This window comes from Pseudophryne corroboree, unplaced genomic scaffold, assembly GCF_028390025.1.
Source record: "Pseudophryne corroboree isolate aPseCor3 unplaced genomic scaffold, aPseCor3.hap2 scaffold_2158, whole genome shotgun sequence".
NCBI classification, from domain to species: Eukaryota; Metazoa; Chordata; class Amphibia; order Anura; family Myobatrachidae; genus Pseudophryne; species Pseudophryne corroboree.
This window is the reverse complement of record NW_026968803.1, coordinates 1-68,589: the sequence shown is the minus strand read 5'-3', so window position 1 is coordinate 68,589 and position 68,589 is coordinate 1. Positions and strand designations below refer to the sequence as shown.

Genomic DNA, 68,589 nt, shown 5'->3' with positions numbered 1-68,589 from the left:
TTTTGGTATTTTCACCTGGCATGTCAACGGCCATATTCCTCCCACGGACAACAGGTGTCTCCCCGGGTGCCTGACTTAAACAAACCACCTCACCATCAGAATCCTCCTGGTCAATTTCCTCCCCAGCGCCAGCAACACCCATATCCTCCTCATCCTGGTGTACTTCAACACTGACATCTTCAATCTGACTATCAGGAACTGGACTGCGGGTGCTCCTTCCAGCACTTGCAGGGGGCGTGCAAATGGTGGAAGGCGCATGCTCTTCACGTCCAGTGTTGGGAAGGTCAGGCATCGCAACCGACACAATTGGACTCTCCTTGTGGATTTGGGATTTCGAAGAATGCACAGTTCTTTGCTGTGCTGCTTTTGCCAGCTTGAGTCTTTTCATTTTTCTAGCGAGAGGCTGAGTGCTTCCATCCTCATGTGAAGCTGAACCACTAGCCATGAACATAGGCCAGGGCCTCAGCCGTTCCTTGCCACTCTGTGTCGTAAATGGCATATTGGCAAGTTTACGCTTCTCCTCCGACAATTTTATTTTAGGTTTTGGAGTCCTTTTTTTTCTGATATTTGGTGTTTTGGATTTGACATGCTCTGTACTATGACATTGGGCATCGGCCTTGGCAGACGACGTTGCTGGCATTTCATCGTCTCGGCCATGACTAGTGGCAGCAGCTTCAGCACGAGGTGGAAGTGGATCTTGATCTTTCCCTAATTTTGGAACCTCAACATTTTTGTTCTCCATATTTTAATAGGCACAACTAAAAGGCACCTCAGGTAAACAATGGAGATGGATACTAGTATACAATTATGGACTGCCTGCCGAGTGCAGACACAGAGGTAGCCACAGCCGTGAACTACCGTACTGTACTGTGTCTGCTGCTAATATAGACTGGTTGATAAAGAGATAGTATACTCGTAACTAGTATGTATGTATAAAGAAAGAAAAAAAAACCACGGTTAGGTGGTATATACAATTATGGACGGGCTGCCGAGTGCCGACACAGAGGTAGCCACAGCCGTGAACTACCGCACTGTACTGTGTCTGCTGCTAATATATAGACTGGTTGATAAAGAGATAGTATACTCGTAACTAGTATGTATGTATAAAGAAAGAAAAAAAAACCACGGTTAGGTGGTATATACAATTATGGACGGGCTGCCGAGTGCCGACACAGAGGTAGCCACAGCCGTGAACTACCGCACTGTACTGTGTCTGCTGCTAATATAGACTGGTTGATAAAGAGATAGTATACTCGTAACTAGTATGACTATAAAGAAAGAAAAAAAAACCACGGTTAGGTGGTATATACAATTATGGACGGGCTGCCGAGTGCCGACACAGAGGTAGCCACAGCCGTGAACTACCGCACTGTACTGTGTCTGCTGCTAATATATAGACTGGTTGATAAAGAGATAGTATACTCGTAACTAGTATGTATGTATAAAGAAAGAAAAAAAAACCACGGTTAGGTGGTATATACAATTATGGACGAGCTGCCGAGTGCCGACACAGAGGTAGCCACAGCCGTGAACTACCGCACTGTACTGTGTCTGCTGCTAATATAGACTGGTTGATAAAGAGATAGTATACTCGTAACTAGTATGTATGTATAAAGAAAGAAAAAAAAACCACGGTTAGGTGGTATATACAATTATGGACGGGCTGCCGAGTGCCGACACAGAGGTAGCCACAGCCGTGAACTACCGCACTGTACTGTGTCTGCTGCTAATATATAGACTGGTTGATAAAGAGATAGTATACTCGTAACTAGTATGTATGTATAAAGAAAGAAAAAAAAACCACGGTTAGGTGGTATATACAATTATGGACGGGCTGCCGAGTGCCGACACAGAGGTAGCCACAGCCGTGAACTACCGCACTGTACTGTGTCTGCTGCTAATATAGACTGGTTGATAAAGAGATAGTATACTCGTAACTAGTATGTATGTATAAAGAAAGAAAAAAAAACCACGGTTAGGTGGTATATACAATTATGGACGGGCTGCCGAGTGCCGACACAGAGGTAGCCACAGCCGTGAACTACCGCACTGTACTGTGTCTGCTGCTAATATATAGACTGGTTGATAAAGAGATAGTATACTCGTAACTAGTATGTATGTATAAAGAAAGAAAAAAAAACCACGGTTAGGTGGTATATACAATTATGGACGGGCTGCCGAGTGCCGACACAGAGGTAGCCACAGCCGTGAACTACCGCACTGTACTGTGTCTGCTGCTAATATAGACTGGTTGATAAAGAGATAGTATACTCGTAACTAGTATGTATGTATAAAGAAAGAAAAAAAAACCACGGTTAGGTGGTATATACAATTATGGACGGGCTGCCGAGTGCCGACACAGTGGTAGCCACAGCCGTGAACTACCGCACTGTACTGTGTCTGCTGCTAATATAGACTGGTTGATAAAGAGATAGTATACTCGTAACTAGTATGACTATAAAGAAAGAAAAAAAAACCACGGTTAGGTGGTATATACAATTATGGACGGGCTGCCGAGTGCCGACACAGAGGTAGCCACAGCCGTGAACTACCGCACTGTACTGTGTCTGCTGCTAATATAGACTGGTTGATAAAGAGATAGTATACTACTAATATTATATATACTGGTGGTCAGGTCACTGGTCACTAGTCACACTGGCAGTGGCACTCCTGCAGCAAAAGTGTGCACTGTTTAATTTTAATATAATATTATGTACTCCTGGCTCCTGCTATAACCTATAACTGGCACTGCAGTGCTCCCCAGTCTCCCCCACAATTATAAGCTGTGTGAGCTGAGCACAGTCAGATATATATATACATTGATGCAGCACACTGGGCTGAGCAGTGCACACAGATATGGTATGTGACTGAGTCACTGTGTGTATCGTTTTTTTCAGGCAGAGAACGGATATATTAAATAAAACAAACAACTGCACTGTCTGGTGGTCACTGTGGTCGTCAGTCACTAAACTCTGCACTCTCTTCTACAGTATCACAGCCTCAGGTCAATCTCTCTCTCTCTCTCTCTCAACCCTAATCTAAATGGAGAGGACGCCAGCCACGTCCTCTCCCTATCAATCTCAATGCACGTGTGAAAATGGCGGCGACGCGCGGCTCCTTATATAGAATCCGAGTCTCGCGATAGAATCCGAGCCTCGCGAGAATCCGACAGCGTCATGATGACGTTCGGGCGCGCTCGGGTTAACCGAGCAAGGCGGGAAGATCCGAGTCGCTCGGATCCGTGTAAAAAAAGCTGAAGTTCGGGCGGGTTCGGATTCCGAGGAACCGAACCCGCTCATCTCTAATTCAAGGTATGTGCAAAACATTGGACGTGCTGGAATTTGCCCATATTTAATGCACACACAATATTGCTGGCGTTGTCCGATGCCACAAATCCACAGGAGAGTCCAATTGGGGTAAGCCATTCCGCGATGATCTTCCTCAGTTGCCGTAAGAGGTTTTCAGCTGTGTGCGTATTCTGGAAACCGGTGATACAAAGCGTAGCCTGCCTAGGAAAGAGTTGGCGTTTGCGAGATGCTGCTACTGGTGCCGCCGCTGCTGTTCTTGCGGCGGGAGTCCATACATCTACCCAGTGGGCTGTCACAGTCATATAGTCCTGACCCTGCCCTGCTCCACTTGTCCACATGTCCGTGGTTAAATGGACATTGGGTACAACTGCATTTTTTAGGACACTGGTGAGTCTTTTTCTGACGTCCGTGTACATTCTCGGTATCGCCTGCCTAGAGAAGTGGAACCTAGATGGTATTTGGTAACGGGGGCACACTACCTCAAGAAATTGTCTAGTTCCCTGTGAACTAACGGCGGATACCGGACGCACGTCTAACACCAACATAGTTGTCAAGGCCTCAGTTATCCGCTTTGCAACAGGATGACTGCTGTGATATTTCATCTTCCTCGCAAAGGACTGTTGGACAGTCAATTGCTTGGTGGAAGTAGTAAAAGTGGGCTTACGACTTCCCCTCTGGGATGACCATCGACTCCCAGCAGCAACAACAGCAGCGCCAGCAGCAGTAGGCGTTACACGCAAGGATGCATCGGAGGAATCCCAGGCAGGAGAGGACTCGTCAGAATTGCCAGTGACATGGCCTGCAGGACTATTGGCATTCCTGGGGAAGGAGGAAATTGACACTGAGGGAGTTGGTGGGGTGGTTTGCGTGAGCTTGGTTACAAGAGGAAGGGATTTACTGGTCAGTGGACTGCTTCCGCTGTCGCCCAAAGTTTTTGAACTTGTCACTGACTTATTATGAATGCGCTGCAGGTGACGTATAAGGGAGGATGTTCCGAGGTGGTTAACGTCCTTACCCCTACTTATTACAGCTTGACAAAGGCAACACACGGCTTGACACCTGTTGTCCGCATTTCTGTTGAAATACTTCCACACCGAAGAGCTGATTTTTGGGGTATTTTCACCAGGCATGTCAATGGCCATATTCCTCCCACGGACAACAGGTGTCTCCCCGGGTGCCTGACTTAAACAAACCACCTCACCATCAGAATCCTCCTGGTCAATTTCCTCCCCAGCGCCAGCAACACCCATATCCTCCTCATCCTGGTGTACTTCAACACTGACATCTTCAATCTGACTATCAGGAACTGGACTGCGGGTGCTCCTTCCAGCACTTGCAGGGGGCGTGCAAATGGTGGAAGGCGCATGCTCTTCACGTCCAGTGTTGGGAAGGTCAGGCATCGCAACCGACACAATTGGACTCTCCTTGTGGATTTGGGATTTCAAAGAACGCACAGTTCTTTGCTGTGCTTTTGCCAGCTTGAGTCTTTTCATTTTTCTAGCGAGAGGCTGAGTGCTTCCATCCTCATGTGAAGCTGAACCACTAGCCATGAACATAGGCCAGGGCCTCAGCCGTTCCTTGCCACTCCGTGTGGTAAATGGCATATTGGCAAGTTTACGCTTCTCCTCCGACAATTTTATTTTAGATTTTTGAGTCCTTTTTTTACTGATATTTGGTGTTTTGGATTTTACATGCTCTGTACTATGACATTGGGCATCGGCCTTGGCAGACAACGTTGCTGGCATTTCATCGTCTCGGCCATGACTAGTGGCAGCAGCTTCAGCACGAGGTGGAAGTCGATCTTGATCTTTCCCTATTTTTGGAACCTCAACATTTTTGTTCTCCATATTTTAATAGGCACAACTAAAAGGCACCTCAGGTAAACAATGGAGATGGATGGATACTAGTATACTTATGGATGACGAGCGACTGCCGACACAGAGGTAGCTACAGCCGTGGACTACCGTACTGTGTCTGCTGCTAATATAGACTGGATGATAATGAGATAAAATTAAAATATATATATATATATCACACTAGTACTGCAGCCGGACAGGTATATATTATGTAATGACGGACCTTCTGGACACTGTCTGTCAGCACTGCAGACTCCTAAAGTAAGCTACTAGTATCAAGAAGATAGAAAAAAAAAAACCACGGGTAGGTGGTATACAATTATGGATGGACGAGCGACTGCCGACACAGAGGTAACTACAGCCGTGGACTACCGTACTGTGTCTGCTGCTAATATAGACTGGATGATAATGAGATAAAATTAAAATATATATATATATATATATCACACTAGTACTGCAGCCGGACAGGTATATATTATGTAATGACGGACCTGCTGGACACTGTCTGTCAGCACTGCAGACTCCTAAAGTAAGCTACTAGTATCAAGAAGATAGAAAAAAAAAAAACACGGGTAGGTGGTATACAATTATGGATGGACGAGCGACTGCCGACACAGAGGTAGCTACAGCCGTGGACTACCGTACTGTGTCTGCTGCTAATATAGACTGGATGATAATGAGATAAAATTAAAATATATATATATATCACACTAGTACTGCAGCCGGACAGGTATATATTATGTAATGACGGACCTGCTGGACACTGTCTGTCAGCACTGCAGACTCCTAAAGTAAGCTACTAGTATCAAGAAGATAGAAAAAAAAAAAAACACGGGTAGGTGGTATACAATTATGGATGGACGAGCGACTGCCGACACAGAGGTAGCTACTACAGCCGTGGACTACCGTACTGTGTCTGCTGCTAATATAGACTGGATGATAATGAGATAAAATTAAAATATATATATATATATATATATCACACTAGTACTGGCGCCGGACAGGTATATATTATGTAATGACGGACCTGCTGGACACTGTCTGTCAGCACTGCAGACTCCTAAAGTAAGCTACTAGTATCAAGAAGATAGAAGAAAAGAAAAAACACGGGTAGGTGGTATACAATTATGGATGGACGAGCGACTGCCGACACAGAGGTAGCTACAGCCGTGGACTACCGTACTGTGTCTGCTGCTAATATAGACTGGATGATAATGAGATAAAATTAAAATATATATATATTATATATCACACTAGTACTGCAGCCGGACAGGTATATATTATGTAATGACGGACCTGCTGGACACTGTCTGTCAGACTCAGCACTGCAGACTCCTAAAGTAAGCTACTAGTATCAAGAAGATAGAAAAAAAAAACCACGGGTAGGTGGTATACAATTATGGATGGACGAGCGACTGCCGACACAGAGGTAGCTACAGCCGTGGACTACCGTACTGTGTCTGCTGCTAATATAGACTGGATGATAGTGAGATAAAATTAAAATATATATATATATCACACTAGTACTGCAGCCGGACAGGTATATATTATGTAATGACGGACCTGCTGGACACTGTCTGCAGAATGCGTTTATAAAAACACCACACGACGAGTGTTTAACTTTTTCAGGCAGACAATCACAATATACTGGTGGTCAGCAGACAATCACAATACTGGTGGTCAGTGGTCACTGGTCAGTCACACTGGCAGTGGCACTCTGGCAGCAAAAGTGTGCACTGTACTTAAAATATGTACTCCTGCTATAACTGCTCCCCAGTCTCCCCCACAATTAAGCTGTGTGAGCAGTGAGCACTCAGCACAGTCAGATAATGATATACAGTATTACATATAATGCAGCACACTGGGCTGAGCACAGATATGGTATGTGACTGTGTCACACTGTGTATCGTTTTTTTTCAGGCAGAGAACGGATTAATTAAACTGGTGGTCACTGGTCACACTATCAGCAGCAAGTAGTACTCCTCCTAATAATATGCTCCCCAAAATTTGTGTCTCTCTCTAGTACTCTAGTCTAAACGGAGAGGACGCCAGCCACGTCCTCTCCCTATCAATCTCAATGCACGTGTGAAAATGGCGGCGACGCGCGGCTCCTTATATAGAATCCGAGTCTCGCGATAGAATACGAGCCTCGCGAGAATCCGACAGCGGGATGATGACGTTCGGGCGCGCTCGGGTTAACCGAGCAAGGCGGGAAGATCCGAGTCGCTCGGCCCCGTGTAAAAAAACCTGAAGTTCGGGCGGGTTCGGATTCCGAGGAACCGAACCCGCTCATCTCTACCCTCTATACAGTACACTGACCTCTATATACCTGCTAGTACATCCCTGATGCCTATATTTCCTAAGCTAAATCCCTGACGCCTCTATTCCCTACGCTACATCCCTGACGCCTCTATTCCCTATGCTACATCCCTGACGCCTCTATACCCTACGCTACATCCCTGATGCCTCTATTCCCTACGCTACATTCCTGATGCCTCTATAACCTACGCTACATCCCTGACGCCTCTATACCCTACGCTATATCCCTGACGCCTCTATACAGTACAATGCATTACTGATCCCTCTAGACCATACATCCTCATTACATCAGAGAGATAGTGAAACACTGGAAAAAATAAGGATAAAGTGGACTACAGAAACTGATGCTCTAAACAAAGGAGAGAGAGAGAGAAAAGCACAAGGGAAAGTGGGCAATCGGAACACCATAGAGAGAGGAGAGATAGAAATGCCTGAAAAAGTAAAGGGGGTTGGGTATGGCATCCGGCGCTCGGGATTCCAGCAGTCATATGATACCTAATCCTAACCCTCTGGGGGGGTGGCGGATAGGGCTAACCCTCAGGGGGTGGCAGCTAGGACTAACCCCCCCCCCCCCTAGTGCCTTCCCTAACACCCCCTCCCCCGGTCCTAACCCTCCCTCCAATACTCGCCTTCGGGATGTTGGCTGTCAGCAAGATGCATCCTCATTTCAATGTCTACTGAAATAATTCAGGTTGACACCAGGAAACATTAACGCCACTGCATCCTTGCTGCTTTCTCATGTGGAAGTCTGTTTAATGTGAAAACAAGGTGATATCTAATTATCTAATTAGCACACAGGTAAGGAATTAAGAAAATCTTTATTTAAGGGTGAAGATGTTTCTCACAAAATCGTTGCCCCAATGCATCATTGAAATTCAAGCTGGAAAGATGATTTTAATATATCACTTGTACATTTTGTATTGCTCTTCTGGTGACAATGTAGTTTGTTTTTGTCAATTACCATTTTAATAATAGGGTAAATAAAATTAAGTGGATTTTTGAAAGAAAACAATACTGTCAATATACTATTAAAACAAATTAAAATGGTAAAAGTTATTGTACTTTAAGTAAAAATAAAAGAGCCAAAATATCAATCCCAGTTTTGGATTACTTTAATTAACAAAAAAAAAAGCATACAGCAGAGGATAGTTTCAATCTGCCTACCTCTGGGTTATGGGTCCAGCATGCTTCCATTGCAGTACTCTGCTGCACATGTAAGTGCAAGAGATCCTGAAGCACTCACTCATCATGGGAAAGTACCAATGTGTTTCTTCGTTGGTTGATGGAAGAAACATCTTACAAAAACTCTCCAGATTATTGACTTTTTAAAGTTTTGCTAGGAAACGTTTTAGATGAATGCTTATTAGCCTTTGTCAGTATGGACTTTTGCAAAGTGTCTCTGTGGCGCAATCAGTTAGTATGTACGGCTATTAACCAAAAGGTTGGTGGTTCAATCCCACCCAGGGACCTAATTGACCTTGTTATCAGATTTTGGTGATCTTTAAGTAGACTAGTCAAAATTTCAAACCCCCTGTTATGGTGTAGGGTACTTGGCCTTCTCTGATGTAATCAGAGTTAGATTTGATTCAGTGATTTTATAAAAACAGCTAGGAAGCACAATTTAGCAGTGGGTTGCAGAGAAAAAAAATATGCTGGCAGAAAAATCCAATTGAGTGATTAAACAGTTTTTTATTTTCTGGCTTTATTTTTATGCTAACAAATTTGTTCTCTGAAAAGTGTCCACAAAGCCAAGTCTCTGATTAACACCTTTGTAAGGATGGTTTTTCACCTATTACTAAATTAAACTTGCTTCATTGGAAAGGCAGCAAGATGCATCCTCATTTCAATGTCTACTGAAATAATACAGGTTGACACCAGGAAACATTAACGCCACTGCATCCTTGCTGCTTTCTCATGTGGAAGTCTGTTTAATGTGAAAACAAGGTGATATCTAATTAGCACACAGGTAAGGAATTAAGAAAATCTTTATTTAAGGGTGAAGATGTTTCTCACAAAATCGTTGCCCCAATGCATCATTGAAATTATAGCTGGAAAGATGATTTTAATATATCACTTGTACATTTTGTATTGCTCTTCTGGTGACAATGTAGTTTGTTTTTGTCAATTACCATTTTAATAATAGGGTAAAGAAAATGAAGTGGATTTTTGAAAGAAAACAATACTGTCAATATACTATTAAAACAAATTAAAATGGTAAAAGTTATTGTACTTTAAGTAAAAATAAAAGAGACAAAATATCAATCCCAGTTTTGGATTACTTTAATTAACAAACAAAAAAATGCATATAGCAGAGGATAGTTTCAATCTGCCTACCTCTGGGTTATGGGCCCAGCATGCTTCCATTGCAGTACTCTGCTGCACATGTAAGTGCAAGAGATCCTGAAGCACTCACTCATCATGGGAAAGTACCAATGTGTTTCTTCGTTGGTTGATGGAAGAAACATCTTACAAAAACTCTCCTGATTATTGACTTTTTAAAGTTTTTCTAGGAAACGTTTTAGATGAATGCTTATTAGCCTTTGTCAGTATGAACTTTTGCAAAGTGTCTCTGTGGCGCAATCAGTTAGTATGTACGGCTATTAACCAAAAGGTTGGTGGTTCAATCCCACCCAGGGTCCTAATTGACCTTGTTATCAGATTTTGGTGATCTTTAAGTAGACAAGTCAAATTTCATACCCCCTGTTATGGTGTAGGGTACCTGGCCTTCTCTGATGTAATCAGAGTTAGATTTGATTCAGTGATTTTATAAAAACATCTAGGAAGCACAATTTAGCAGTGGGTTGCAGAGAAAAAGAAATATGCTGGCAAAAAAATCAAATTGCGTGATTAAACAGCTCTTCATTTTCTGGCTTTATTTTTATGCTAACAAATTTGTTCTCTGAAAAGTGTCCTCAAAGCCAAGTCTCTGATTAACACCTTTGTAAGGATGGTTTTTCACCTATTACTAAATTAAACTTGCTTCATTGGAAAGGCAGCAAGATGCATCCTCATTTCAATGTCTACTGAAATAATACAGGTTGACACCAGGAAACATTAACGCCACTGCATCCTTGCTGCTTTCTCATGTGGAAGTCTGTTTAATGTGAAAACAAGGTGATATCTAATTAGCACACAGGTAAGAAATTACGAAAATCTTTATTTAAGGGTGAAGATGTTTCTCACAAAATTGTTGCCCCAATGCATCATTGAAATTCAAGCTGGAAAGATGATTTTAATATATCACTTGTACATTTTGTATTGCTCTTCTGGTGACAATGTAGTTTTTTTTGTCAATTACCATTTTAATAATAGGGTAAAGAAAATTAAGTGGATTTTTGAAAGAAAACTATACTGTCAATATACTATTAAAACAAATTAAAATGGTAAAAGTTATTGTACTTTAAGTAAAAATAAAAGAGCAAAAATATCAATCCCAGTTTTGATTACTTAAATTAACCAAAAAAAATGCATATAGCAAAGGATAGTTTCAATCTGCCTACCTCTGGGTTATGGGTCCAGCATGCTTCCATTGCAGTACTCTGCTGCACATGTAAGTGCAAGAGATCCTGAAGCACTCCCTCATCATGGGAAAGTACCAATGTGTTTATTCATTGGTTGATGGAAGAAACATCTTACAAAAACTCTCCAGATTATTGATTTTTTAATATTTTTCTAGGAAACGTTCTAGATGTATGCTTATTAGCCTTTGTCAGTATGTACTGTTTGCAAAGTGTCTCGGTGGCGCAATCGGTTAGTGTGTTCGGCTATTAACCAAAAGGTTGGTGGTTCAATCCCACCCAGGGACGTAATTGACCTTGTGATCAGATTTTGGTGATATTTAAGTAGACAAGTCAAAATTTCAAACCCCCTCTTATTGTGTAGGGTACCTGGCCTTCTCTGATGTAATCAGAGTTAGATTTGATTCAGTGATTTTATAAAAAACAGCTAGGAAGCACAATTTAGCAGTGGGTTGCAGAGAAAAAAAATATGCTGGCAGAAAAATCCAATTGAGTGATTAAACAGCTCTTCATTTTCTGGAATTTATTTTTATGCTAACAAATTTGTTCTCTGAAAAGTGTCCACAAAGCCAAGTCTCTGATTAACACCTTTGTAAGGATGGTTTTTCACCTATTACTAAATTAAACTTGCTTCATTGGAAAGGCAGCAAGATGCATCCTCATTTCAATGTCTACTGAAATAATACAGGTTGACACCAGGAAACATTAACGCCACTGCATCTTTGCTGCTTTCTCACATGGAAGTCTGTTTAATGTGAAAACAAGGTGATATCTAATTAGCACACAGGTAAGGAATTACGAAAATCTTTATTTAAGGGTGAAGATGTTTCTCACAAAATTGTTGCCCCAATGCATCATTGAAATTCAAGCTGGAAAGATGATTTTAATATATCACTTGTACATTTTGTATTGCTCTTCTGGTGACAATGTAGTTTTTTTGTCAATTACCATTTTAATAACAGGGTAAAGAAAATTAAGTGGATTTTTGAAAGAAAACTATACTGTCAATATACTATTAAAACAAATTAAAATGGTAAAAGTTATTGTACTTTAAGTAAAAATAAAAGAGCAAAAATATCAATCCCAGTTTTGATTACTTAAATTAACAAAAAAAATGCATATAGCAAAGGATAGTTTCAATCTGCCTACCTCTGGGTTATGGGTCCAGCATGCTTCCATTGCAGTACTCTGCTGCCCATGTAAGTGCAAGAGATCCTGAAGCACTCACTCATCATGGGAAAGTACCAATGTGTTTATTCGTTGGTTGATGGAAGAAACATCTTACAAAAACTCTCCAGATTATTGATTTTTTAATGTTTTTCTAGGAAACGTTCTAGATGTATGCTTATTAGCCTTTGTCAGTATGTACTTTTTGCAAAGTGTCTCTGTGGCGCAATCGGTTAGTGTGTTTGGCTGTTAACCAAAAGGTTGGTGGTTCAATCCCACCCAGGGATGTAATTAACCTTGTGATCAGATTTTGGTGATATTTAAGTAGACAAGTCAAAATTTCAAACCTCCTCTTATGGTGTAGGGTACATGGCCTTCTCTGATGTAATCAGAGTTAGATTTGATTCAGTGATTTTATAAAAAACAGCTAGGAAGCACAATTTAGCAGTGGGTTGCAGAGAAAAAAAATTTGCTGGCAGAAAAATCCAATCGAGTGATTAAACAGCTCTTCATTTTCTGGCTTTATTTTTATGCTAACAAATTTGTTCTCTGAAAAGTGTCCACAAAGCCAAGTCTCTGATTAACACCTTTGTAAGGATGGTTTTTCACCTATTACTAAATTAAACTTGCTTCATTGGAAAGGCAGCAAGATGCATCCTCATTTCAATGTCTACTGAAATAATACAAGTTGACACCAGGAAACATTAACGCCACTGCATCCTTGCTGCTTTCTCATGTGGAAGTCTGTTTAATGTGAAAACAAGGTGATATCTAATTAGCACACAGGTAAGGAATTAAGAAAATCTTTATTTAAGGGTGAAGATGTTTCTCACAAAATTGTTGACCCAATGCATCATTGAAATTCAAGCTGGAAAGATGATTTTAATATATCACTTGTACATTTTGTATTGCTCTTCTGGTGACAATGTAGTTTGTTTTTGTCAATTACCATTTTAATAATAGGGTAAAGAAAATGAAGTGGATTTTTGAAAGAAAACAATACTGTCAATATACTATTAAAACAAATTAAAATGGTAAAAGTTATTGTACTTTAAGTAAAAATAAAAGAGACAAAATATCAATCCGAGTTTTGGATTACTTTAATTAACAAAAAAAAATGCATATAGCAGAGGATAGTTTCAATCTGCCTACCTCTGGGTTATGGGCCCAGCATGCTTCCATTGCAGTACTCTGCTGCACATGTAAGTGCAAGAGATCCTGAAGCACTCACTCATCATGGGAAAGTACCAATGTGTTTCTTCGTTGGTTGATGGAAGAAACATCTTACAAAAACTCTCCAGATAATTGACATTTTAAAGTTTTTCTAGGAAACGTTTTAGATGAATGCTTATTAGCCTTTGTCAGTATGAACTTTTGCAAAGTGTCTCTGTGGCGCAATCAGTTAGTATGTACGGCTATTAACCAAAAGGTTGGTGGTTCAATCCCACCAATTGACCTTGTTATCAGATTTTGGTGATATTTAAGTAGACAAGTCAAATTTCATACCCCCTGTTATGGTGTAGGGTACCTGGCCTTCTCTGATGTAATCAGAGTTAGATTTGATTCAGTGATTTTATAAAAACATCTAGGAAGCACAATTTAGCAGTGGGTTGCAGAGAAAAAGAAATATGCTGGCAAAAAAATCAAATTGCGTGATTAAACAGCTCTTCATTTTCTGGCTTTATTTTTATGCTAACAAATTTGTTCTCTGAAAAGTGTCCACAAAGCCAAGTCTCTGATTAACACCTTTGTAGGGATGGTTTTTCACCTATTACTAAATTAAACTTGCTTCATTGGAAAGGCAGCAAGATGCATCCTCATTTCAATGTCTACTGAAATAATACAAGTTGACACCAGGAAACATTAACGCCACTGCATCCTTGCTGCTTTCTCATGTGGAAGTCTGTTTAATGTGAAAACAAGGTGATATCTAATTAGCACACAGGTAAGAAATTCCGAAAATCTTTATTTAAGGGTGAAGATGTTTCTCACAAAATTGTTGCCCCAATGCATCTTTGAAATTCAAGCTGGAAAGATGATTTTAATATATCACTTGTACATTTTGTATTGCTCTTCTGGTGACAATGTAGTTTTTTTTGTCAATTACCATTTTAATAATAGGGTAAAGAAAATTAAGCGGATTTTTGAAAGAAAACTATACTGTCAATATACTATTAAAACAAATTAAAATGGTAAAAGTTATTGTACTTTAAGTAAAAATAAAAGAGCAAAAATATCAATCCCAGTTTTGATTACTTAAATTAACAAAAAAAAATGCATATAACAAAGGATAGTTTCAATCTGCCTACCTCTGGGTTATGGGTCCAGCATGCTTCCATTGCAGTACTCTGCTGCACATGTAAGTGCAAGAGATCCTGAAGCACTCACTCATCATGGGAAAGTACCAATGTGTTTATTCATTGGTTGATGGAAGAAACATCTTACAAAAACTCTCCAGATTATTGATTTTTTAATGTTTTTCTAGGAAACGTTCTAGATGTATGCTTATTAGCCTTTGTCAGTATGTACTGTTTGCAAAGTGTCTCTGTGGCGCAATCGGTTAGCGTGTTCGGCTATTAACCAAAAGGTTGGTGGTTCAATCCCACCCAGGGACGTAATTAACCTTGTGATCAGATTTTGGTGATATTTAAGTAGACAAGTCAAAATTTCAAACCTCCTCTTATGGTGTAGGGTACATGGCCTTCTCTGATGTAATCAGAGTTAGATTTGATTCAGTGATTTTATAAAAAACAGCTAGGAAGCACAATTTAGCAGTGGGTTGCAGAGAAAAAAAATATGCTGGCAGAAAAATCCAATCGAGTGATTAAACAGCTCTTCATTTTCTGGCTTTATTTTTATGCTAACAAATTTGTTCTCTGAAAAGTGTCCACAAAGCCAAGTCTCTGATTAACACCTTTGTAAGGATGGTTTTTCACCTATTACTAAATTAAACTTGCTTCATTGGAAAGGCAGCAAGATGCATCCTCATTTCAATGTCTACTGAAATAATACAAGTTGACACCAGGAAACATTAACGCCACTGCATCCTTGCTGCTTTCTCATGTGGAAGTCTGTTTAATGTGAAAACAAGGTGATATCTAATTAGCACACAGGTAAGGAATTAAGAAAATCTTTATTTAAGGGTGAAGATGTTTCTCACAAAATTGTTGACCCAATGCATCATTGAAATTCAAGCTGGAAAGATGATTTTAATATATCACTTGTACATTTTGTATTGCTCTTCTGGTGACAATGTAGTTTGTTTTTGTCAATTACCATTTTAATAATAGGGTAAAGAAAATGAAGTGGATTTTTGAAAGAAAACAATACTGTCAATATACTATTAAAACAAATTAAAATGGTAAAAGTTATTGTACTTTAAGTAAAAATAAAAGAGCCAAAATATCAATCCCAGTTTTGGATTACTTTAATTAACAAAAAAAAAAGCATACAGCAGAGGATAGTTTCAATCTGCCTACCTCTGGGTTATGGGTCCAGCATGCTTCCATTGCAGTACTCTGCTGCACATGTAAGTGCAAGAGATCCTGAAGCACTCACTCATCATGGGAAAGTACCAATGTGTTTCTTCGTTGGTTGATGGAAGAAACATCTTACAAAAACTCTCCAGATTATTGACTTTTTAAAGTTTTGCTAGGAAACGTTTTAGATGAATGCTTATTAGCCTTTGTCAGTATGGAAATTTGCAAAGTGTCTCTGTGGCGCAATCAGTTAGTATGTACGGCTTTTAACCAAAAGGTTGGTGGTTTAATCCCACCTAGGGACCTAATTGACCTTGTTATCAGATTTTGGTGATCTTTAAGTAGACAAGTCAAAATTTCAAACCCCCTGTTATGGTGTAGGGTACTTGGCCTTCTCTGATGTAATCAGAGTTAGATTTGATTCAGTGATTTTATAAAAACAGCTAGGAAGCACAATTTAGCAGTGGGTTGCAGAGAAAAAAAATATGCTGGCAGAAAAATCCAATTGAGTGATTAAACAGCTCTTTATTTTCTGGCTTTATTTTTATGCTAACAAATTTGTTCTCTGAAAAGTGTCCACAAAGCCAAGTCTCTGATTAACACCTTTGTAAGGATGGTTTTTCACCTATTACTAAATTAAACTTGCTTCATTGGAAAGGCAGCAAGATGCATCCTCATTTCAATGTCTACTGAAATAATACAGGTTGACACCAGGAAACATTAACGCCACTGCATCCTTGCTGCTTTCTCATGTAAAAGTCTGTTTAATATGAAAACAAGGTGATATCTAATTAGCACACAGGTAAGGAATTAAGAAAATCTTTATTTAAGGGTGAAGATGTTTCTCACAAAATCGTTGCCCCAATGCATCATTGAAATTCAAGCTGGAAAGATGATTTTAATATATCACTTGTACATTTTGTATTGCTCTTCTGGTGACAATGTAGTTTGTTTTTGTCAATTACCATTTTAATAATAGGGTAAAGAAAATGAAGTGGATTTTTGAAAGAAAACAATACTGTCAATATACTATTAAAACAAATTAAAATGGTAAAAGTTATTGTACTTTAAGTAAAAATAAAAGAGCCAAAATATCAATCCCAGTTTTGGATTACTTTAATTAACAAAAAAAAATGCATATAGCAGAGGATAGTTTCAATCTGCCTACCTCTGGGTTATGGGCCCAGCATGCTTCCATTGCAGTACTCTGCTGCACATGTAAGTGCAAGAGATCCTGAAGCACTCACTCATCATGGGAAAGTACCAATGTGTTTCTTCGTTGGTTGATGGAAGAAACATCTTACAAAAACTCTCCAGATTATTGACTTTTTAAAGTTTTTCTAGGAAACGTTTTAGATGAATGCTTATTAGCCTTTGTCAGTATGAACTTTTGCAAAGTGTCTCTGTGGCGCAATCAGTTAGTATGTACGGCTATTAACCAAAAGGTTGGTGGTTCAATCCCACCCAGGGACCTAATTGACCTTGTTATCAGATTTTGGTGATCTTTAAGTAGACAAGTCAAATTTCATACCCCCTGTTATGGTGTAGGGTACCTGGCCTTCTCTGATGTAATCAGAGTTAGATTTGATTCAGTGATTTTATAAAAACATCTAGGAAGCACAATTTAGCAGTGGGTTGCAGAGAAAAAGAAATATGCTGGCAAAAAAATCAAATTGCGTGATTAAACAGCTCTTCATTTTCTGGCTTTATTTTTATGCTAACAAATTTGTTCTCTGAAAAGTGTCCACAAAGCCAAGTCTCTGATTAACACCTTTGTAGGGATGGTTTTTCACCTATTACTAAATTAAACTTGCTTCATTGGAAAGGCAGCAAGATGCATCCTCATTTCAATGTCTACTGAAATAATACAGGTTGACACCAGGAAACATTAACGCCACTGCATCCTTGCTGCTTTCTCATGTGGAAGTCTGTTTAATGTGAAAACAAGGTGATATCTAATTAGCACACAGGTAAGAAATTACGAAAATCTTTATTTAAGGGTGAATATGTTTCTCACAAAATTGTTGCCCCAATGCATCATTGAAATTCAAGCTGGAAAGATGATTTTAATATATCACTTGTACATTTTGTATTGCTCTTCTGGTGACAATGTAGTTTTTTTTGTCAATTACCATTTTAATAATAGGGTAAAGAAAATTAAGTGGATTTTTGAAAGAAAACTATACTGTCAATATACTATTAAAACAAATTAAAATGGTAAAAGTTATTGTACTTTAAGTAAAAATAAAAGAGCAAAAATATCAATCCCAGTTTTGATTACTTAAATTAACAAAAAAAAATGCATATAGCAAAGGATAGTTTCAATCTGCCTACCTCTGGGTTATGGGTCCAGCATGCTTCCATTGCAGTACTCTGCTGCACATGTAAGTGCAAGAGATCCTGAAGCACTCCCTCATCATGGGAAAGTACCAATGTGTTTATTCATTGGTTGATGGAAGAAACATCTTACAAAAACTCTCCAGATTATTGATTTTTTAATATTTTTCTAGGAAACGTTCTAGATGTATGCTTATTAGCCTTTGTTAGTATGTACTGTTTGCAAAGTGTCTTGGTGGCGCAATCGGTTAGTGTGTTCGGCTATTAACCAAAAGGTCGGTGGTTCAATCCCACCCAGGGACGTAATTGACCTTGTGATCAGATTTTGGTGATATTTAAGTAGACAAGTCAAAATTTCAAACCCCCTCTTATTGTGTAGGGTACCTGGCCTTCTCTGATGTAATCAGAGTTAGATTTGATTCAGTGATTTTATAAAAAACAGCTAGGAAGCACAATTTAGCAGTGGGTTGCAGAGAAAAAAAATATGCTGGCAGAAAAATCCAATTGAGTGATTAAACAGCTCTTCATTTTCTGGAATTTATTTTTATGCTAACAAATTTGTTCTCTGAAAAGTGTCCACAAAGCCAAGTCTCTGATTAACACCTTTGTAAGGATGGTTTTTCACCTATTACTAAATTAAACTTGCTTCATTGGAAAGGCAGCAAGATGCATCCTCATTTCAATGTCTACTGAAATAATACAGGTTGACACCAGGAAACATTAACGCCACTGCATCTTTGCTGCTTTCTCACATGGAGGTCTGTTTAATGTGAAAACAAGGTGATATCTAATTAGCACACAGGTAAGGAATTACGAAAATCTTTATTTAAGGGTGAAGATGTTTCTCACAAAATTGTTGCCCCAATGCATCATTGAAATTCAAGCTGGAAAGATGATTTTAATATATCACTTGTACATTTTGTATTGCTCTTCTGGTGACAATGTAGTTTTTTTGTCAATTACCATTTTAATAACAGGGTAAAGAAAATTAAGTGGATTTTTGAAAGAAAACTATACTGTCAATATACTATTAAAACAAATTAAAATGGTAAAAGTTATTGTACTTTAAGTAAAAATAAAAGAGCAAAAATATCAATCCCAGTTTTGATTACTTAAATTAACCAAAAAAATGCATATAGCAAAGGATAGTTTCAATCTGCCTACCTCTGGGTTATGGGTCCAGCATGCTTCCATTGCAGTACTCTGCTGCCCATGTAAGTGCAAGAGATCCTGAAGCACTCACTCATCATGGGAAAGTACCAATGTGTTTATTCGTTGGTTGATGGAAGAAACATCTTACAAAAACTCTCCAGATTATTGATTTTTTAATGTTTTTCTAGGAAACGTTCTAGATGTATGCTTATTAGCCTTTGTCAGTATGTACTTTTTGCAAAGTGTCTCTGTGGCGCAATCGGTTAGTGTGTTTGGCTGTTAACCAAAAGGTTGGTGGTTCAATCCCACCCAGGGACGTAATTAACCTTGTGATCAGATTTTGGTGATATTTAAGTAGACAAGTCAAAATTTCAAACCTCCTCTTATGGTGTAGGGTATATGGCCTTCTCTGATGTAATCAGAGTTAGATTTGATTCAGTGATTTTATAAAAAACAGCTAGGAAGCACAATTTAGCAGTGGGTTGCAGAGAAAAAAAATATGCTGGCAGAAAAATCCAATCGAGTGATTAAACAGCTCTTCATTTTCTGGCTTTATTTTTATGCTAACAAATTTGTTCTCTGAAAAGTGTCCACAAAGCCAAGTCTCTGATTAACACCTTTGTAAGGATGGTTTTTCACCTATTACTAAATTAAACTTGCTTCATTGGAAAGGCAGCAAGATGCATCCTCATTTCAATGTCTACTGAAATAATACAAGTTGACACCAGGAAACATTAACGCCACTGCATCCTTGCTGCTTTCTCATGTGGAAGTCTGTTTAATGTGAAAACAAGGTGATATCTAATTAGCACACAGGTAAGGAATTAAGAAAATCTTTATTTAAGGGTGAAGATGTTTCTCACAAAATTGTTGACCCAATGCATCATTGAAATTCAAGCTGGAAAGATGATTTTAATATATCACTTGTACATTTTGTATTGCTCTTCTGGTGACAATGTAGTTTGTTTTTGTCAATTACCATTTTAATAATAGGGTAAAGAAAATGAAGTGGATTTTTGAAAGAAAACAATACTGTCAATATACTATTAAAACAAATTAAAATGGTAAAAGTTATTGTACTTTAAGTAAAAATAAAAGAGACAAAATATCAATCCCAGTTTTGGATTACTTTAATTAACAAAAAAAAATGCATATAGCAGAGGATAGTTTCAATCTGCCTACCTCTGGGTTATGGGCCCAGCATGCTTCCATTGCAGTACTCTGCTGCACATGTAAGTGCAAGAGATCCTGAAGCACTCACTCATCATGGGAAAGTACCAATGTGTTTCTTCGTTGGTTGATGGAAGAAACATCTTACAAAAACTCTCCAGATTATTGACATTTTAAAGTTTTTCTAGGAAACGTTTTAGATGAATGCTTATTAGCCTTTGTCAGTATGGAAATTTGCAAAGTGTCTCTGTGGCGCAATCAGTTAGTATGTACGGCTTTTAACCAAAAGGTTGGTGGTTTAATCCCACCCAGGGACGTAATTGACCTTGTTATCAGATTTTGGTGATCTTTAAGTAGACAAGTCAAAATTTCAAACCCCCTGTTATGGTGTAGGGTACTTGGCCTTCTCTGATGTAATCAGAGTTAGATTTGATTCAGTGATTTTATAAAAACAGCTAGGAAGCACAATTTAGCAGTGGGTTGCAGAGAAAAAAAATATGCTGGCAGAAAAATCCAATTGAGTGATTAAACAGCTCTTTATTTTCTGGCTTTATTTTTATGCTAACAAATTTGTTCTCTGAAAAGTGTCCACAAAGCCAAGTCTCTGATTAACACCTTTGTAAGGATGGTTTTTCACCTATTACTAAATTAAACTTGCTTCATTGGAAAGGCAGCAAGATGCATCCTCATTTCAATGTCTACTGAAATAATACAGGTTGACACCAGGAAACATTAACGCCACTGCATCCTTGCTGCTTTCTCATGTAAAAGTCTGTTTAATATGAAAACAAGGTGATATCTAATTAGCACACAGGTAAGGAATTAAGAAAATCTTTATTTAAGGGTGAAGATGTTTCTCACAAAATCGTTGCCCCAATGCATCATTGAAATTCAAGCTGGAAAGATGATTTTAATATATCACTTGTACATTTTGTATTGCTCTTCTGGTGACAATGTAGTTTTTTTTGTCAATTACCATTTTAATAATCGGGTAAAGAAAATTAAGTGGATTTTTGAAAGAAAACTATACTGTCAATATACTATTAAAACAAATTAAAATGGTAAAAGTTATTGTACTTTAAGTAAAAATAAAAGAGCAAAAATATCAATCCCAGTTTTGATTACTTAAATTAACAAAAAAAATGCATATAGCAAAGGATAGTTTCAATCTGCCTACCTCTGGGTTATGGGTCCAGCATGCTTCCATTGCAGTACTCTGCTGCACATGTAAGTGCAAGAGATCCTGAAGCACTCACTCATCATGGGAAAGTACCAATGTGTTTATTCATTGGTTGATGGAAGAAACATCTTACAAAAACTCTCCAGATTATTGATTTTTTAATATTTTTCTAGGAAACGTTCTAGATGTATGCTTATTAGCCTTTGTCAGTATGTACTGTTTACAAAGTGTCTCGGTGGCGCAATCGGTTAGTGTGTTCGGCTATTAACCAAAAGGTTGGTGGTTCAATCCCACCCAGGGACGTAATTGACCTTGTGATCAGATTTTGGTGATATTTAAGTAGACAAGTCAAAATTTCAAACCCCCTCTTATTGTGTAGGGTACCTGGCCTTCTCTGATGTAATCAGAGTTAGATTTGATTCAGTGATTTTATAAAAAACAGCTAGGAAGCACAATTTAGCAGTGGGTTGCAGAGAAAAAAAATATGCTGGCAGAAAAATCCAATCGAGTGATTAAACAGCTCTTCATTTTCTGGCTTTATTTTTATGCTAACAAATTTGTTCTCTGAAAAGTGTCCACAAAGCCAAGTCTCTGATTAACACCTTTGTAAGGATGGTTTTTCACCTATTACTAAATTAAACTTGCTTCATTGGAAAGGCAGCAAGATGCATCCTCATTTCAATGTCTACTGAAATAATACAAGTTGACACCAGGAAACATTAACGCCACTGCATCCTTGCTGCTTTCTCATGTGGAAGTCTGTTTAATGTGAAAACAAGGTGATATCTAATTAGCACACAGGTAAGGAATTAAGAAAATCTTTATTTAAGGGTGAAGATGTTTCTCACAAAATTGTTGACCCAATGCAACATTGAAATTCAAGCTGGAAAGATGATTTTAATATATCACTTGTACATTTTGTATTGCTCTTCTGGTGACAATGTAGTTTGTTTTTGTCAATTACCATTTTAATAATAGGGTAAAGAAAATGAAGTGGATTTTTGAAAGAAAACAATACTGTCAATATACTATTAAAACAAATTAAAATGGTAAAAGTTATTGTACTTTAAGTAAAAATAAAAGAGACAAAATATCAATCCCAGTTTTGGATTACTTTAATTAACAAAAAAAAATGCATATAGCAGAGGATAGTTTCAATCTGCCTACCTCTGGGTTATGGGCCCAGCATGCTTCCATTGCAGTACTCTGCTGCACATGTAAGTTCAAGAGATCCTGAAGCACTCACTCATCATGGGAAAGTACCAATGTGTTTCTTCGTTGGTTGATGGAAGAAACATCTTACAAAAACTCTCCAGATTATTGACTTTTTAAAGTTTTTCTAGGAAACGTTTTAGATGAATGCTTATTAGCCTTTGTCAGTATGGACTTTTGCAAAGTGTCTCTGTGGCGCAATCAGTTAGTATGTACGGCTATTAACCAAAAGGTTGGTGGTTCAATCCCACCCAGGGACCTAATTGACCTTGTTATCAGATTTTGGTGATCTTTAAGTAGACAAGTCAAAATTTCAAACCCCCTGTTATGGTGTAGGGTACCTGGCCTTCTCTGATGTAATCAGAGTTAGATTTGATTCAGTGATTTTATAAAAACAGCTAGGAAGCACAATTTAGCAGTGGGTTGCAGAGAAAAAAAATATGCTGGCAGAAAAATCCAATTGAGTGATTAAAGAGCTCTTTATTTTCTGGCTTTATTTTTATGCTAACAAATTTGTTCTCTGAAAAGTGTCCACAAAGCCAAGTCTCTGATTAACACCTTTGTAGGGATGGTTTTTCACCTATTATTAAATTAAACTTGCTTCATTGGAAAGGCAGCAAGATGTATCCTCATTTCAATGTCTACTGAAATAATACAGGTTGACACCAGGAAACATTAACGCCACTGCATCCTTGCTGCTTTCTCATGTGGAAGTCTGTTTAATGTGAAAACAAGGTGGTATCTAATTAGCACACAGGTAAGGAATTACGAAAATCTTTATTTAAGGGTGAAGATGTTTCTCACAAAATTGTTGCCCCAATGCATCATTGAAATTCAAGCTGGAAAGATGATTTTAATATATCACTTGTACATTTTGTATTGCTCTTCTGGTGACAATGTAGTTTTTTTGTCAATTACCATTTTAATAACAGGGTAAAGAAAATTAAGTGGATTTTTGATAGAAAACTATACTGTCAATATACTATTAAAACAAATTAAAATGGTAAAAGTTATTGTACTTTAAGTAAAAATAAAAGAGCCAAAATATCAATCCCAGTTTTGGATTACTTTAATTAACAAACAAAAAAATGCATATAGCAGAGGATAGTTTCAATCTGCCTACCTCTGGGTTATGGGCCCAGCATGCTTCCATTGCAGTACTCTGCTGCACATGTAAGTGCAAGAGATCCTGAAGCACTCACTCATCATGGGAAAGTACCAATGTGTTTCTTCGTTGGTTGATGGAAGAAACATCTTACAAAAACTCTCCAGATTATTGACTTTTTAAAGTTTTTCTAGGAAACGTTTTAGATGAATGCTTATTAGCCTTTGTCAGTATGGACTTTTGCAAAGTGTCTCTGTGGTGCAATCGGTTAGTGTGTTTGGCTATTAACCAAAAGGTTGGTGGTTCAATCCCACCCAGGGACATAATTAACCTTGTGATCAGATTTTGGTGATATTTAAGTAGACAAGTCAAAATTTCAAACCTCATCTTATGGTGTAGGGTACATGGCCTTCTCTGATGTAATCAGAGTTAGATTTGATTCAGTGATTTTATAAAAAACAGCTAGGAAGCACAATTTAGCAGTGGGTTGCAGAGAAAAAAAATATGCTGGCAGAAAAATCCAATCGAGTGATTAAACAGCTCTTCATTTTCTGGCTTTATTTTTATGCTAACAAATTTGTTCTCTGAAAAGTGTCCACAAAGCCAAGTCTCTGATTAACACCTTTGTAAGGATGGTTTTTCACCTATTACTAAATTAAACTTGCTTCATTGGAAAGGCAGCAAGATGCATCCTCATTTCAATGTCTACTGAAATAATACAAGTTGACACCAGGAAACATTAACGCCACTGCATCCTTGCTGCTTTCTCATGTGGAAGTCTGTTTAATGTGAAAACAAGGTGATATCTAATTAGCACACAGGTAAGGAATTAAGAAAATCTTTATTTAAGGGTGAAGATGTTTCTCACAAAATTGTTGACCCAATGCAACATTGAAATTCAAGCTGGAAAGATGATTTTAATATATCACTTGTACATTTTGTATTGCTCTTCTGGTGACAATGTAGTTTGTTTTTGTCAATTACCATTTTAATAATAGGGTAAAGAAAATTAAGTGGATTTTTGAAAGAAAACAATACTGTCAATATACTATTAAAACAAATTAAAATGGTAAAAGTTATTGTACTTTAAGTAAAAATAAAAGAGACAAAATATCAATCCCAGTTTTGGATTACTTTAATTAACAAAAAAAAAAAATGCATATAGCAGAGGATAGTTTCAATCTGCCTACCTCTGGGTTATGGGCCCAGCATGCTTCCATTGCAGTACTCTGCTGCACATGTAAGTTCAAGAGATCCTGAAGCACTCACTCATCATGGGAAAGTACCAATGTGTTTCTTCGTTGGTTGATGGAAGAAACATCTTACAAAAACTCTCCAGATTATTGACTTTTTAAAGTTTTTCTAGGAAACGTTTTAGATGAATGCTTATTAGCCTTTGTCAGTATGGACTTTTGCAAAGTGTCTCTGTGGCGCAATCAGTTAGTATGTACAGCTATTAACCAAAAGGTTGGTGGTTCAATCCCACCCAGGGACCTAATTGACCTTGTTATCAGATTTTGGTGATCTTTAAGTAGACAAGTCAAAATTTCAAACCCCCTGTTTTGGTGTAGGGTACCTGGCCTTCTCTGATGTAATCAGAGTTAGATTTGATTCAGTGATTTTATAAAAACAGCTAGGAAGCACAATTTAGCAGTGGGTTGCAGAGAAAAAAAATATGCTGGCAGAAAAATCCAATTGAGTGATTAAACAGCTCTTTATTTTCTGGCTTTATTTTTATGCTAACAAATTTGTTCTCTGAAAAGTGTCCACAAAGCCAAGTCTCTGATTAACACCTTTGTAGGGATGGTTTTTCACCTATTACTAAATTAAACTTGCTTCATTGGAAAGGCAGCAAGATGTATCCTCATTTCAATGTCTACTGAAATAATACAGGTTGACACCAGGAAACATTAACGCCACTGCATCCTTGCTGCTTTCTCATGTGGAAGTCTGTTTAATGTGAAAACAAGGTGATATCTAATTAGCACACAGGTAAGGAATTAAGAAAATCTTTATTTAAGGGTGAAGATGTTTCTCACAAAATTGTTGACCCAATGCATCATTGAAATTCAAGCTGGAAAGATGATTTTAATATATCACTTGTACATTTTGTATTGCTCTTCTGGTGACAATGTAGTTTGTTTTTGTCAATTACCATTTTAATAATAGGGTAAAGAAAATGAAGTGGATTTTTGAAAGAAAACAATACTGTCAATATACTATTAAAACAAATTAAAATGGTAAAAGTTATTGTACTTTAAGTAAAAATAAAAGAGACAAAATATCAATCCCAGTTTTTGATTACTTTAATTAACAAAAAAAAATGCATATAGCAGAGGATAGTTTCAATCTGCCTACCTCTGGGTTATGGGCCCAGCATGCTTCCATTGCAGTACTCTGCTGCACATGTAAGTTCAAGAGATCCTGAAGCACTCACTCATCATGGGAAAGTACCAATGTGTTTCTTCGTTGGTTGATGGAAGAAACATCTTACAAAAACTCTCCAGATTAATCAGGCAGAGGCGCTCACTGGGCAGAGATGCTGATCGCATCTCTGGCATGTGCCGGTGCACTGCGGCACCAGCACACACGCACTTCAGACCTGATCTCCTGTTGTGTGAATATGCACAGCAGGGATCAGGTCTGAATTAGGCCCTATATACAGCTGTCAGTAAGGCAGGGATGTGCTGCTGCCAGTGAGGCAGGGATGTGCTGCTGGTAGTGAAGCAGTGATGTGCTGCTGTCAGCGAAGCAGTGCTGTGCTGCTGTCAGCGAGACAGGGATGTGCTGCTGTCAGCGAGGCAGGGATGTGCTGCTGTCAGCGAAGCAGGGATGTGCTGCTGTCAGCGAAGCAGGGATGTGCTGCTGTCAGTGAAGCAGGGATGTGCTGCTGTCAGCGAGGCAGGGATGTGCTGCTGTCAGCGAGGCAGGGATGTGCTGCTGTCAGCGAGGCAGGGATGTGCTGCTATAAGTGAGGTAGGGATGTGCTGCTGTCATTGAAGCAGGAATGTGCTGCTGCAGTGAGGCAGAGATATGCAGCCCACTATCTCCCTATCACCCCTGCCTGAGTCACACACTTTCCCTGTCACCCCTGCCTCAGTTACCCACTATCTCCCAGTCACCGCTGCCTCAGTCAACCACTATATCTGCGATCCCTGCCTCAGTCACCCACTATACCAGTCACCCCTGCTTTAGTCACCCACTGTCACCCTATCACCCCTGCTTCAGTCACCCACTATCCCTGTCAACCCTGCCTCAGTCACCCACTATCTCCCAGTCACCCCTGCCTCAGTCAGCCACTATCCCTGTCACCCATGCCTCAGTCTCTTACTGTCCCTGTCACCCCTGCCACAGTCATCCACTATCTCCCTATCACCCCTGCCTTAGTCATTTATTATACCTGTCACCCACTTTCTTCCCATACTTACCCAACCCCTTCCTATCACCCCTCCCTCAGTAACCCACTATCTCCCTGTCACCCACTATCTCCCAGTCACCCCGGCCTCAGTCACCCACTATCTCCCACTCATACATGCTTCAGTCACCCACTATCTCCAAGTCATCCCTGCCTCAGTCACCTACTGACACCAGTGCAGACATTTCTGCTGCGGCCTCTCCACTCTCCAGCGTGAACGTCCTGACGACTGAGGAAATCCGCTTCCTAGTTGAGGACTCCGGGAATGAACACTGCCGATATTGCTGTCAGATGACTTTCTACCCAACGGAGGATTTTTGATACTTCCAGCTTTGCCATGCAGTTTCGAGTGCCGCCTTGATGATTTGTGTACACTACCATGGTGGCGTTGTCAGATTGTACTTGAACAGGCCTGTTTTGTACTAGAGGCAGGGCCAGTGTCAATTAATTGAACACTGCCTGCAATTCCAGAATGTATATCAGGAGGAGAGATTCCTCCCTGGTCCACCGACCCTGGAGAAAGTGTTGCTCCAACACCATGGCCCAGCCCAAAAGACTGGCATCCATTGTCAGGAGGACACAGTTGGAGATCCAGAAGGGATGGCCCCTGCTCAACTGTTGGTCCTGTAGCCACCAGCTCAGTGTCAGACGAACCTCCGGAGTCAAGGAGATCATTTGAGACATCATCCGATGAGGCAGGCCGTCCCACTTGGAGAGGATTAACCTCTGCAGAGGGCGGTAATGAAATTGAGCGTACTCTACCATATCGAAAGCCGACACCATGAGGTCTAGTACTTGCATCGCTGTGTGTATCAACACTCTTGGGCGAGAGAGGACGATACTGTCCTGAATTTTCAGGACTTTCTCTGGAGACAGAAACAATTGTTGGCTGTGTGTGTCCAGCAGTGCCCCTAGGTGCACAATGTTCCGAGCAGGGACCAGCGAGGACTTTTTTCAGTTGATGAGCCACCCGTGGACTTTTAGGAATTGGACCGCCAGTTCCAGATAACTGTGGAGAACCTCTTGGGAGTTCACCAGGATCAGCAAGTCGTCCAGATTTGGCAGGATCCTGATTCTCTGATGGTGAAGGGTCGTCATCACGGCCATGACCTTGGTGAATATCCGAGGTGCCGTGGCCAAACCAGAAGGCAGGACTTGAAATCCAAAAACAAACCAGGCACAACACTGCTTAGCTTCCATCATCAGATGAGATTGGACCAGTGGCGTAACTACTACCCCCGCAGTCCTCGCGGTGGCTTGGGGGCGAGGGGCTGCGGGGGAGCCACTGATTTACAGCAGACTGACATGCGGACGAGCGTCCGCATGTCTGTCTGCAGTCTCCTTCCCTCCGCCGCTTTTTGGAGGGACACGGAGGGCACACAGCGCGCCTCCCTGTGTCCCTCCTGCTGCATCATCTCCGGCGGCCGCGGGTCTAATAGGGGGAAGTGCCGTCCGTGAGCTCTAATTGGCTCACGAACCGGCACTTCCCCCTATTAGACCCGCGGCCGCCGGAGATGATGCAGCAGGAGGGACACAGGAGAGACGAGCTGTGCCCTCCGTGTCCCTCCAAAAAGCGACGGCGGGGGGGGTAAATATCTGGCACTGGGGGCATATATGGCACGGGGGGGGGGAAGGAATATCTGGCACTGGGGCATTTCTGGCACTGGGGGGAATATCTGGCACTGGGGGCATATCTGGCACTGGGGGGGATATCTGGCACTGGGGCATATATGGCACTGGGGGGGAATATCTGGCACTGGGGGCATATATGGCACTGGGGGGGGGTATCTGGCACTGGGGGCATATATGGCACGGGGGGCATATATGGCACTGGGGGGAATATCTGGCACTGGGGGCATATATGGCACTGGGGGGGAATATCTGGCACTGGGGGCATATGTGTACCTGGCACATGGGGGGGACGACTATATTTGGCACTGGGGCATGTAAGTACCTGGCACCGTGGGGGAATATCTGGCACTGGGGACATATGTGGCACTGGGAGCACAGCCCTAGCAACAAGGACTACCTCCTAGCAACGAGCATGACACCCAGTGCATGAAACATCTGGCAACGAGCATGACACCCAGTGCATGAAACACCTGGCAACGAGCATGACACCCAGTGCATGAAACCCCTGGCAACGAGCATGACACCCTGAGCATGAAAACCGCTGGCACCGTGCATGGAACCAAGAGCATGAAACCCCTGGCAACGAGCATGACACCCAGTGCATGAAACCCCTGACAACGAGCAGGTAATTGAAAAGTAATTAGAAGCCTTACTGTAGGACTTAATGTGTAATGGGCATTACAGTGTGTGGCATAATGTATCACGGACATTGCGGTGTGTGTCATAATGTGTCGCAGGCATTACGGTGTATGGTATACTATATCGCAGGCATTGTGATATGTGGTATAATGTCTCAGGGTCATTGCAGTGTGTGGCATAATGTATCACGGACATTGCGGTGTGTGTCATAATGTGTCAGGCATTACGGTGTGTGGTATACTATATCACGGGCATTGTGGTATGTGGTATAATGTCTCAGGGTCATTGCAGTGTGGCATAATACATAACGGGCATTGCGATGTGTGGCATAGGGTATAACGGGCAGGGCATTGCGGTATGTGTCACAGGCATTACGGTGTATGGTATACTATATCACGGGCATTGTGGTATAATGTCTCAAGGTCAGTGCAGTGTGTGGCATAATGTGTCACAGGCATTGTATGTGCTATAATGTATCGGGCATTGCAGTGTGTGGCATAATGTATCACGGACATTGCGGTGTGTGTCATAATGTGTCACAGACATTGTATGTGCTATAATGTATCAGGGGCATTGCAGTGTGTAGCATAATGTATAACGGGCATTGCGATTCCTGTCATAAAGTGTCACAGGCATTACGGTGTGTGGCATAATGTGTCACAGACATTACGGTGTGTGGCATAATGTGTCGGGGGCATTACAGTGTGTGCATATTGTGTCGTGCATTATTGTGTGCGGCATAATGTCTAAGGGCCATTGCAGTATGTGGCATAATGTATACTGGGCATTACTATAAGGAGGAAAAATGACAAATAATGTAAGGGGCATGAATCAGGATTATTTTTCTTTCCTGTGGTGGCCAACGTATGGGCGTGCAGGTTGCAAAACTGGGGTATAAGGTAGTCTTTTCCTGCAATGCCACGCCCCTTTATACGAAACCACGCCCACTCCAACAAAACCACGCCCCTTTTTTGACGCGCGCACCTTAGGCGCGCGCATATTTATCCCTTTCTTGCTCCCAATTATGGAGCATGAAGGGGGGGGGGGGCGCCGAAGAATTTTTTGGCTTGGGGGAGAAAAATTTCTAGTTACGCCACTGGATTGGACATATCCAGTGTGATGCGGCTGTAGATGATTTTTGCTGTTTCTAACTTCTACATCAATGAATAAGTTTCAAAATAGAATGCATCAAGAGAACGGTGTTGGTAGTATAAAACTACCTACAGCACCTGGTATTCCCAGGTGGTCTCACATCCAAGAACAAACCAGGCCTAAGATCAGGTGATATTGGGCATATACAGTGTGGTGTGGCTGTAGATGAGCTTAGTGGTTTCTGTTAGAGTTCTTCTACTTCTAACTACTCGTACATAAATGAATAAGCGGACGATTTATTAAACCTGGTGAAATGATAATTTGCATGGTGATAAAGTACCAGCCAATCAGCTCCTAATTGCCATGTCACAGGCTGGGTTTGAAAAATGACAGTTAGGAGCTGACTGGCTGGTACTTTATCACCTTGCACTTTATCAGTTCACCAGGCTTAATAGATCTGCCCCAATGTTTCAAAATGGAATGCATCAAGAGAACGGTGTTGGTATTGTAAAAATACACACAGCTCCTGGTATTTCCTGGTGGTCTCCCATCCAAGTACTAAAACCAGGACCAACACTGCTCAGCTTCCATGATCAGGAGAGATTGGGCAAATCCAGTGTGCTGTGGCTGTAGATGAGCTTGTGGTTTCTGTTAGAGCTCTTCTACTTCTAACTTCTGGTACATAAAAGAATATGTGTAAAAATTAAATGTACAGTACCAAGAAAAGGGTGTTGGTAGTTTAAAAACACCTAAAGAATCTGATAATACATGGATGGGAGACTGCTTGGTAGTAACAAAGTCCAATACTGCTTTGCTTCAAAGATCAAATGAGATTGGGCATATCCAGTGTGGTGTGGCTTTAGATAAGCTTTGTGGTTTCTGTTAGAGCTCTTCTACTTCTAACTACTGGTACATTAATGAATATGTATAAGGTTGTAGTTTATCCAATATCCCTTTACTACATTACCTCCCCCCCCCCCTCCCCTCCCCTCCCCTCCTTATAGCTTCCTTTGTTCTCTCCTCCTCGTGTGTGCGTTATTTGTTTTCTCATACGTCCTAGAGGATGCTGGGATCACATTAAGAACCATGGGGTATAGACGGGATCCGCAGGAGACATGGGCACTTTAAGACTTTCAAAGGGTGTGAACTGTCTCCTCCCTCTATGCCCCTCCTCCAGACTCCAGTTTTAGAATTGTGCCCAGTGAGACTGGATGCACTACAGGGGAGCTCTACTGAGTTTCTCTGAAAAGACTTATGTTAGTTTTTCTTATTTTCAGGGAGGCTGCTGGCAACAGTCTCCCTGCTTCGTGGAACTTAGGGGAGAGAAGTATGACCAACTTCTAGTGAGTTCAATGGCTCTGCTTCTGGCTGACAGGACACCATTAGCTCCTGAGGGTGCTGATCGCTGGGTACGCCTAGATGCCCACTCCCGTAGCCTGCCATCACCCCCTTACAGAGCCAGAAGTCAGAAGACAGGCGAGTAGCAGAAGAACAGAAGACTTCTTCTCCAGTGACGGCATTCTGAGGTACCACGCAGCGAGCGGAATGCTGTGCGCCATGCTTCCACACAAACACAGGCACTGCAGGGTGCAGGGCATGTGGGTGGGTGGGGGGGGGCACCCTGGGCAGCATAAATTCCTCACAAAAGGCTGGCAAAAGTGGACATTAGTGCCTGGGCACTGTCCTTACCCCGCCAGCGTAATTAATTATTTGTTTCTGAGCGGGACAGAAGCGTGCCATTACAGCGGCGGGGCTTCTTCCTCACCTCACCAGCACATCTATAGAGCGTTACAAGTCTATCACTATAGAGTTTATTATTTCCCAGACTGTGTACTTTTGGCGCTGGGTTGTGAGCTGAAAAATCCTCTCTGTCCCTCTGACAGATTTACTGTAGGTCTATCCCCGATAAGCCGATGTGTCTGTGGGTACTTGGTACATGTGTGTCAACATGTCGGTGGCTGAATGTTTTTCCCAAGAGGAAACTATATTAGGAATGCAGACATATGATGGTGGCCCTGTTGGCACCACCAATAACTGACTGGGTGAAAGTTTCAATAATATCAGAGTGAGGTTGGATAAATCTGTGTCCCAGACACAGACGTAGAGAATAGATGTGATGTTCATGGCTATGCTTCTTTTCCCTCAGGCCCGCAAAAATGTTACTACACACTGATACTGACTCGGATACTGATTCCTATGTCGACCATAATATTTCCTGATTAGATCCAATATTGGCAAGGAGCATTCAGTACATGATTGTGGATATTAAGAACATATTAACATCACTGAGGACCCTGCTGTTCCTGACAAAGGGGTCTATATGTATGTATATAGAGATATATAATGAAAGCTGATGTAACGTTCCTCCATCTCTGTTTGAGAAAGTCTGGGCCAGCTCGACAAGATGGTTTCAAATCCCCAAAAGGTTTCCGATTGTTTATTCATTTCCTGCTGCGGACAGAATAAAGTGGGAGTCACCCCCTGTTCTGCACGGGGCCCTGTCACAAATCCAGCGGATCATATGCAGGAAGCTACATTATTTCTAGTTATGTAACCACGGGTACATTACTTAGACCTGCCATTACATGCGCATGGGTGAGTAGTAGTATTCAAGAATTGGTCGAATACCTTGTCTTCCGATATAGATATCTTGGAGAGATGGGATACTCCTTACGTTGGATCATATCAAGGACACTGCAGCATACTTACGACTGCAAGGGATATAGGACTCTTGAGTTCACGGGCCAATTTCATGGCAGTCTCGGATAGGAGGGCATTGTGGATTCACCAAGGGAATGCTGATGCTGACTCCAAGAAGAAAGGGAGTCTCTTCCCTATGAAGGTGAAGCCTTGTTTGGCAACGGCCTAGTTAATTTGATCTCGGCAGCTCCCGCAGGTAAGTCAACCTTCTTGCCCTATGTTCCCTCTCAACGGATGAAGACGCATCATTGTCTAACGCAGTCATTTTGTCCCAATAGATATGCAAGAAGTTAAGATTCCCCTTTCTTTGCAGGTAGAGGAAGGAGAAGAGGGAAGAGGTCTGTAGCCTCTTCAAGATCGCAGGAGCAGAGATCGTCCTCTGCTTCTGCCAAATCCACTGCATGACGCTGGGGCTCTCTTGCAGGAGCCCACACCAGTGGGGGCACGTCTAAAACACTTCAGTCAGTTCTGGATTAATTTGGACCTGGACTCGTGGGTTTTACAAATAGTGTCACAAGGGTACAAACTGGGGTTTCAAGACGTTCCCCCTCACCGATTGTTCAAATCGGCCTTAGTCAGCAGGGAGAAGGTTTTTATTCAAGCCTCTTCGTGCTCCCGAAGCCGGACGGCTCAGTCAGACCAATCTTAAATCTGAAATCCCTCAATTTCTACCTGAAGAAATTCAATTTCAAGATGGAATCTCTCAGGGTAGGTATCTCCAGTCCGGAGGAAGGAGATTTCATGGTTTTGGTAGACATAAGGATGCCTAATTACATGTTCCCGTTTAGCCACTGCATCAAGCTACCTGAGGTTTGCAATTCAGGATTGTCATTACCAATTTCAGACGTTGCCGTTTGGTCTGTCCACGGCTCCGAGGATTTTCACCAGGGTGATGGTGGAAATGATGGTTCTCCTCCGCAAGCAAGGAGTCACAATTATGCCGTACTTGGATGATCTCCTGATAAAGGCGAGATCCAGGGACCAGTTGGTGCAAAACATCTACTCTCCCTGACAGTTCTTCAACAACATGGTTGGCTCCTAAACTTGCCAAAATCGCAGTTGGTCCCAATGACGCGGTTGTTGTTTCTGGGAGTCATACTGGACACAGAAGAGGCTTTCTTCCAGTGGAAAGGCTATGGAGTTCCAGAGTCTGGTCAAACAAATTCTGAAACCAGCAAGAGTGTTAATCCATCAATGCATTCTGTTGCTGGGGAAGATGGTTGCGGCCTACGAGGCCATTCAGTTTGGCAGGTTCCATGCCAGAGTGTTCCAGTGGGACCTGTTGGACAAGTGGTCCGGATCCCACCTACACATGCACCGGAGGATAATCCAGTCTTCCAAGACCAGAATCTTACTCCATTGGTGGCTGCACAGTTCTCACCTCCTAGAGGGGCGATGGTTCGGGATCCAGGACTGGATCCTAGGGACCAAGGATGCAACCCTCCGAGGCTGGGGAGCAGTCACACAGGGGGAAAACATCCAAGGAAGATGGTCAAGTCAGGAAAGTTTTCTCCACATAAATGTTCTGGAGTTAAGGGCCATTTAATAACTGCAGACACAGTACGCACTGGGACGGGTGCCCAGCATCCTCTACGGACTAAGAGAAAAGGATTTACCGGTAGGTATTAAAATCCTATTTTCTCTAACGTCCTAGAGGATGCTGGGGACTCCGTAAGGACCATGGGGATAGATAGGCTCCGCAGGAGACATGGGTACTTTAAGAAAGACTTTAGTTCTGGGTGTGCACTGGCTCCTCCCTCTATGCCCCTCCTCCAGACCTCAGTTTGATACTGTGCCCAGTGGAGACTGGGTGCTTTTCAGGAGCTCTCCTGAGCTTTCTGACAGAAAGTATTTTGTTAGGTTTTTAATTTTCAGGGAGCACTGCTGGCAACAGACTCCCTCATCGAGGGACTGAGGGGAGAGAAGCAGCCCTACTCTCTGAGTTGCAAGGTCCTGCTTCTTAGGCTACTGGACACCATTAGCTCCAGAGGGATTGGTACGCAGGATCTCACCCTCGCCGTCCGTCCCAGAGTCGCGCCTCCGTCCCCCTTGCAGAGCCGGAAGATAGAAGCCGGGTGAGTATGAGAAGGAAAGAAGACTTCAGAGGCGGCAGAAGACTTCATGATCTTCACTGAAGTAACGCACAGCACTGCAGCTGTGCGCCATTGCTCCCATACACCTCACACACTCCGGTCACTGTAAGGGTGCAGGGCGCAGGGGGGGGGGGGCACCCTGGGCAGCAATATAAACCTCTTTTTGGCAAAAATATAACACATATACAGCGGGGCACTGTATATATGTATGAGCCCCCGCCAATTTTACAGTTTAAGCGGGACAGAAGCCTGCCGCCGAGGGTGCGGGGCTTCTCCCTCAGCACTCACCAGCGCCATTTTTTCTTCACAGCACCGCTGAGAGGAAGCTCCCCGGACTCTCCCCTGCTTATACCACGGTAGACAAGAGAGTTGAAAAGAGGGGGGGGGGGGCACATAATTTGGCGCAAATTACATGCTGCAGTACTACTGGGCAAACATTAAGTTACTGTGTATTCCTGGGTTATATAGCGCTGGGGTGTGTGCTGGCATACTCTCTCTCTGTCTCTCCAAAGGGCCTTGTGGGGAAACTGTCTTCAGAAAAAGCATTCCCTGTGTGTGTGGTGTGTCGGTACACATGTGTCGACATGTCTGAGGAAGAAGGCTATATTAGAGAGGAGCAGGAGCAAATGAATGTGGTGTCTCCGCCGACAGCTGATTGGATGGATATGTGGAATGTTTTAAATGCTAGTGTAAACTCATTGCACAAAAGATTAGACAAGGCTGAAGCTTTGGGACAGTCAGGGTCTCAACCCATGCCTGATCCTATGTTGCAGGGACTGTCAGGGTCTCATAAGCGCCCACTATCCCAGATTGTTGACACAGATACAGACACGGATTCTGACTCCAGTGTCGATTACGATGATGCAAAGTTACAGCCAAAATTGGCAAAATCCATTCGATATATGATTATGGCAATAAAAGATGTTTTGCACATCAGAGAGGAACCCCCTGTCCCTGACAAGAGGTTACATATGTACAAGGTGAAAAAGCCTGAGGTAACCTTTGAGGGGGTCACACGAGCTGAACGAGTTATGTGAAAAAGCTTGGGAATCTCCAGATAAAAGACTGCAGATTTCCAAAAGGATTCTTATGGCGTATCCTTTCCCATCAATGGATAGGTTACGATGGGAATCCTCCCCTAGGGTGGACAAAGCATTAACACGCTTATCCAAGAAGTTAGCCCTCCCGTCCCAGTATACGGCTACCCTCAAAGAGTCTGCTGACCGCAAACAGGAGATTACCCTGAAGTCCATTTATACACATTCAGGTACCTTACTCAGACCGGCAATTGCGTCGGCCTGGGTGTGTAGTGCTGTAGCGGCATGGACGGATACCTTATCTGAGGGGATGGATACCCTAGATAAGGATACTATTTTATTGACCCTGGGGCATATAAGAGATGCTGTCCTATATATGTGTGTATGCAAACTACAGGTGGTGCTGCAGGGCTCACACCCTTTTACTTGTCTTGTAGAGCAACTCTGGAGCTGTTTCTGGGTCCAGCTGCTGCAAGAAATCAGCTTGAATGCTTCAGGGGCTGGGGCATGGCCAACATGAGCCCACACTGATGGGGGGTGGGGGTGTATAAAGCGATTTAGGGGTCATCCAAGCGCAACCCCACAAAGGCCGCCATGCCCTGCGTGACCCTTTTCTCTTTTCATATGCAGACGAGGGTTGCAGCCAACTATGCCCACTGCTTGGATGACATCACTATATGCAAATCCATCTGCTGCAGGCCTTCCCCCAGGAATGCTTGCAGTAGTTGTTGCATTTGGTTTGTTGTTTGGGGGTGCTTCAGTATTAGGCAGCCTTCTGCCCTCCCACATTCGTCTGAAAATGTGTTCTCCCTGCAGTTGTTGTTCCCAGATGAGAGTTCCCTTGTGCTTCCTCAGTTGAATCTCCTTAACTTGACAGGGGTGTGCCCGAGCAGCCGCCCTCCACAGCCCTATCCCAACACATACTTATCTTGCATATGAGATCTCTTGATCATGAAGATAGTTCTCACAGGGTGAGGTTCATCCATTACATTTTAAAGTAGGAAGGTACAAATTACATATTCAAATTACATATATGTGCTGGATTCAAATGTTTTCCCCCCTTCCTTTCTCAATTGTGCCCATCAGCAGCTATTCTAATGTTGCTGCCAATGGGTGTGACGCATTCATTTCTTCTGTGGGGTACACTGGACTCCACAAGGATTCACATTGTATATGTACACCAGAGTAGGATCTTGATCTGAGGCACCAACAGGCTCAAAGCTTTTGACTGTTCCCAAGATGCTCAGCGCCCCCTCCTCTATAACCTCGCTTCCATGAACAGGGAGCTCAGTTTGTAGTTGGTGCCTTCAGTAGCAGGCCACTTAACAGGGGGCTGCCTCAGGCAGCCTATTCTTAGCTATTAATTTTGGCAAGAAAAGAAGAACTTTTTTTATAAGAATCTACAAGGGCTGCAGCAGGCTAGGTCTAATAGACCTCTTTACTGCAGCTCCATCACTCCCAGTGGCGCAGTATACTCCCGTGCCCCGGTTGCTGGGTCACTGCAGCGGAGGCTCCGGTTTCTTCCTAAGGTCAGTCACACACACACCGCCCTCCGGGATCACGAGGCCGCTGATGGGGGCGGGCCGTGTGCGCACTGGCGTGGACACTGATTACTGGGCAGCCGCTCCACTAGCCACCTTGACAGGCAGAGGCGGTCACTGGGCAGGAGGAGTCGGGCCAGCGGCGTTGTGCCGCCATTTTGGGGGCACAGTCAGGACAACGCAGACATGACCGGACCGTATGGGGGCGGGCTGTGACGGCTGCGTGACCCGGACAGCAACGGGCCTTATTTACTAAAATCTCAGATAAATTTTATGGCATTTATGTGCAGTCTAGTTTGCACAGTTGATAGAGTGTTGATCTTGCACTATCAATGTAAGCCTCACATAGGTTTGATACACATGTAAGTTTGTTTTTATTTTACTACATTGTGGTTTGTGGCTCTATACCATGTAATGCATGTCTTTTAACAGTAGTCAAGTCTTCCAATGTGCTTGTTAGTGAAACCCAATAGATAGCTTTATTTTATTTTGTTTCTTCAAATATTGAATGCATATGTCTTATAACTTTTTTTTTTTTCAATATACAGGTTGAGTATCTGTATATACATTTTTATTATAAGATTTTCAATGACAGAAGTACATCCAAGTTGCAGATTATGGATTGTGAAGGACAAATCAACCATATAAACAATTTAAGCAATTTAAATTGCATGCAGGTAGTAGAATATCAAACTCCTTGGATGAGAGTTGGTCGTAATAAACTAGGATAGAAAAGAATAAAGTAGAAAATAAGATTTTAAACCTACCGGTAAATCTTTTTCTCGTAGTCCGTAGAGGATGCTGGGGACTCCGTAAGGACCATGGGGATAGACGGGCTCCACAGGAGACATGGGCACTTTAAGAAAGACTTTAGTTCTGGGTGTGCACTGGCTCCTCCCTCTATGCCACAGTTAGAGAAACTGTGCCCAGAGGAGACGGACAGTATGAGGAAAGGATTTTGTTAATCCAGGGCAAGATTCATACCAGCCACACCAATCACACCGTATAACTTGTGATAAACTACCCAGTTATCAGTATGAAAAAACAACATAGCATCAGTGCAGGACCGATGCAACTATAACATAACCCTTATTGAAGCAATAACTATATACAAGTATTGCAGAAGTAGTCCGCACTTGGGACGGGCGCCCAGCATCCTCTACGGACTACGAGAAAAAGATTTACCAGTAGGTTTAAAATCTTATTTTCTCTAACGTCCTAGAGGATGCTGGGGACTCCGTAAGGACCATGGGGATTATACCAAAACGGGCGGGAGAGTGCGGATGACTCTGCAGCACCGATTGAGCAAACATGAGTTCCTCCTCAGCCAGGGTATCAAACTTATAGTATTTTGCAAAGGTGTGTGAACCCGACCAAGTAGCAGCTTGACACAGCTGTAGTGCCGAGACCCCTCGGGCAGCCGCCCAAGAAGAGCCCACTTTCCTCGTGGAATGGGCCTTGACCGATTTCAGTAACTGCAATCCAGCCATAGAATGCGCTTGCTGAATCGTGTTACAAATCCGGCGAGCAATAGCCTGCTTTGAAGCAGGGGCACCAATCTTGTTGGTTGCATACAGGACAAACAGCGCTTCAGTTTTCCTGACTCTAGCCGTCCTGGCCACGTAAATTTTCAAAGCCCTAACCACATCAAGTAACTCGGAATCCTCCAAGTCACGCGTAGCCACAGGCACCACAATAGGTTGGTTCATATGAAAAGATGAGACCACTTTTGGTAGGAATTGAGGACGGGTCTGCATTTCCGCTCTATCCACATGGAATACCAAATATGGGCTTTTATGTGACAAAGCCGCTAATTCCGACACTCGCCTAGCCGAAGCCAAGGCTAATAACATGACCACCTTCCATGTGAGATATTTTAACTCCACTGTTTTAAGTGGTTCAAACCAGTGTAATTTTAGAAAACTTAACACCACGTTAAGGTCCCAAGGTGCCACCGGAGGCACAAAAGGAGGCTGAATATGCAGCACTCCTTTTACAAAAGTCTGAACTTCTGGAAGAGAAGCCAATTCTTTTTGAAAGAAAATGGATAAGGCCGAAATCTGGACCTTAATAGAGCCTAATTTTAGGCCCAAATTCACTCCAGTTTGTAGGAAGTGAAGGAAACGGCCCAGATGGAATTCTTCCGTAGGAGCATTCCTGGCCTCACACCAAGAAACATAATTTCGCCATATACGGTGTAATGTTTTAACGTTACATCCTTCCTAGCCTTTATCAGCGTAGGGATGACCTCAACCGGAATGCTAGGATCCGGCATTCAACCGCCATGCCGTCAAACGCAGCCGCGGTAAGTCTTGGAACAGACAGGGCCCCTGATGCAACAGGTCCTGTCTTAGAGGGAGAGGCCACAGATCTTCTGTGAGCATTTCCTGCAGATCCGGATACCAGGTCCTCCGTGGCCAATCTGGAACAATGAGGATTGTTCTCACTCCTCTTTGTCTTATTATCCTCAACACCTTGGGTACGAGAGGAAGAGGAGGAAATACCGACCGGAACACCCACAGTGTCACTAGGGCGTCTACAGCTACTGCCTGAGGGTCTCTTGACCTTGCGCAATACCTCTGTAGCTTTTTGTTGAGCCGGGACGGCATCATGTCTATCTGTGGCAGTTCCCACCGACTTGTAATCTGTGCAAAGACTTCCTGATGAAGTCCCCACTCTCCCGGATGTAGGTCGTGTCTGCTGAGGATGTCTGCTTCCCAGTTGTCCACTCCCGGAATGAACACTGCTGACAGTGCGCTTGCGTGATTCTCCACCCAGCGAAGAATTCTGGTGGCTTGTGCCATCGCCACTCTGCTTCTTGTGCCGCCTTGGCGGTTTACATGAGCCACTGCGGTGACGTTGTCTGACTGGATCAGAACCGGTTGGTCGCAAAGTAAGGTCTCCGCTTGACGTAGGGCGTTGTATATGGCCCTTAGTTCCAGGATGTTGATGTGAAGACAAGTCTCTTGACTTGACCAAAGACCTTGGAAATTTCTTCCCTGTGTGACTGCTCCCCAACCTTGGAGGCTTGCGTCTGTGGTCACCAGGATCCAGCCCTGAATGCTGAATCTGCATCCCTCGAGAAGGTGAGCACTCTGCAGCCACCACAAGAGTGATACCCTGACCCTGGGGGACAGGGTGATCAACCAATGCATCTGTAAATGTGACCCGGACCACTTGTCCAGTAGGTCCCATTGGAAAGTCCTCGCATGGAACCTGCCGAATGGAATGGCCTCGTATGATGCCACCATCTTTCCCAGGACTCGAGTGCAGTGATGCACTGACACCTGTTTTGGTTTCAATAGGTTCCTGACAAGAGTCATGAGTTCCTGGGCCTTTTCTATCAGGAGATAAACCTTCTTCTGGTCTGTGTCCAGAATCATGCCCAAGAAAGACAGACGAGTAGTAGGAATCAACTGCGACTTCGGGATATTGAGAATCCAGCCGTGTTGCTGTAACACTTTCAGTGAAAGTGATACGCTGTTCAGCAACTGCTCTCTTGATCTCGCTTTTATGAGATCGCCCAAGTACGGGATAATTGTGACACCTTGCTTGCACAGGAGCACCATCATTTCCGCCATTACCTTGGTGAAAATTCTCAGGGCCATGGAGAGACCAAACAGCAACGTCTGAAATTGGCAATGACAGTCCTGTACCGCAAATCTGAGTTACGCCTGATGAGGTGGATAAATGGGGACATGAAGGTATGCATCCTGTACACAAATGCGGACAACAGGTGTCAAGCCGTGTGTTGCCTTTGTCAAGCTGTAATAAGTAGGGATAAGGACGTTAACCACCTCGGAACATCCTCCCTTATACGTCACCTGCAGCGCATTCATCATAAGTCAGTGACAAGTTCAAAAACTTTGGATGACAGCGGAAGCAGTCCACTAACCACTAAATCCCTTCCTCTTGTAACCAAGCTCCTGCAAACCACACCACCAACTCCCTCAGTGTCAATTTCCTCCTTAGACAGGAGAGCCAATAGTCCTGCAGGCCATGTCACTGGCAAGTCTGACGAGTCCTCTCCTGCCTGGGATTCCTCCGATGCATCCTTGAGTGTAACGCCTACTGCTGCTGGCGCTGCTGTTGTTGCTGCTGGGAGTCGATCGTCATCCCAGAGGGGAAGTCGGAAGACCACTTGTACTTCTTCCAGTAAGCAATTGACTGTCCAACAGTCCTTTGCGAGGAAGATGAAATATCACAGCAGTCATCCTGCTGCAAAGCGGATAACTCAGGTCTGGGTGGTGAAAAACGTGGTTCCGGTATCCATCGTTAATTTAGAGGCAACTAGAGACTTGATTGAGGTACTGTGTCCACGGTACCAAATACCCTCTAGGTTCCATTTCTCTAGGCAGGCGATACCGAAAATGTACACAGACCTCAGAAAAAGAGTCACCAGTGTCCTAAAAAATGCAGTTGTACCCAATGTCCACTTGTCTGTGGTTAAGTGGAGCAGGGCAGACTCAGGACTATATGACTGTGACAGCCCACTGGGTAGATGTATTGCCTCCCGCAGCAAGAACAGCAGCGGCGGCACCAGTAGCAGCATCTCGCAATTGCCAACTCGTTCCTAGGCAGGCTACGCTTTGTATCACCGCTTTCCATAAGAGGCACACAGCTGACAACCTCTTACGGAAACTGAGGAACATCATCGCAGAATGGCTTACCCCAATTGAACTCTCCTGGGGATTTGTGACATCGGACAACGCCACCAATATTGTGCGTGCATTACATCTGGGCAAATTCCAGCACGTCCCATGTTTTGCACATACATTGAACTTGGTGGTGCAGAATTATTTAAAAAACGACAGGGGCGTGCAAGAGATGCTGTCGGTGGCCCGAAGAATTGCGGGCCACTTTCTGCCTTCAGCCACCGCATGCCGAAGACTGGAGCACCACCAAACATTCCTGAACCTGCCCTGCCATCATCTGAAGCAAGAGGTGGTAACGAGGTGGAATTCAACCCTCTATATGCTTCAGAGGATGGAGGAGCAGCAAAAGGCCATTCAAGCCTATACATCTGCCCACGATATAGGCAAAGGAGGGGGAATGCACCTGACTCAAGCGCAGTGGAGAATGATTTCAACGTTGTGCAAGGTTCTGCAACCCTTTGAACTTTCCACACGTGAAGTCAGTTCAGACACTGCCAGCCTGAGTCAGGTCATTCCCCTCATCAGGCTTTTGCAGAAGAAGCTGGAGACATTGAAGGAGGAGCTAAAACAGAGCGATTCAACTAGGCATGTGGGACTTGTGGATGGAGCCCTTAATTTGCTTAACCAGGATTCAATCTGTTGAAATCAGAGCACTACATTTTGGCCGCCGTGCTCGATCCTAGATTTAAAACCTACATTGTATCTCTCTTTCCGGCAGACACAAGTCTGCAGAGGTTCAAAGACCTGCTGGTGAGAAAATTGTCAAGTCAAGCGGAACGTGACCCGTCAACAGCTCCTCCTTCACATTCTCCCGCAACTGGGGGTGCGAGGAAAAGGCTAAGAATTCCGAGCCCACCCGCTGGCGGTGATGCAGGGCAGTCTGGAGTGAGTGCTGACATCTGGTCCAGACTGAAGGACCTGGCAACGATTACTGACATGTCGTCTACTGTCACTGCATATGATTCTGTCACCTTTGAAAGAATGGTGGAGAAAAAGAGGCAATTTGGAGGCCCTTGCACAAACTGGCTTTATTCTACCTAAGTTGCCCTCCCTCCAGTGTGTACTCCGAAAGAGTGTTTAGTGCGGCCGCTCACCTTGTCAGCAATCGGCGTACAAGGTTACTTCCAGAAAATGTGGAGAAGATGATGATCATCAAAATTAATTATAATCAATTCCTCCGTGGAGACATTCACCAGCAATTGCCTCCAGAAAGTACACAGGGATCTGAGATGGTGGATTCCAGTGGGGACGAATTAATAATCTGTGAGGAGGGGGATGTACACAGTGAAAGGGGTGAGGAATCGGAGGATGATGAGGTGGACATCTTGCCTCTGTAGAGCCAGTTTGTGCAAGGAGAGATTGATTGATTCTTTTTTGGTGGGGGCCCAAACCAACCAGTCATTTCAGTCAGTCGTGTGGCAGACCCTGTCGCTGAAATGATGGGTTCGTCAATGTTTTTCTTTTCAATCTAAACCCCTGCAGTTTTCTGTAAGCATCTGCTTCGCTATGATGATCAACAAGTCACAAGGGAAAACACTCAGGGCTGGAGGCGTAGATCTTAGGACCAGCTGCTACAAGCATGGCAGAGGTGTCACTATCACTGGTGACACCCAGAGAGGCGGCGAGGGAGATTGTAATGCAGTGCGCGCAGATAAGCAGCGCAATGGTAAAAAGGAGGCATGGTCTCATAGGTAGGGGCGTGGCCTGAATCACCATTTTGTTGCTGCGGGTATCCCGGGGGTTGGGGGCTGTACCCGGGGACTAGTGTGTGAGTGGTGCTGGCTCCTGCACAGTGACAGAAACTGGGTATTGCACGTAATGTCACAGTGAAACACCCATATTCTGTCACTGAAGAAGAGCCGGCACTTTTGTGTCACCCCACTTGGCGGGTGACACTCGGGTGTGTGCCGCAACCCCGTTGTGATGCCACTGACCCATGGGAAGCTTTACGTGGCTTACCCATGTGTTAGTAGCCCCAAGCATCTTTTGTGTTAGTCCCTGAAGAAAAACTTCAAATATTGTTTACAATTTTGTAATCAATGGCCTAATTCAGTAAGGATTGCAAATTCTGCTAAGTAACAGAATTTGCAATCCTTTGGTTCGCATGCTGGGGCCACCCATCACAGGGCATGGCCTCCCAGCATGCCGCCTCCCTTCTTGACCACGCTGAAATTGCAGTCTCAGTGCAGTTCAGCGTGATCATAAAAAATGGGTTAGCCTCCTGTTGGTGCAGACTGTACGTGTGCGCAGGAAGCCGCCACCATTTTTGTGATCGCAACGGCTGCATGTGATGTCATGCAGCCGCTCTGACCACGCATCCTGTTTCTCCGTTGAAGCCCTGCCCCCGCACCGCTCCATCTCCGACTTTGAAATGGAGTGTTGCTGACCCCCCCCCCCCAGCATTTTTTTTTTGCCAGCATATTTTTTTTCTCTGCAACCCACTACTAAATTGTGCTTCCTAGCTGTTTTTTATAAAATCACTGAATCAAATCTAACTCTGATTACATCAGAGAAGGCCAGGTACCCTACACAATAAGAGGGGGTTTGAAATTTTGACTTGTCTACTTAAATATCACCAAAATCTGATCACAAGGTCAATTACATTCCTGGGTGGGATTGAACCACCAACCTTTTGGTTAATAGCCTTACACACTAACCAATTGCACCACAGAGACACTTTGCAAAAAGTACATACTGACAAAGGCTAATAAGCATTCATCAAGAACGTTTCCTAGAAAAACTTTAAAAAGTCAATAATCTGGAGAGTTTTTGTAAGATGTTTCTTCCATCAACCAATGAAGAAACACATTGGTACTTTCCCATGATGAGTGAGTGCTTCAGGATCTCTTGCACTTACATGTGCAGCAGAGTACTGCAATGGAAGCATGCTGGGCCCATAACCCAGAGATAGGCAGATTGAAACTATCCTTTGCTATATGCATTTTTTTTGTTAATTAAAGTAATCCAAAACTGGGATTGATATTTTTGCTCTTTTATTTTTACTTAAAGTACAATAACTTTTACCATTTTAATTTGTTTTAATAGTATATTGACAGTATTGTTTTCTTTCAAAAATCCACTTAATTTTCTTTACCCTATTATTAAAATGGTAATTGACAAAAACAAACTACATTGTCACCAGAAGAGCAATACAAAATGTACAAGTGATATATTAAAATCATCTTTCCAGCTTGAATTTCAATGATGCATTTGGGCAACGATTTTGTGAGAAACATCTTCACCCTTAAATAAAGATTTTCTTAATTCCTTACCTGTGTGCTAATTAGATATCACCTTGTTTTCACATTAAACAGACTTCCACATGAGAAAGCAGCAAGGATGCAGTGGCGTTAATGTTTCCTGGTGTCAACCTGTATTATTTCAGTAGACATTGAAATGAGGATGCATCTTGCTGCCTTTCCAATGAAGCAAGTTTAATTTAGTAATAGGTGAAAAACCATCCCTACAAAGGTGTTAATCAGAGACTTGGCTTTGTGGACACTTTTCAGAGAACAAATTTGTTATCATAAAAATAAACCAGAAAATGAAGAGCTGTTTAATCACTCAATTGGATTTTTTTGCCAGCATATTTTTTTTCTCTGCAACCTACTGCTAAATTGTGCTTCCTAGCTGTTTTTTATAAAATCACTGAATCAAATCTAACAACATCAGAGAAGGCCAGGTACCCTACACAATAAGAGGGGGTTTGAAATTTTGACTTATCTACTTAAAGATCACCAAAATCTGAACACAAGGTCAATTACGTCCCTGGGTGGGATTGAACCACCAACCTTTTGGTTAATAGCCTTACACACTAACCAATTGCGCCACAGAGACACTTTGCAAAAGCACATACTGACAAAGGCTAATAAGCATTCATCTAGAACGTTTCCTAGAAAAACTTTAAAAAGTCAATAATCTGGAGAGTTTTTGTAAGATGTTTCTTCCATCAACCAATGAAGAAACACATTGGTACTTTCCCATGATGAGTGAGTGCTTCAGGATCTCTTGCACTTACATGTGCAGCAGAGTACTGCAATGGAAGCATGCTGGGCCCATAACCCAGAGGTAGGCAGATTGAAACTATCCTTTGCTATATGCATTTTTTTTGTTAATTAAAGTAATCCAAAACTGGGATTGATATTTTGGCTCTTTTATTTTTACTTAAAGTACAATAACTTTTACCATTTTAATTTGTTTTGATAGTATATTGACAGTATTGTTTTCTTTCAAAAATCCACTTAATTTTCTTTACCCTATTATTAAAATGGTAATTGACAAAAACAAACTACATTGTCACCAGAAGAGCAATACAAAATGTACAAGTGATATATTAAAATCATCTTTCCAGCTTGAATTTCAATGATGCATTGGGGCAACGATTTTGTGAGAAACATCTTCACCCTTAAATAAAGATTTTCTTAATTCCTTACCTGTGTGCTAATTAGATATCACCTTGTTTTCACATTAAACAGACTTCCACATGAGAAAGCAGCAAGGATGCAGTGGCGTTAATGTTTCCTGGTGTCAACCTGTATTATTTCAGTAGACATTGAAATGAGGATGCATCTTGCTGCCTTTCCAATGAAGCAAGTTTAATTTAGTAATAGGTGAAAAACCATCCCTACAAAGGTGTTAATCAGAGACTTGGCTTTGTGGACACTTTTCAGAGAACAAATTTGTTAGCATAAAAATAAAGCCAGAAAATGAAGAGCTGTTTAATCACTCAATTGGATTTTTTTGCCAGCATATTTTTTTTATCTGCAACCCACTGCTAAATTGTGCTTCCTAGCTGTTTTTTATAAAATCACTGAATCAAATCTAACTCTGATTACATCAGAGAAGGCCAGGTACCCTACACAATAAGAGGGGGTTTGAAATTTTGACTTGTCTACTTAAATATCACCAAAATCTGATCACAAGGTCAATTACATTCCTGGGTGGGATTGAACCACCAACCTTTTGTTAATAGCCTTACACACTAACCAATTGCGCCACAGAGACACTTTGCAAAAGAACATACTGACAAAGGCTAATACATTCATCTAGAACGTTTCCTAGAAAAACTTTAAAAAGTCAATAATCTGGAGAGTTTTTGTAAGATGTTTCTTCCATCAACCAACGAAGAAACACATTGGTACTTTCCCATGATGAGTGAGTGCTTCAGGATCTCTTGCACTTACATGTGCAGCAGAGTACTGCAATGGAAGCATGCTGGGCCCATAACCCAGAGGTAGGCAGATTGAAATTATCCTTTGCTATATGCATTTTTTTGTTAATTAAAGTAATTCAAAACTGGGATTGATATTTTTGCTCTTTTATTTTTACTTAAAGTACAATAACTTTTACCATTTTAATTTGTTTTAATAGTATATTGACAGTATTGTTTTCTTTCAAAAAACCACTTAATTTTCTTTACCCTATTATTAAAATGGTAATTGACAAAAACAAACTACATTGTCACCAGAAGAGCAATACAAAATGTACAAGTGATATATTAAAATCATCTTTCCAGCTTGAATTTCAATGATGCATTGGGGCAACGATTTTGTGAGAAACATCTTCACCCTTAAATAAAGATTTTCTTAATTCCTTACCTGTGTGCTAATTAGATATCACCTTGTTTTCACATTAAACAGACTTCCACATGAGAAAGCAGCAAGGATGCAGTGGCGTTAATGTTTCCTGGTGTCAACCTGTATTATTTCAGTAGACATTGAAATGAGGATGCATCTTGCTGCCTTTCCAATGAAGCAAGTTTAATTTAGTAATAGGTGAAAAACCATCCCTACAAAGGTGTTAATCAGAGACTTGGCTTTGTGGACACTTTTCAGAGAACAAATTTGTTAGCATAAAAATAAAGCCAGAAATGAAGAGCTGTTTAATCACTCAATTGGATTTTTTTGCCAGCATATTTCTTTTTCTCTGCAACCCACTGCTAAATTGTGCTTCCTAGCTGTTTTTATAAAATCACTGAATCAAATCTAACTCTGATTACATCAGAGAAGGCTAGGTACCCTACACAATAAGAGGGGGTTTGAAATTTTGACTTGTCTACTTAAATATCACCAAAATCTGATCACAAGGTCAATTACGTCCCTGGGTAGGATGTAACCACCAACCTTTTGGTTAATAGCCGTACACACTAACCAATTGCGCCACAGAGACACTTTGCAAAAAGTACATACTGACAAAGGCTAATAAGCATTCATCTAGAACATATCCTAGAAAAACTTTAAAAAGTCAATAATCTGGAGAGTTTTTGAAAGATGTTTCTTCCATCAACCAACAAAGAAACACATTGGTACTTTCCCATGATGAGTGAGTGCTTCAGGATCTCTTGCACTTACATGTGCAGCAGAGTACTCCAATGGAAGCATGCTGGGCCCATAACCCAGAGGTAGGCAGATTGAAACTATCCTTTGTTATATGCATTTTTTTTGTTAATTAAAGTAATCCAAAACTGGGATGGATATTTTTGCTCTTTTATTTTTACTTAAAGTACAATAACTTTTACCATTTTAATTTGTTTTAATAGTATATTGACAGTATTGTTTTCTTTCAAAAATCCACTTAATTTTCTTTACCCAATTATTAAAATGGTAATTGACAAAAACAAACTACATTGTCACCAGAAGAGCAATACAAAATGTACAAGTGATATATTAAAATCATCTTTCCAGGTTGAATTTCAATGATGCATTGGGGCAACGATTTTGTGAGAAACATCTTCACCCTTAAATAAAGATTTTCTTAATTCCTTACCTGTGTGCTAATTAGATATCACCTTGTTTTCACATTAAACAGACTTCCACATGAGAAAGCAGCAAGGATGCAGTGGCGTTAATGTTTCCTGGTGTCAACCTGTATTATTTCAGTAGACATTGAAATGAGGATGCATCTTGCTGCCTTTCCAATGAAGCAAGTTTAATTTAGTAATAGGTGAAAAACCATCCTTACAAAGGTGTTAATCAGAGACTTAGCTTTGTGGACACTTTTCAGAGAACAAATTTGTTAGCATAAAAATAAAGCCAGAAAATGAAGAGCTGTTTATTCACTCAATTGGATTTTTCTGCCAGCATATTTTTTTTCTCTGCAACCTACTGCTAAATTGTGCTTCCTAGCTGTTTTTATAAAATCACTGAATCAAATCTAACTCTGATTACATCAGGGAAGGCCAGGTACCCACACCATAACAGGGGGTTTGAAATTTTGACTTGTCTACTTAAATATCACCAAAATCTGATCACAAGGTCAATTACATTCCTGGGTGGGATTGAACCACCAACCTTTTGGTTAATAGCCGAACACACTAACCGATTGCGCCACTGAGACACTTTGCAAAAAGTACATACTGACAAAGGCTAATAAGCATTCATCTAGAACGTTTCCTAGAAAAACTTTAAAAAATCAATAATCTGGAGAGTTTTTGTAAGATGTTTCTTCCATCAACCAACGAAGAAACACATTGGTACTTTCCCACGATGAGTGAGTGCTTCAGGATCTCTTGCACTTACATGTGCAGCAGAGTACTGCAATGGAAGCATGCTGGGCCGATAACCCAGAGGTAGGCAGATTGAAACTATCCTCTGCTATATGCATTTTTTTTTAATTAAAGTAATCCAAAATTGGGATTGATATTTTGGCTCTTTTATTTTTACTTAAAGTACAATAACTTTTACCATTTTAATTTGTTTTAATAGTATATTGACAGTATTGTTTTCTTTCAAAAATCCACTTAATTTTCTTTACCCTATTATTAAAATGGTAATTGACAAAAACAAACTACATTGTCACCAGAAGAGCAATACAAAATGTACAAGTGATATATTAAAATCATCTTTCCAGCTTGAATTTCAATGATGCATTTGGGCAACGATTTTGTGAGAAACATCTTCACCCTTAAATAAAGATTTTCTTAATTCCTTACCTGTGTGCTAATTAGATATCACCTTGTTTTCACATTAAACAGACTTCCACATGAGAAAGCAGCAAGGATGCAGTGGCGTTAATGTTTCCTGGTGTCAACCTGTATTATTTCAGTAGACATTGAAATGAGGATGCATCTTGCTGCCTTTCCAATGAAGCAAGTTTAATTTAGTAATAGGTGAAAAACCATCCCTACAAAGGTGTTAATCAGAGACTTGGCTTTGTGGACACTTTTCAGAGAACAAATTTGTTAGCATAAAAATAAAGCCAGAAATGAAGAGCTGATTAATCACTCAATTGGATTTTTTTGCCAGCATATTTCTTTTTCTCTGCAACCCACTGCTAAATTGTGCTTCCTAGCTGTTTTTATAAAATCACTGAATCAAATCTAACTCTGATAACATCAGAGAAGGCCAGGTACCCTACACAATAAGAGGGGGTTTGAAATTTTGACTTATCTACTTAAAGATCACCAAAATCTGAACACAAGGTCAATTACGTCCCTGGGTGGGATTGAACCACCAACATTTTGGTTAATAGCCTTACACACTAACCAATTGCGCCACAGAGACACTTTGCAAAAGTACATACTGACAAAGGCTAATAAGCATTCATCTAGAACGTTTCCTAGAAAAACTTTAAAAAGTCAATAATCTGGAGAGTTTTTGTAAGATGTTTCTTCCATCAACCAATGAAGAAACACATTGGTACTTTCCCATGATGAGTGAGTGCTTCAGGATCTCTTGCACTTACATGTGCAGCAGAGTACTGCAATGGAAGCATGCTGGGCCCATAACCCAGAGGTAGGCAGATTGAAACTATCCTTTGCTATATGCATTTTTTTGTTAATTAAAGTAATCCAAAACTGGGATTGATATTTTGGCTCTTTTATTTTTACTTAAAGTACAATAACTTTTACCATTTTAATTTGTTTTGATAGTATATTGACAGTATTGTTTTCTTTCAAAAATCCACTTAATTTTCTTTACCCTATTATTAAAATGGTAATTGACAAAAACAAACTACATTGTCACCAGAAGAGCAATACAAAATGTACAAGTGATATATTAAAATCATCTTTCCAGCTTGAATTTCAATGATGCATTGGGGCAACGATTTTGTGAGAAACATCTTCACCCTTAAATAAAGATTTTCTTAATTCCTTACCTGTGTGCTAATTAGATATCACCTTGTTTTCACATTAAACAGACTTCCACATGAGAAAGCAGCAAGGATGCAGTGGCGTTAATGTTTCCTGGTGTCAACCTGTATTATTTCAGTAGACATTGAAATGAGGATGCATCTTGCTGCCTTTCCAATGAAGCAAGTTTAATTTAGTAATAGGTGAAAAACCATCCCTACAAAGGTGTTAATCAGAGACTTGGCTTTGTGGACACTTTTCAGAGAACAAATTTGTTAGCATAAAAATAAAGCCAGAAAATGAAGAGCTGTTTAATCACTCAATTGGATTTTTTTGCCAGCATATTTTTTTTATCTGCAACCCACTGCTAAATTGTGCTTCCTAGCTGTTTTTTATAAAATCACTGAATCAAATCTAACTCTGATTACATCAGAGAAGACCAGGTACCCTACACAATAAGAGGGGGTTTGAAATTTTGACTTGTCTACTTAAATATCACCAAAATCTGATCACAAGGTCAATTACATTCCTGGGTGGGATTGAACCACCAACCTTTTGTTAATAGCCTTACACACTAACCAATTGCGCCACAGAGACACTTTGCAAAAGTACATACTGACAAAGGCTAATACATTCATCTAGAACGTTTCCTAGAAAAACTTTAAAAAGTCAATAATCTGGAGAGTTTTTGTAAGATGTTTCTTCCATCAACCAACGAAGAAACACATTGGTACTTTCCCATGATGAGTGAGTGCTTCAGGATCTCTTGCACTTACATGTGCAGCAGAGTACTGCAATGGAAGCATGCTGGGCCCATAACCCAGAGGTAGGCAGATTGAAATTATCCTTTGCTATATGCATTTTTTTTGTTAATTAAAGTAATTCAAAACTGGGATTGATATTTTTGCTCTTTTATTTTTACTTAAAGTACAATAACTTTTACCATTTTAATTTGTTTTAATAGTATATTGACAGTATTGTTTTCTTTCAAAAATCCACTTAATTTTCTTTACCCTATTATTAAAATGGTAATTGACAAAAACAAACTACATTGTCACCAGAAGAGCAATACAAAATGTACAAGTGATATATTAAAATCATCTTTCCAGCTTGAATTTCAATGATGCATTGGGGCAACGATTTTGTGAGAAACATCTTCACCCTTAAATAAAGATTTTCTTAATTCCTTACCTGTGTGCTAATTAGATATCACCTTGTTTTCACATTAAACAGACTTCCACATGAGAAAGCAGCAAGGATGCAGTGGCGTTAATGTTTCCTGGTGTCAACCTGTATTATTTCAGTAGACATTGAAATGAGGATGCATCTTGCTGCCTTTCCAATGAAGCAAGTTTAATTTAGTAATAGGTGAAAAACCATCCTTACAAAGGTGTTAATCAGAGACTTGGCTTTGTGGACACTTTTCAGAGAACAAATTTGTTAGCATAAAAATAAAGCCAGAAAATGAAGAGCTGTTTATTCACTCAATTGGATTTTTCTGCCAGCATATTTTTTTTTCTCTGCAACCTACTGCTAAATTGTGCTTCCTAGCTGTTTTTATAAAATCACTGAATCAAATCTAACTCTGATTACATCAGGGAAGGCCAGGTACCCACACCATAACAGGGGGTTTGAAATGTTGACTTGTCTACTTAAATATCACCAAAAACTGATCACAAGGTCAATTACATTCCTGGGTGGGATTGAACCACCAACCTTTTGGTTAATAGCCGAACACACTAACCGATTGCGCCACTGAGACACTTTGCAAAAGGTACATACTGACAAAGGCTAATAAGCATTCATCTAGAACGTTTCCTAGAAAAACTTTAAAAAGTCAATAATCTGGAGAGTTTTTGTAAGATGTTTCTTCCATCAACCAACGAAGAAACACATTGGTACTTTCCCACGATGAGTGAGTGCTTCAGGATCTCTTGCACTTACATGTGCAGCAGAGTACTGCAATGGAAGCATGCTGGGCCGATAACCCAGAGGTAGGCAGATTGAAACTATCCTCTGCTATATGCATTTTTTTTTTATTAAAGTAATCCAAAATTGGGATTGATATTTTGGCTCTTTTATTTTTACTTAAAGTACAATAACTTTTACCATTTTAATTTGTTTTAATAGTATATTGACAGTATTGTTTTCTTTCAAAAATCCACTTAATTTTCTTTACCCTATTATTAAAATGGTAATTGACAAAAACAAACTACATTGTCACCAGAAGAGCAATACAAAATGTACAAGTGATATATTAAAATCATCTTTCCAGCTTGAATTTCAATGATGCATTTGGGCAACGATTTTGTGAGAAACATCTTCACCCTTAAATAAAGATTTTCTTAATTCCTTACCTGTGTGCTAATTAGATATCACCTTGTTTTCACATTAAACAGACTTCCACATGAGAAAGCAGCAAGGATGCAGTGGCGTTAATGTTTCCTGGTGTCAACCTGTATTATTTCAGTAGACATTGAAATGAGGATGCATCTTGCTGCCTTTCCAATGAAGCAAGTTTAATTTAGTAATAGGTGAAAAACCATCCCTACAAAGGTGTTAATCAGAGACTTGGCTTTGTGGACACTTTTCAGAGAACAAATTTGTTATCATAAAAATAAACCAGAAAATGAAGAGCTGTTTAATCACTCAATTGGATTTTTTTGCCAGCATATTTTTTTTCTCTGCAACCTACTGCTAAATTGTGCTTCCTAGCTGTTTTTTTATAAAATCACTGAATCAAATCTAACTCTGATTACATCAGAGAAGGCCAGGTACCCTACACAATAAGAGGGGGTTTGAAATTTTGACTTGTCTACTTAAATATCACCAAAATCTGACCACAAGGTCAATTACATTCCTGGGTGGGATTGAACCACCAACCTTTTGTTAATAGCCTTACACACTAACCAATTGCGCCACAGAGACACTTTGCAAAAGTACATACTGACAAAGGCTAATACATTCATCTAGAACGTTTCCTAGAAAAACTTTAAAAAGTCAATAATCTGGAGAGTTTTTGTAAGATGTTTCTTCCATCAACCAACGAAGAAACACATTGGTACTTTCCCATGATGAGTGAGTGCTTCAGGATCTCTTGCACTTACATGTGCAGCAGAGTACTGCAATGGAAGCATGCTGGGCCCATAACCCAGAGGTAGGCAGATTGAAATTATCCTTTGCTATATGCATTTTTTTTGTTAATTAAAGTAATTCAAAACTGGGATTGATATTTTTGCTCTTTTATTTTTACTTAAAGTACAATAACTTTTACCATTTTAATTTGTTTTAATAGTATATTGACAGTATTGTTTTCTTTCAAAAATCCACTTAATTTTCTTTACCCTATTATTAAAATGGTAATTGACAAAAACAAACTACATTGTCACCAGAAGAGCAATACAAAATGTACAAGTGATATATTAAAATCATCTTTCCAGCTTGAATTTCAATGATGCATTGGGGCAACGATTTTGTGAGAAACATCTTCACCCTTAAATAAAGATTTTCTTAATTCCTTACCTGTGTGCTAATTAGATATCACCTTGTTTTCACATTAAACAGACTTCAACATGAGAAAGCAGCAAGGATGCAGTGGCGTTAATGTTTCCTGGTGTCAACCTGTATTATTTCAGTAGACATTGAAATGAGGATGCATCTTGCTGCCTTTCCAATGAAGCAAGTTTAATTTAGTAATAGGTGAAAAACCATCCCTACAAAGGTGTTAATCAGAGACTTGGCTTTGTGGACACTTTTCAGAGAACAAATTTGTTAGCATAAAAATAAAGCCAGAAATGAAGAGCTGTTTAATCACTCAATTGGATTTTTTTGCCAGCATATTTCTTTTTCTCTGCAACCCACTGCTAAATTGTGCTTCCTAGCTGTTTTTATAAAATCACTGAATCAAATCTAACTCTGATTACATCAGAGAAGGCTAGGTACCCTACACAATAAGAGGGGGTTTGAAATTTTGACTTGTCTACTTAAATATCACCAAAATCTGATCACAAGGTCAATTACGTCCCTGGGTAGGATGTAACCACCAACCTTTTGGTTAATAGCCGTACACACTAACCAATTGCGCCACAGAGACACTTTGCAAAAAGTACATACTGACAAAGGCTAATAAGCATTCATCTAGAACATATCCTAGAAAAACTTTAAAAAGTCAATAATCTGGAGAGTTTTTGAAAGATGTTTCTTCCATCAACCAACAAAGAAACACATTGGTACTTTCCCATGATGAGTGAGTGCTTCAGGATCTCTTGCACTTACATGTGCAGCAGAGTACTCCAATGGAAGCATGCTGGGCCCATAACCCAGAGGTAGGCAGATTGAAACTATCCTTTGTTATATGCATTTTTTTTGTTAATTAAAGTAATCCAAAACTGGGATGGATATTTTTGCTCTTTTATTTTTACTTAAAGTACAATAACTTTTACCATTTTAATTTGTTTTAATAGTATATTGACAGTATTGTTTTCTTTCAAAAATCCACTTAATTTTCTTTACCCAATTATTAAAATGGTAATTGACAAAAACAAACTACATTGTCACCAGAAGAGCAATACAAAATGTACAAGTGATATATTAAAATCATCTTTCCAGGTTGAATTTCAATGATGCATTGGGGCAACGATTTTGTGAGAAACATCTTCACCCTTAAATAAAGATTTTCTTAATTCCTTACCTGTGTGCTAATTAGATATCACCTTGTTTTCACATTAAACAGACTTCCACATGAGAAAGCAGCAAGGATGCAGTGGCGTTAATGTTTCCTGGTGTCAACCTGTATTATTTCAGTAGACATTGAAATGAGGATGCATCTTGCTGCCTTTCCAATGAAGCAAGTTTAATTTAGTAATAGGTGAAAAACCATCCTTACAAAGGTGTTAATCAGAGACTTGGCTTTGTGGACACTTTTCAGAGAACAAATTTGTTAGCATAAAAATAAAGCCAGAAAATGAAGAGCTGTTTATTCACTCAATTGGATTTTTCTGCCAGCATATTTTTTTTCTCTGCAACCTACTGCTAAATTGTGCTTCCTAGCTGTTTTTATAAAATCACTGAATCAAATCTAACTCTGATTACATCAGGGAAGGCCAGGTACCCACACCATAACAGGGGGTTTGAAATTTTGACTTGTCTACTTAAATATCACCAAAATCTGATCACAAGGTCAATTACATCCCTGGGTGGGATTGAACCACCAACCTTTTGGTTAATAGCCGAACACACTAACCGATTGCGCCACTGAGACACTTTGCAAAAAGTACATACTGACAAAGGCTAATAAGCATTCATCTAGAACGTTTCCTAGAAAAACTTTAAAAAGTCAATAATCTGGAGAGTTTTTGTAAGATGTTTCTTCCATCAACCAACGAAGAAACACATTGGTACTTTCCCACGATGAGTGAGTGCTTCAGGATCTCTTGCACTTACATGTGCAGCAGAGTACTGCAATGGAAGCATGCTGGGCCGATAACCCAGAGGTAGGCAGATTGAAACTATCCTCTGCTATATGCATTTTTTTTAATTAAAGTAATCCAAAATTGGGATTGATATTTTGGCTCTTTTATTTTTACTTAAAGTACAATAACTTTTACCATTTTAATTTGTTTTAATAGTATATTGACAGTATTGTTTTCTTTCAAAAATCCACTTAATTTTCTTTACCCTATTATTAAAATGGTAATTGACAAAAACAAACTACATTGTCACCAGAAGAGCAATACAAAATGTACAAGTGATATATTAAAATCATCTTTCCAGCTTGAATTTCAATGATGCATTTGGGCAACGATTTTGTGAGAAACATCTTCACCCTTAAATAAAGATTTTCTTAATTCCTTACCTGTGTGCTAATTAGATATCACCTTGTTTTCACATTAAACAGACTTCCACATGAGAAAGCAGCAAGGATGCAGTGGCGTTAATGTTTCCTGGTGTCAACCTGTATTATTTCAGTAGACATTGAAATGAGGATGCATCTTGCTGCCTTTCCAATGAAGCAAGTTTAATTTAGTAATAGGTGAAAAACCATCCCTACAAAGGTGTTAATCAGATACTTGGCTTTGTGGACACTTTTCAGAGAACAAATTTGTTATCATAAAAATAAACCAGAAAATGAAGAGCTGTTTAATCACTCAATTGGATTTTTTTGCCAGCATATTTTTTTTCTCTGCAACCTACTGCTAAATTGTGCTTCCTAGCTGTTTTTTATAAAATCACTGAATCAAATCTAACTCTGATTACATCAGAGAAGGCCAGGTACCCTACACAATAAGAGGGGGTTTGAAATTTTGACTTGTCTACTTAAAGATCACCAAAATCTGAACACAAGGTCAATTACGTCCCTGGGTGGGATTGAACCACCAACCTTTTGGTTAATAGCCTTACACACTAACCAATTGCGCCACAGAGACACTTTGCAAAAGTACATACTGACAAAATCTAATAAGCATTCATCTAGAACGTTTCCTAGAAAAACTTTAAAAAGTCAATAATCTGGAGAGTTTTTGTAAGATGTTTCTTCCATCAACCAATGAAGAAACACATTGGTACTTTCCCATGATGAGTGAGTGCTTCAGGATCTTTTGCACTTACATGTGCAGCAGAGTACTGCAATGGAAGCATGCTGGGCCCATAACCCAGAGGTAGGCAGATTGAAACTATCCTTTGCTATATGCATTTTTTTTGTTAATTAAAGTAATCCAAAACTGGGATTGATATTTTGGCTCTTTTATTTTTACTTAAAGTACAATAACTTTTACCATTTTAATTTGTTTTGATAGTATATTGACAGTATTGTTTTCTTTCAAAAATCCACTTAATTTTCTTTACCCTATTATTAAAATGGTAATTGACAAAAACAAACTACATTGTCACCAGAAGAGCAATACAAAATGTACAAGTGATATATTAAAATCATCTTTCCAGCTTGAATTTCAATGATGCATTGGGGCAACGATTTTGTGAGAAACATCTTCACCCTTAAATAAAGATTTTCTTAATTCCTTACCTGTGTGCTAATTAGATATCACCTTGTTTTCACATTAAACAGACTTCCACATGAGAAAGCAGCAAGGATGCAGTGGCGTTAATGTTTCCTGGTGTCAACCTGTATTATTTCAGTAGACATTGAAATGAGGATGCATCTTGCTGCCTTTCCAATGAAGCAAGTTTAATTTAGTAATAGGTGAAAAACCATCCCTACAAAGGTGTTAATCAGAGACTTGGCTTTGTGGACACTTTTCAGAGAACAAATTTGTTATCATAAAAATAAACCAGAAAATGAAGAGCTGTTTAATCACTCAATTGGATTTTTTTGCCAGCATATTTTTTTTCTCTGCAACCTACTGCTAAATTGTGCTTCCTAGCTGTTTTTATAAAATCACTGAATCAAATCTAACTCTGATTACATCAGGGAAGGCCAGGTACCCACACCATAACAGGGGGTTTGAAATTTTGACTTGTCTACTTAAATATCACCAAAATCTGATCACAAGGTCAATTACATCCCTGGGTGGGATTGAACCACCAACCTTTTGGTTAATAGCCGAACACACTAACCGATTGCGCCACTGAGACACTTTGCAAAAAGTACATACTGACAAAGGCTAATAAGCATTCATCTAGAACGTTTCCTAGAAAAACTTTAAAAAGTCAATAATCTGGAGAGTTTTTGTAAGATGTTTCTTCCATCAACCAACGAAGAAACACATTGGTACTTTCCCACGATGAGTGAGTGCTTCAGGATCTCTTGCACTTACATGTGCAGCAGAGTACTGCAATGGAAGCATGCTGGGCCGATAACCCAGAGGTAGGCAGATTGAAACTATCCTCTGCTATATGCATTTTTTTTTAATTAAAGTAATCCAAAATTGGGATTGATATTTTGGCTCTTTTATTTTTACTTAAAGTACAATAACTTTTACCATTTTAATTTGTTTAATAGTATATTGACAGTATTGTTTTCTTTCAAAAATCCACTTAATTTTCTTTACCCTATTATTAAAATGGTAATTGACAAAAACAAACTACATTGTCACCAGAAGAGCAATACAAAATGTACAAGTGATATATTAAAATCATCTTTCCAGCTTGAATTTCAATGATGCATTGGGGCAACGATTTTGTTAGAAACATCTTCACCCTTAAATAAAGATTTTCTTAATTCCTTACCTGTGTGCTAATTAGATATCACCTTGTTTTCACATTAAACAGACTTCCACATGAGAAAGCAGCAAGGATGCAGTGGCGTTAATGTTTCCTGGTGTCAACCTGTATTATTTCAGTAGATATTGAAATGACGATGCATCTTGCTGCCTTTCCAATGAAGCAAGTTTAATTTAGTAATAGGTGAAAAACCATCCCTACAAAGGTGTTAATCAGATACTTGGCTTTGTGGACACTTTTCAGAGAACAAATTTGTTAGCATAAAAATAAAGCCAGAAAATGAAGAGCTGTTTAATCACTCAATTGGATTTTTTGCCAGCATATTTCTTTTTCTCTGCAACCCACTGCTAAATTGTGCTTCCTAGCTGTTTTTTTTATAAAATCACTTAATCAAATCTAACTCTGATTACATCAGAGAAGGCCAGGTACCCTACACCACAAGAGGGGGTTTGAAATTTTGACTTGTCTACTTAAAGATCACCAAAATCTGATAACAAGGTAAATTACGTCCCTGGGTGGGATTGAACCACCAACCTTTTGGATAATAACCGAGCACGCTAACTGATTGCGCCACAGAGACACTTTGCAAACGTACATTCTGACAAACGCTAATAAGCATTCATCTAGAACGTTTCCTAGAAAAACTTTAAAAAGTCAATAATCTGGAGAGTTTTTGTAAGATGTTTCTTCCATCAATCAACGAAGAACATTCAAGCTGATTTCTTGCAGCAGCTGGGCACTGTAACAGCTCCAGAGCTGCTCTGTAAGGCAACTAAAAGGGTGTGGGCCCTGCAGCACTACCTGTAGTTCGCATTGTGCGTTGGAAGGCACAAAGTAAGCAGACGGGAGAAGTCAGGATAGTGCGCAAGGGCATAGAAGGGAGCGGCTCAAGAAAAGAGAAGTGGAAACAGACAGCAAACTAGGCTGGAGAGAGACCTGAGACAAAGTGATCTGAATTATACGAGAGCCGACCAGGGGAAACACAAATTATGCAGTCGAGTTTCCCACATTTGGGGAAATAGCTGGAGCAGCACACACAGAGTGCAATGGGTGAGCCTTGCCCTGGGAGAAGCACCTTCATGATCATAGTATCTCACCTGGCAGGTAAGTAGGAGTTGGGCAAGAGCTGAGGAGGGTCGCTGCTCGGGCACCCCCCTGTCAAGTGAAGGAGATCCAACTGAGGCAGCACAAGAGAACTCTCGAAAGAAGAACAAGGCTAGAGGAAGATCTGAGACACAGAAATCTGGCTTTTACCAGAGCTGACCAGAGGAAAGCACAAACACAGTCCCCCACTACCACAAATAATGCAGTCGAGTTTCCCACATTTGGGGAAATCATAGGAGTCAGCATACCCAGAATGCAATGAATGAACCTCACCCTGGGAGAACAATCTTCATGACCATGGTATCTCCTATGCAAAATAAGTATGATTTGGGATAGAGCTGGGGAGGGCCGCTGCTCAGGCACATCTCTGTCAAGTAAAGGAGATTCAACTGAGGCAGCACAAGGGAACTCTCATCTGGGGACAACAACTGCTGGGAGAACACATATTTTCAGATGAACATGGGAGGGCAGAAGGCTGCCTAATACTGAAGCACCCCCAAACAACAAACCAAATGCAACAACTAGTACAAGCATTCCTGGGGGAAGGCCTACAGCAGATGGATTTGCATATGGTGATGTCATCCAAGCAGTGGGTCAAAGTTGGCTTCAACCCTCGTCTGCATATGAAAAGAAAAAAGGGATGTGCAGGGCATGGCGTCCTTTTGTGGCGCTTGGATGACCCCTAATTCACATTAAACATCTCCACCCTCCTTCGGTGTGGGTCTCATGTTGGCTATGCCCCAGCCCCTGAAGCATTCACGCTGATTTCTTACAGCAGCTGGGCACTGTAACAGCTCCAGAGCTGCTCTGTAAGGCAAGTAAAAGGGTGTGGGCCCTGCAGCACTACCTGTAGTTTGCATTGTGCATTGGAAGGCACAAAGTAAGCAGACGGGAGAAGTCAGGATAGTGCGCAAGGGCATAGAAGGGAGCGGCTCAAGAAAAGAGAAGTGGAAACAGACAGCAAACTAGGCTGGAGAGAGACCTGAGACAAAGAGATCTGAATTATACGAGAGCCGACCAGGGGAAACACAAATTATGCAGTCAAGTGTCCCACATTTGGGGAAATTGCAGGAGCAGCACACCCAGAGTGCAATGGGTGAGCCTTGCCCTGGGAGAAGCACCTTCATGATCATAGTATCTCACCTGGCAGGTAAGTAGGAGTTGGGCTAGAGCTGGGGAGGGTCGCTGCTCGGGCACCCCCCTGTCAAGTGAAGGAGATCCAACTGAGGCAGCACAAGGGAACTCTTGAAAGAGGAACAAGGCTAGAGGAAGATCTGAGACAAAGAAATCTGACTTTTACCAGAGCTGACCAGAGGAAAGCACAAACACAGTCCCCCTCTACCACAAATAATGCAGTCGAGTTTCCCACATTTGGGGAAATCACAGGGGTCAGCATACCCAGAATGCAATGAATGAACCTCACCCTGGGAGAACAATCTTCATGACCATGGTATCTCCTATGCAAAATAAGTATGATTTGGGATAGGGCTGGGGAGGGCCGCTGCTCAGGCACATCTCTGTCAAGTAAAGGAGATTCAACTGAGGCAGCACAAGGGAACTCTCATCTGGGGACAACAACTGCAGGGAGAACACATATTTTCAGATGAACATGGGAGGGCAGAAGGCTGCCTAATACTGAAGCACCCCCAAACAACAAACCAAATGCAACAACTAGTACAAGCATTCCTGGGGGAAGGCCTGCAGCAGATGGATTTGCATATGGTGATGTCATCCAAGCAGTGGGTCAAAGTTGGCTTCAACCCTCATCTGCATATGAAAAGAGAAAAGGGGCGTGCAGGGCATGGCGGCCTTTTGCGGCGCTTGGATGACCCCTAGTTCGCATTAAACACCTGCACCCTCATTCGGTGTGGGGCTCATGTTGGCTATGCCCCAGCCCCTGAAGCATTCAAGCTGATTTCTTGCAGCAGCTGGGCACTGTAACAGCTCCAGAGCTGCTCTGTAAGGCAAATAAAAGGGTGTGGGCCCTGCAGCACTACCTGTAGTTCGCATTGTGCGTTGGAAGGCACAAAGTAAGCAGACGGGAGAAGTCAGGATAGTGCGCAAGGGCATAGAAGGGAGCGGCTCAAGAAAAGGGAAGTGGAAACAGACAGCAAACTAGGCTGGAGAGAGACCTGAGACAAAGAGATCTGAATTATATGAGAGCCGACCAGGGGAAACACAAATTATGCAGTCAAGTATTGGAAAATTCAGGGCTATGTCGTGTAGATGATGGCCTAACAGGAGGCTTTAAAATTTTCTTTCTAGTGTCCTTCGTTTGGGAGAAAAATGCAAAGGTACAAGACAGCTTTTCCTTGCCAATATCTCTCTTTTGCAAAGAGCTACGCATTGGAAAATTCAGGGCTATGTCGTGTAGATGATGGCCTAACAGGAGGCTTTAAAATTTTCTTTCTAGTGACCTTCGTTTGGGAGAAAAATGCAAAGGTACAAGACAGCTTTTCCTTGCCAATATCTCTCTTTTGCAAAGAGCTGCGCATTGGAAAATTCAGGGCTATGTCGTGTAGATGATGGCCTAACAGGAGGCTTTAAAATTTTCTTTCTAGTGTCCTTCGTTTGGGAGAAAAATGCAAAGGTACAAGACAGCTTTTCCTTGCCAATATCTCTCTTTTGCAAAGAGCTACGCATTGGAAAATTCAGGGCTATGTCGTGTAGATGATGGCCTAACAGGAGGCTTTAAAATTTTCTTTCTAGTGACCTTCGTTTGGGAGAAAAATGCAAAGGTACAAGACAGCTTTTCCTTGCCAATATCTCTCTTTTGCAAAGAGCTGCGCATTGGAAAATTCAGGGCTATGTCGTGTAGATGATGGCCTAACAGGAGGCTTTAAAATTTTCTTTCTAGTGTCCTTCGTTTGGGAGAAAAATGCAAAGGTACAAGACAGCTTTTCCTTGCCAATATCTCTCTTTTGCAAAGAGCTATGCATTGGAAAATTTAGGGCTATGTCGTGTAGATGATGGCCTAACAGGAGGCTTTAAAATTTTCTTTCTAGTGTCCTTCGTTTGGGAGAAAAATGCAATGGTACAAGACAGCTTTTCCTTGCCAATATCTCTCTTTTGCAAAGAGCTGGGCATTGGAAAATTCAGGGCTATGTCGTGTAGATGATGGCCTAACAGGAGGCTTTAAAATTTTCTTTCTAGTGTCCTTCGTTTGGGAGAAAAATGCAAAGGTACAAGACAGCTTTTCCTTGCCAATATCTCTCTTTTGCAAAGAGCTGCGCATTGGAAAATTCAGGGCTATGTCGTGTAGATGATGGCCTAACAGGAGGCTTTAAAATTTTCTTTCTAGTGTCCTTCGTTTGGGAGAAAAATGCAATGGTACAAGACAGCTTTTCCTTGCCAATATCTCTCTTTTGCAAAGAGCTGCGCATTGGAAAATTCAGGGCTATGTCGTGTAGATGATGGCCTAACAGGAGGCTTTAAAATTTTCTTTCTAGTGTCCTTCGTTTGGGAGAAAAATGCAAAGGTACAAGACAGCTTTTCCTTGCCAATATCTCTCTTTTGCAAAGAGCTACGCATTGGAAAATTCAGGGCTATGTCGTGTAGATGATGGCCTAACAGGAGGCTTTAAAATTTTCTTTCTAGTGTCCTTCGTTTGGGAGAAAAATGCAAAGGTACAAGACAGCTTTTCCTTGCCAATACTGAAGACATTTTCCCCACAAGGCCCTTTGGAGAGACAGAGAGAGAGTATGCCAGCACATACCCCAGCGCTATATAACCCAGGAATAGCACAGTAACTTAATGTTTGAACAATCGGTGAGGGGGAACATCTTGAAACCCCAGTTTGTACCCTTGGGACACTATTTGTAAAACACACGAGTCCATGTCCGAATGAATCCAGAACTGACTGAAGAGTTTTAGACGTGCCCCCACTGGTGCGGGCTCCTGCAAGAGAGCCCCAGCGTCATGCAGTGGATTTGGCAGAAGCAGAGGATGATCTCTGCTCCTGCGATCTTGAAGAGGATGCAGACCTCTTCTCTCTTCTCCTTCCTCTACCTGCAAAGAAAGGGGAATCTTAACTTTTTGCATATCTATTGGGCCGAAATGACTGCATCAGAGAATGATGCGTCTTCATCCGTTGGGAGGGAACATAGGGCAAGAAGGTTGACTTACCTGCGGGAGCTGCCGAGATCAAATTAACTAGGCAGTCACCAAACAAGGCTTCACCTTCATAGGGAAGAGACTCCCTTTCTTCTTGGAGTCAGCATCAGCATTCTCTTGGTGAATCCACAATGCCCTCCTATCCGACACTGCCATGAAATTGGCCCGTGAACTCAAGAGTCCTATATCCCTTGCAGTCTCACGTAAGTATGCTGCAGTGTCCTTGATATGATACAACGTAAGGAGTATCCCATCTCTCCAGGGTATCTATATCGGATGACAAGGTATTCGACCAATTCTTGAATACTACTACTCACCCATGCACATGTAATGGCAGGTCTAAGTAATGTACCCGTGGTTACATAACTAGAAATAATGTAGCTTCCTGCATACGATCCGCTGGATTTGTGACAGGGCCCCGTGCAGAACAGGGGGTGACTCCCACTTTATTCTGTCCGCGGCGGGAAATGAATAAACAACCAGAATCCTTTTGGGGATTTGAAACCATCTTGTCGAGCTGGCCCAGACTTTCTCAAACAGAGATGGAGGAACGTTACATCAGCTTTCATTATATATCTATATATACATACATATAGACCCCTTTGTCAGGAACAGCAGGGTCTTCAGTGATTTTAATATGTCCTTAATATCCACAATCATGTACTGAATGCTCCTTGCCAATATTGGATCTAATCAGGAAACATTATGGTCGACATAAGTATCAGTATCCGTGTCAGTATCAGTGTGTAGTAACTGGGCAAAATAACATTTTTGCGACCCAGCGGGGCCTGAGGGAAAAGAAACATAGCCATGAATATCACATCTATTCTCTACGTCTGTGTCTGGGACACAGATTTATCCAACCTTACTCTGATATTACTGAAACATTTACCCAGTCAGTTATTGGTGGTGCCAACAGGGCCACCATCATATGTCTGCATTCCTAATATAGTTTCCTCTTGGGAAAAACATTCAGCCACCGACATGTTGACACACATATACCAAGTACCCACAGACACACCGGCTTATGGGGGACAGACCGTCAGTAAATCTGTCAGAGGGACACAGAGGATTTTTCAGCTCACAATCCAGCGCCAAAAGTACACAGTCTGGGAAATAATAAACTCTATAGTGATAGACTTGTAATGCTCTAAAGATGTTCTGGTGAGGTGAGGAAGAAGCCCCGCCGCTGTAATGGCGCGTATCTGTCCCGCTCAGAAATAATTAATTACGCTATTGGGGTAAGGACAGTGCCCAGGCACTAATGTCCACTTTTTCCAGCCTTTTGTGAAACATTAAGTTACTGTGTTATTCCTGGGTTATATAGCGCTGGGGAGTGTGCTGGCATACTCTCTCTCTGTCTCTCCAAAGGGCCTTGTGGGGAAACTATCTTCAGAAAAAGTATTCCCTGTGTGTGTGGTGTGTCGGTACACGTGTGTCGACATGTCTGAGGAAGAAGGCTATATTAGAGAGGAGCGGGAGCAAATGAATGTGGTGTCTCCGCTGACACCTGATTGGATGGATATGTGGAATGTTTTAAATGCTAGTGTAAACTCATTGTACAAAAGATTAGACAAGGCTGAAGCTTTGGGACAGTCAGGGACTCAACCCATGCCTGATCCTATGTTGCAGGGACTGTCAGGGTCTCATAAGCGCCCACTATCCCAGATTGTTGACACAGATACCGACACGGATTCTGACTCCAGTGTCGATTACGATGATGCAAAGTTACAGCCAAAATTGGCAAAATCCATTCGATATATGATTATGGCAATAAAAGATGTTTTGCACATCACAGAGGAACCCCCTGTCCCTGACAAGAGGGAACATATGTACAAGGGAAAGAAGCCTGAGGTAACCTTTGAGGGGGTCACACGAGCTGAACGAGTTATGTGAAAAAGCTTGGGAATCTCCAGATAAAAGACTGCAGATTTCCAAAAGGATTCTTATGGCGTATCCTTTTCCATCAACGGATAGGTTACGATGGAAATCCTCCCATAGGATGGACAAAGCATTAACACGCACAGCTACAGTTGGAAAATCAAATTTTTTACCTTATGTTCCCTCACAGCATAAGAAAGCTCCGCATTATCAAATGCAGTCCTTTCGGTCACAAAGAAACAAGAAAGTGCGAGGTGCGTCCTTTCTTGCCAGAGGTAGGGGCAGAGGAATAAAGCTGCACAACACAGCTAGTTCCCAGGAACAGAAGTCCTCCCCGGCCTCTACAAAATCTACCTCATGACGCTGGGGCTCCACTGGCAGAGTCCGGCCCATGTGATGTCATGCAGCTGCTCTGACCACGCCTCCTGTTTCTCCGTTGCCGACCCCATTTTGAAACCGTGCCCCCGCACCGCTCCATCTCCGACTTGGAAATGGAGTGTTGTTGACCCCCCTCCCCCCCCCCCCTTCACCGATTCACAGGCAGAGGTGATCGCATTATCTGCGGGGTGCCGCAGAAAATGCAGGCGGATGCGTATGCTCTTAGCAGTTTTTGCAGTTGGATTGCGATCCAACCTGAATCAGGCCCTATTACCTATCACAATGCACTGCGGGTAGTACAAAATGGGGTTAATATAGGAGAAAAAACCCCAGAGCTGTGCTCCTTAATTGTCCCTGGTGGCTAGTGGAGCGGCTGCCCAGTAATCAGTGTCCACGCCAGTGCGCACACGGCCCGCCCCCATCAGCGGCCTCGTGATCCCGGAGGGCGGTGTGTGTGTGACTGACCTTAGGAAGAAACCGGAGCCTCCGCTGCAGTGACCCAGCAACCGGGGCACGGGAGTATACTGCGCCACTGGGAGTGATGGAGCTGCAGTAAAGAGGTCTATTAGACCTAGCCTGCTGCAGCCCTTGTAGATTCTTATAAAAAAAGTTCTTCTTTTCTTGCCAAAATTAATAGCTAAGAATAGGCTGCCTGAGGCAGCCCCCTGTTAAGTGGCCTGCTACTGAAGGCACCAACTACAAACTGAGCTCCCTGTTCATGGAAGCGAGGTTATAGAGGAGCATCTTGGGAACAGTCAAAAGCTTTGAGCCTGTTGGTGCCTCAGATCAAGATCCTACTCTGGTGTACATATACAATGTGAATCCTTGTGGAGTCCAGTGTACCCCACAGAAGAAATGAATGCGTCACACCCATTGGCAGCAACATTAGAATAGCTGCTGATGGGCACAATTGAGAAAGGAAGGGGGGAAAACATTTGAATCCAGCACATATATGTAATTTGAATATGTAATTTGTACCTTCCTACTTTAAAATGTAATGGATGAACCTCACCCTGTGAGAACTATCTTCATGATCAAGAGATCTCATATGCAAGATAAGTATGTGTTGGGATAGGGCTGTGGAGGGCGGCTGCTCGGGCACACCCCTGTCAAGTTAAGGAGATTCAACTGAGGAAGCACAAGGGAACTCTCATCTGGGAACAACAACTGCAGGGAGAACACATTTTCAGACGAATGTGGGAGGGCAGAAGGCTGCCTAATACTGAAGCACCCCCAAACAACAAACCAAATGCAACAA

General features: G+C 41.4%; 7 non-coding genes across 7 annotated transcripts; 3 read left to right on the top strand and 4 right to left on the bottom strand.

Moving 5' to 3' along the window:
* The first annotated feature begins 14,709 nt into the window (after positions 1–14,709).
* TRNAN-AUU (transfer RNA asparagine (anticodon AUU)) lies at positions 14,710–14,783 on the top strand. Its single transcript has one exon. It is a non-coding gene; the product is annotated as a tRNA-Asn (tRNA).
* Positions 14,784–19,380: 4,597 nt separating this feature from the next.
* TRNAN-GUU (transfer RNA asparagine (anticodon GUU)) lies at positions 19,381–19,454 on the top strand. The gene has a single exon. It is a non-coding gene; the product is annotated as a tRNA-Asn (tRNA).
* Positions 19,455–24,052: 4,598 nt separating this feature from the next.
* TRNAN-AUU (transfer RNA asparagine (anticodon AUU)) lies at positions 24,053–24,126 on the top strand. Its single transcript has one exon. It is a non-coding gene; the product is annotated as a tRNA-Asn (tRNA).
* A 36,678-nt stretch (positions 24,127–60,804) lies between these two features.
* On the bottom strand, positions 60,805–60,967 carry LOC135006688 (U1 spliceosomal RNA). The gene has a single exon (XR_010206847.1). It is a non-coding gene; the product is annotated as a U1 spliceosomal RNA (small nuclear RNA).
* A 152-nt stretch (positions 60,968–61,119) lies between these two features.
* LOC135006690 (U1 spliceosomal RNA) lies at positions 61,120–61,283 on the bottom strand. The gene has a single exon (XR_010206849.1). It is a non-coding gene; the product is annotated as a U1 spliceosomal RNA (small nuclear RNA).
* A 671-nt stretch (positions 61,284–61,954) lies between these two features.
* On the bottom strand, positions 61,955–62,117 carry LOC135006691 (U1 spliceosomal RNA). Its single transcript, XR_010206850.1, has one exon. It is a non-coding gene; the product is annotated as a U1 spliceosomal RNA (small nuclear RNA).
* Positions 62,118–62,269: 152 nt separating this feature from the next.
* Positions 62,270–62,433, bottom strand: LOC135006689 (U1 spliceosomal RNA). The gene has a single exon (XR_010206848.1). It is a non-coding gene; the product is annotated as a U1 spliceosomal RNA (small nuclear RNA).
* Positions 62,434–68,589: the final 6,156 nt, after the last annotated feature.